This window comes from Pinus tabuliformis, chromosome 9 (genome assembly GCF_031772625.1).
Source record: "Pinus tabuliformis cultivar Carrire ecotype Pingquan chromosome 9, CPIR1, whole genome shotgun sequence".
NCBI lineage: Eukaryota > Viridiplantae > Streptophyta > Pinopsida > Pinales > Pinaceae > Pinus > Pinus tabuliformis.
In genome coordinates, this window is record NC_142307.1 from 564118664 (window position 1) to 564190752 (window position 72089).

At 35.4% G+C, this 72089-nt stretch overlaps 2 protein-coding genes across 2 annotated transcripts; one reads left to right on the forward strand and one right to left on the reverse strand.

Annotated features, from left to right (window-relative positions):
• Positions 1-17360: 17360 nt before the first annotated feature.
• On the reverse strand, positions 17361-17991 carry LOC149149765 (heavy metal-associated isoprenylated plant protein 12-like). Its single transcript, XM_089446169.1, has 2 exons — positions 17907-17991; positions 17361-17808 (listed from the first exon to the last, which is right to left on the reverse strand). Exons 1-2 carry the CDS (start codon positions 17989-17991, stop codon positions 17504-17506), a joined length of 390 nt encoding a protein of 129 aa, XP_089302295.1. The 3' UTR covers positions 17361-17503.
• Positions 17992-35384: 17393 nt separating this feature from the next.
• LOC149149766 (beta-1,6-galactosyltransferase GALT31A-like) lies at positions 35385-38859 on the forward strand. The gene is made up of 7 exons (XM_089442583.1): positions 35385-35509; positions 35662-35758; positions 36242-36531; positions 37350-37582; positions 37766-38023; positions 38135-38222; positions 38730-38859. The coding sequence occupies exons 1-7, from the start codon at positions 35385-35387 to the stop codon at positions 38857-38859; spliced, it is 1221 nt and encodes a 406-aa protein (XP_089298709.1).
• Positions 38860-72089: the final 33230 nt, after the last annotated feature.

Genomic DNA, 72089 nt, shown 5'->3' on the forward strand with positions numbered 1-72089 from the left:
TTGGATGATAATATAATAATTCAATAATTGGCACATTCCACCCAGAACCACCATAACTATCAATCAAACAAAATTGAACACAATTAATCTCAATCAAAGACCATCTCTACACACTTAGCTGTCTCCCTCATCATAAAATAATTGTTAGAAGGAAAAGGGAGAAAAAGTTATCAACCAATACCATCTCTACACAGTTATTTGTCTCCCTTATCATAAAATAATTGTTCGAAGGAAAAGGGAGAAAACGTTATTAACCAATACTGTTAGGTCCCTATACTACTAGTGTAACCCCTTATTGTTATTATTGAAACCCCCTTATTGTATTATTGTGTCCATATAGTCCCCATGTTTTTATTATTATGCCCCATAGAATCCCACAATTATTATTGTTGTGCCCCTACAATATTATTGTTATGTAGGATCTGATTGTATTGGGACCCCTTAGACTTCTATATATAGAAAGGAGGTCTTGTCATTTGTATCATCCAAGAGTTGTTCATTTGTGTAATGTAAAGATGGTTTCCCCCTCGAATAGGATTATTTTTAAGTCATTGATCCATATTTTCTATCTTTTTGTGAGCTGGTTTCATAACATTTGGTAACAGAGCTTTGGATTCTAGGGTTTTGCTGCTCCAAATAGGTCATCGTGGCATTTTCGATATAAATTTTTCTCTACGAATTTTCAAAGGCTAACAAAAAATCATTTGAGCCAAAATCATTCTGAATCTCAGGTCCAAATTTCAGATCTTGTCTCGCTATAGTTTCAGATATATGATTTGAGGAAGTTAGAGTTTTTGCAAGCTCTAGAATTCCATCGAAAATAGATCATCATTGAATTTTAGCTATATATGTTTTTCTACGAAGGTTCAAACTCTAAAATTAAAAACCATGTGAGATGAAATATTGATGAAGCTTGGACCCGAATGTTAGATCTTGTTTCGCTATATTTTCAAAGATATGGTCCAAGACATTTAGGGTTTTTGCAGGATCCTGAATTACAACCCAAACAGGTGACCTCGGGAAAATCGTCATAACTTTCTCTCTGAGCATCAGATGGAAATTTCGTAAAGGGTTACAGAAACAGGATGACATGTACTTTTCTTTATATTGGTTTCAGGTCCTAAGGTCAAAACAGTGACACGTGGTGCTTCGTACAAGTTAGATCTACTGAACTAGTATATAATCAGGCCATCATGGGAGATTTATCATAACTCTTCCTTGGAGAATCCATTGTTGATTAGACTTATGGGGTTGGAAAGAAGACTCAATGGGTTACCGCAAGATGCAATTAAGACCTTGGAGCTCCAAAATTAAAAAGATACAATAGATTCAATATTGAGCTCCTACAAAGTGAAAAAAGATGTGTAGGTTTTTTAAAGTTTTGCATACATTTGGTTGAAGAATTAGTTTGAAGGAATTCAAAGGGCGTGGAAGATAAGATGGATGGTATAGAAGAAAAAATTAAAGGAAACATGGAATATTTGAAGACATATTTGAAAAATTTTCTACAAGAAATGCTTACTAATGGTGAAAGGGTAGTAAAGGAAACTCATGATGAGAACAAAAGAAATGTCAATCATGATTTCATAGACTCTAACATTGGATTGAAGACCCACCATGTTCCAAATATAAATATGAGAAAGTTTGATGGAAAGGATCCTGTAACATGGATACTACGTATGGAGCAATACTTCGATCTCCATAATGTGCAAAACACACAAAAGGTACACATTGCAACTTTAGATTTGGAACTAAATCAACTTGCAGGGTATCGATGGCTTTGCTCTCGTAAACAATTTGTCACTGGGGCAATTTTTATGGAATAAATGATAGCACATTAGGAGGATACAAAAATAAAAACTTTGTTTAGCCAATTGATAAATCTCAAACAACAGGGTTCAATGATGGAGCACATTGAGGACTTCCAAAAATTGAATATAAGGGTAAAATATATTCCAGAGCATAGGATTGATGTGTTCATAGGGACTTTAAAGGATAACATCAAACATGAGGTTTGCCTTTGGGAACCCAATTCATTGGAGAAGGCATTCAGGTTGGCAAGAAAAATGGAAAGCAAAATTATGGCAACAAGGAAGCTTACCACTCACAACTATAAAGATGGAAGTGTTATTTATCCTAGCCTTTCACCACCTACAAGGTTGACACCACAAAAATTGCAAGAGAAAAGAGAAAAAGGGCTTTGTTACAATTGTGATAGAAAATACACTAAAGGTCATAAGTGTGATGAGAAGAAATTAATTTAAATAGATGGAAAAGAGGAGCAAGAAAAGGAACAAGAAATGTCAAAAGAAGAGGATATACACTAGGAACCAATCCCAGAGAAAGAAGAAATGAATTTGACCATATCTTGTAATGCATTGACATGAATTACCTCTCCTAAAACTCTCAAGATATAAGGTTGTGTCAAGAAGAAAAATGTAATAGTGTTGATTGATTCAGGTAGTACCCATAATTTTATTCATTGTAAGATAGCCAAGGAATTGAATTGCTTCCTATATCCAGCACCAAAGTGTCAAGTAATGGTTGCAAATGGAGGAACCATAAATTTCTCTGGAAAGTGCCATAATATCAAGCTATCCATTGGAGAATATGTCTTGAATAGTCCAATTCTTTCCATTCCAATGGGTGGTGCAGATGTTGTACTAGGAGTCCAATGGCTACAATCATTGGGTACGATAGCTTTTAATTTTCAAGAACTTTTCTTGAATTTTTTTGGGAAGAAAAGAAAGTTGAATTAAGGGGTATCGAAGGGAAACTGGGAAAGATAATCAAATCTGACAAAATGATAAATCTTCTAAATAAATAACAACTGGGTGTAATAGCACAATTATGTTTACTAGAGGTTCCCACATTGAGATCATCTATTTCTCTAGATCTCCAAAACGTTTTGGACAATCATTCCAAGGTATTTGAGACTCCCAAAGGCCTCCCACCGATTTGTGATCATGATCATGCTATCCATTTGATTCCAGGAAGTGATCCCCCAAACATCAGGCCTTACAGATATCAATATGCCCCAAATAGTGAAATTAAACATGGTTGCAGAAACGCTAGAGGTTGTTATAATTCAACCTAGACAAAGTTATTTTTCTGCTCCAGTGGTAATGATACACTAGAAGGATGGATCATGGTGCATGTGTTTGGATTATAGGGAGCTCAACAAGCTTACTATTAAAGATAGATTTCCCATTCTTGTCATTGATGAATTATTGGATGAATTACACGGAGCAATTTACTTCACCAAGTTGGATCTTCGTTTAGGATATCATCAAATCATAATGAAGACTAAAGACATTTCAAAAACAACATTTAGAACTCATGAGGGCCATTATGAATTTTTAGTCATGCCTTTTGGCCTTACCAATGCACCTTCTACATTTCAAGGTTTGATGAATTCCATTTTCAAACCCTTAGAAAATTTGTGTTAGTATTTTTTGATGATATGCTAATCTACAAAAAGTCTTGGAAGAATCATGTTCAACATGTTGACAGGGTGCTCAAACTATTGGAGGATAAACAATTATATGCAAAAAGCTCCAAATGTTTCTTTGGAGTACAAGAGGTGGAATATTTGGGTACTCAGTTAGCTCATAGCTCATCTTATCATCCTCAATCTGATGGGAAAACTAAGATAGTGAACAAATGTTTGGAAGGATATCTTCATTGCTTTGTATCTAATAAATAGATACAATGGGTCAAGTGGTTGCCTCTGGCTGAATGGTGGTATAACACTTCCTTCCATATTGCAGCAAAAATGACCCCATTTATGGCACTTTATGGATATTATCCACCGTCCATCACATCATCTTTAAAAGAAAATTATAAGTTTCAAGTAGTGGAAGATCACATCATCTTTAAAAGAAAATTATAAGTTTCAAGCAGTGGAAGATCACATCGAGCATCAACAACAAGTTCTCAAACTGTTAAAGGATAACCTCACTTTGACGCAGAATAGAATGAAACAACAGGAAGATCAACATCGCAGCGAAAGAAGTTTTGATGTAGGTGAGTGGGTATTTCTACGACTACAACCATACAAGTAAATTTCCCTCAAGCAAGCTAAGAAGGATAATAAATTATCACCAAAGTATTATGGTCCAAACAAGGTGTTATAAAATATTGGTACTATAGCATACATATTGGAGCTTCTTGCATATTCCCAAGTGCACCTAGTTTTCCATGTTTCATGCTTAAAGAAGGTTATAGGTGAGAAGATTCCAGTTCAAGCAATATTGCCAGAACTTAATGAGGAAGGAAAAATCATATTGGAACTGGAAGCAGTCACAAAAACAAGAAATCGACGACTATGAAATCGATCAATTTTGGAGTATCTCATCAAGTGGAAGAACTTAACCGCTGAAGATTCCACATGGGAAGATGAGAATTTTATACAGAAGCATCCATAACTACTCAAGCGTCAAGGACAACACTTTTTGAAGGAAAGGGGTATGTTAGGTCCCTATACTACTAGTGTAACCCCTTATTGTTATTAGTGCAACCCCCTTATTGTATTTGTGCCCATATAGTCCCCGTGTTGTTATTATTATGCCCCATAGAAGACCACTATTGTTATTGTTGTGCACCTACAATATTACTGTTATGTATGCTATGATTGTCTTGGGACCCCTTAGACTCCTATATATAGAAAGGAGGTCTTGTCATTTGTATCATCCAAGAATTTTTCATTTGTGTAATGTAAAGGAGGTTTCCCCCTTGAAGAGGCTTATTTTTAAGTGGTTTATCTATCTTTTCTATCTTTTTGTGAGCTGGTTTCATAACAAATACCATCTCTACACACTTAGTTTTCTATCAAGGAATTTTTTTTTACTATCAAGGATAGGATTTATCCATATAATATACCTTTTCTTTTAACTAAAATAAAGTGATAATGAAAATTCTGAACTCAATGACAACAGGGTCGGAGGTTCAAATCCGAGACCGTTTTCCCATTTTTGGGAAATCCAAATTTTTGAAAAGCAAAAATGATTTATAGTACTGTGTATAGTAGTCAGTGGCAGACAGATTCAAATTCCTGGCCCGATCCCTTGTTAGAAAGCAAAAACATCCAAAAAGATCAATCTGGTCAAATTATTATTTTTTAAATACTAAAAGTTTTTTCAAATGAACTGAAAGTGAAGCGTCATTAATATATAAATAGAAATATTGTCAATGAATTCTTTTTAGTGGATTTTAACTAAAAGTACTTGAAAATATACATATTTTATATGTTACATTGCTTTTTATGAGATCATTATTATTGATTGTTTCTGGATTTTATATTATAAATATATAAAAATCATATTTATATTTGGTAAAAGTGTGTAGTTTAGGAGTGTCCCTTTTTACAATAAAATGTTAAAAAATTCTAATTAATTTTTTACTTTCATTTTTACGTTGATGGGTGTTTTATTTGTGGGCTTGGGATGGGTAAACACTATTCACTCATCAAATTCAAGAGCTTCATTTTCGTCATTCTTTCCTATCCAGATTTGATACGTAACTCCTCTTCTCTCCCCCAAACTTGCAAGGTTGATTGAAAGCTATGCTAAACTCCACAGGCTTCCATAGCAGGTGATGTTGTGAGACCTTTTTGGACTAAGTGCCCCTTCATTCACTTGAGTGAGAAGGCAAGAAGACATGATCCTCAACACTTTCATTGTTCTGGAACTGCTTGTCTCGATTTCAGAAAAGGGAACTTGCCACCACGGGGATTCCTGCAAGTTTTCTCATAGTGTATTTAAATTCTAGCTTCATCTTGCTTAATATTAGATCAGAGGAGCTATAAACGTAGAGTCTAACCCAGCATGGAAGGAGCTATAAATGTAGAGTTTGTTTCTTTGCTCATACTACGCAACAAGTTTACCTGTTGTTGGGGTTTTGATCACCCAACAACAATTCAAGAAGCAATGCAGTGTTACTTGTTGCCTCTACTCTGAAAAACTATTTTATGTTGGCCTCAACAACAGATTATGAAAGATCGCCGCTTTGATAAGCATTGAAGGAGCCATGAGTTCAAGTCCTCCTGACGAATCTTTGATGTCTACTCCAACTTCAACATTGGTGGGGCATTCTCAATCACCTCCCCCTCTGTCTCCACCTTTGTCTCCTGCTAAGCCAATTGAAATAATCCCCTCCTTATTTATTTAGTTAATGATTATGACATAACCAAGGAGGCAAATAGTATATGAATGACATTAAGCTTGAAAACCTTGAGGGGTTTTCTACAATTTTGGGGATGGTTATTGAAGTATTCGAAGGGATAAATAGGTAATATTTAGCCAAATGGTTCGCTAAATTTAAAGGAAGGGTCAAGGATCTTGGGAATGGTCATTACCCACTAAAGCTAGCACTAAATTTGAGCTTTTATTTCATTTTTACTCACATTAGGTATATTCATTTCATCATTCTACATTTCAGGGTGCCACCAAATCCATTTATGTGACTGATTTGTGCTTTATCCAGAGGCTTTTGGAGGTAATCCTACTGTTATAGTCCCTGTTCTGAATTGGGTTCTTGTCATTTCAATTAATTTCTATTTATTTATCAGTTGGGTATTTTCCATTTATAATTTTAGTCATTGTTTGAATTGGGTTCTTCTTATTTTTGTTAATTTTTATTTTTATTTTAACTGACTTTCCTCTATATATGTTTCGAGTTCCTGTTTTATATTGGGTTCCTGTCATTTCTCTAGTTTTGATTTTCTCTCCACTTAATATCCTTTATATATATCATAATCTATTTGGTCCTGGCCATACTTAGCAAATTCCCTTTTTTTAAATTTTGGTTCTCTCTATTTGATGAAATTTTGCTCGAGTGCTTTAGGATAAAATATTCTAAACTCAAGAATTTTCTTTTGGCTGATACCGTATCTGCATTTGGGAACATTCTAGGAATATTTTGAGCTGTAATTAGGTGAAGTGATGTGAAGGGGAGGAATTTTAGTCTTGTGGTTGAAAGCCATTGGGAAGTTCTCGATGTATTTCTCCCCCCTGTAACTTACTTCCTTGAGGAGCTTGTTGGGAAGTCAATAATGGGTTTGTGCAGGTTATTGAATTTGAAAACCGATATTTTCTCGACCATTTAAGGGTGCAAAATCCTTTGTAATGCATATGTATTTTCTTCATTCTTTTTTATCTTTTCTCAGCTTCATAATTAATTTTCAAAGTTGGTGAAACATCATTCTCCACGATTTCGATTTTGGAATATGTATTCTCTTTTAAGTTGTTCATTGCCTTCTATCAAGGTTTGCTACGATACTATAAATTTTAAATAGAGAGAGTAATAAAAATATCAATTAAAGTTCTAGTGGCTAATTAATCATCATGTTTCTTTGAGCCCATGGGGCTTCGGATTGACGGTGAATGGGTGCACTGTTAAGGAACTCCTTGCAATAGGTCACTAGTTCAAATCCACCGTGGGTGCTTACCTACCAAAAAAAAAAAAAATCATCACGTTTCTTTGAAATTACCTCTGTAACTTATCACGTACAGACAATTCTGTAAACAATCAATGTTGTCATAACCCTGACATCTTTTGTGTGGGCACGTCCTTAATATACTAATGTTACTTGAAGTAAAAGTCGTTAGAGGATACTTATGATTCATGAATCATTAATTTTGTGGAGGAAGAAAGTGAATTTTAAGTAGAATTGAAATGATTGAAAACTAGACCAGGAACTACTCCCTTTTCATGACTGTTATCAACTAGGATAATTTATTGAATGAATTTTTAATTAGTGTTATTCAGTTGAGCAGGAAGAAGTATGATTTAAGAAAAAAAATTATTGTTAATTTTGTACCCGTGATGTAACAAAAATCCAAACAAGAACAACATATGATTTTGATTTTGCATCTGAGAGCGAATGTAACATACAACTAAATCTGATGATTGGAACCGGTTATGACTAAAAATAACACTATATGCAAACCCTGTTGATAGGTTGCAAGAACTTCTTTAGGAGTGAAATGGTGACAAGGTGTTGAAGGCTGAAGCTACTACAAAAGTACAAAGATTCACTAAATGTTCTCTCAAGTGCATTGGCTCTCATTCGCGTGGCCAACGAAGTGGATACAGAGTAATGCATAGCTCAGCTTTGAGATCCAGTTGCAGTTATCAACCTTCAAGACCTTTTTAGATCTTACAGGGAATTGGTTGACATGAAAAGACTTCACAGAAGCATTTGATGCAACTTTAGTTCCCCATTATACTCTTTTCTAGTGCAATAGATCCAAGTTGGGCACTGGGAATTGTTGCAAGTGCAATGCAAGACTTGTTAGAAATGCTTGTTGAAGGAGGGGTTGATAATTTCAACTAGTACTTCCTTGAAGCTGCAAATTTTGGGAGCACTGAGATTGTGTGCATTTTGTTACAGGTAGCATGATTTCAGCCTTTGCTATCTATTTTTGAGATAAAACATCATGTCTTAGAAATTGAATATTTATCGTACCTTGTTATTTCTTGTCTACTGCTATTCGGGCATGTGAATGCCATATGATAAAACAATATTTTTTAGATCATAAAAAACTAGCCCTCGTCTAGTTCCTAGTCACCACTTCTGTTTCTAATTCACATATCTCTTTAGCATTAGCATGGCCAGGAAGCAATCTTGGTATCGCGAACTAATGTGGTTTATCCTTAAATAATAAATATGCTTCTTGGAGATTTGTTTGCACAAGAGGTTTTTCCTCAAAGATTTTAATGTGGATATGACATGTTCTCCAAAATAAATGGAAGGGATTCATTCTTTGAGGATTCAAAGAAAAATTCAAACAAAAGTGTTGAAGGTGAGGTGTGCCCTCATGTCAAAGGTAGTGGAACTTGTGTGGAACAAGCATAGATAGGTAAAGTACACACACAAAGTCTAAAATCTTATTTTGTATCAACTTATAGGTAGAAGGTACTAGAAGATTCATAAGGTGCTGTGAGCCATGGGTTGCTAGAAGCATCAACTGTTAATTTTTGCAAAGAAAACAAATTATTTGCTTCAAGATTTTCGAAGTCAAAGTCTGGAGTGGGTTTTGTCACATATGAGTGATGTTCAATGCAAGCAATAAAAAATGAATTGCATCTATGATCCCAGAAACCAAAAACTCTGAAGATGTTTTAAGAGAAGAAAAAAAATCTAATCAAAACAAGAAGTAATTTCTTCCACAATATCAGTTTGTCTTGTGTAGCTCATAGTCAAGGGCTATAAAGATTCAGGTGTCATCCATGATGCAGGTTGAGTATCCCAACCAACTAGCTACTTACTGCACTTCCACACAGATTTTTTCAATGATGTAAGATGGTATCCTGGTGACCTAAGGTCATTCACATTGTTGAACTAGTTTCCACAAACAATTCAATACATTCTAACATTGGATGGGTTGTGGTCTATTGTCAATAACTTGAGAGTGCCTTGTAAAATTATTTGCAATATTCCTCACACGATGCAAAGATCCGAGAAAATTAGATGAGGAAGCAATCCCTGTACCATAATCAAGCTGTAAATATAAATCCAGAGTATTGTAATAGAAATGGTCTTCGAAATGGGCTTTCCTTTACCCTTTCAAAGAATGGATTTGCTAGCCCATTTGTGAGAAATGTTCTAAGCTATTTGTAGTTTACAAGAAAAGCGTTTTGACAACTTTTCAAGTACGAATGGCTTCATCCTTCATGGATTGTTGTTTGAAGTAGAATGTATAAGTGAACCTGCTATTAGTGCTTACTGTGATCAAATAGAGACAAAAATAAGGAAATATAAATGGAATGCTTTAAGGAAGCCATAGATTCCCCGAAACCTAGTATTATTCTTTTACTCCATATTTGATGGATGAAAATGCCTTGGACATGGGTACTTGAACCAAAATAAAGAACGCTTAGTAAAAATTGATTCTAGATTTTAGAAATGGATTTATTAGCTAGCTATCAAGAAAATATCCTTCTAGAAACCTAGTATGGTTGTGGATTATATAAAATAAAAACAAGCCTAGCTCATTTGCAATTTATTATTTTACCAGCTGAGTAGTTGATTGCAAGTTAAGAGAAAGAAAACTGTTAACTTGTGTCGCATAAGAATTAGAAATTGTGTGAACAAGATAACCTCAAAAAGTCAAAAGCAAGTACAATTGGATGTTGTTTTTGTGTTTTTTGGATTATTTTGATACCTTTGGATCCCAGTGGAATACCCCAGTCAAATTAAGAGGAGCATTATGTGCCGAAATTTTACGGATCAGTGTGTATATTTAATGATAACTTGGAAAGAGGCCTATACATGTAGTTTTACTTTTAAGCATGGTTTTATGCGCTATCTATTCACTAGCCAGGTGGTAACCATTTCGGTTGTGTATTTTGGTTTGTATGTAGATACATTATGATTATAATATTACAACCACTAAATGCTACGAGTGAGCAGAGTGGGGGGCTATGAGTGATCAAAGGGGATTATGAGTGCACGAGAGGGAAATACAAGGGGATTAAGGGGAAATGATATATTTCATTCTATTCTAAGTTTATCCTAAATTCTTTGATCTCTTTTTAGGATCAACTAAAGACGTATCAACCATGAGAGTTAGTTGTCCAAGCAAAGGATAGGTGTTCCTCTTCAGAGGGCACATGGTCATGTTTTCCTTGGAAGTATATTAGTTGTGGTTTTGAAGCCAAGTAACGTTCTATGCTCATTGTTTTCTCGTTCATCCTTCTTCTTTCTCTCGTACATTTATTAGTTGTGTTTTTGGTGCCTCGATTCTTTGCTTATTGTTTCCTTGTTCATATGTCTTGTTGTCTGTTCTTATCCACGACCATATTATTCTAGGGTGACTAAGCGTGACCACCATCCATATGTGGATCATGTGACCAAGGATACCTGTGAATACTGGTTAATTTAGAAATATGTAGTTGCAACCTTGCTGCTTATCCCTCAGGTGGCTATAGAAACTAGTAAAAGAGATTCCTTTCCCAGCAGTGGAGCACCAGACATAAAGGAAATTTTAGAGGGGATTGTTTATACAGAAGGTATTTACTTTCCTGTTGTTGTGCAAGGATGACCAGGGAGAGTGTTGCTGGTTGAAGATGGATTCTTGTGCTTGGTGGAACCCATTTGAGCACTACTATCAGTTGGGTTGTGTGAAGGAGTTTATGGTGGATAGGTAGAGTTTCTTCCTTATAGTTTTCATAGCCCTGGGTTGGGGGTGGAATCTGCGATAAATTTCCAAAAGTTGGGTGGAAAATGAACACTGGGCTACTGAGGTGGAATCTGCAATAGACTGCCAAAAGTGGGGTGGAATAAGAACACATTTTGTAGCGAGTTGGAAGTTAAGCTGAGAAAAGAGAAGTGTTGCTCATGGTGTTACTATTTATTTTGTTTATCATTTCTGTTACAAATTGTTATAGCTTCCAATCTGATACCAATGAGTAATCGGGTAAGAACCAATATGATTACAATAATCTTCTAGAAGGAATTAATGGGGATGAATACATTTACATGTGTTGAACCAAATCTAGTTGAATTCTATGAATAAATTCCTTTAGAGGCATTTTCCTGTGTTGAACCAAATACAATTGCATTATGTCATTAAAATCCTTTAAAGATTACTGGTTGACAGGAAAATACTTCACATAAGCATTTGATGCAACCTGTTTTCCCCTTACACTCTTTTCTAGTTCAATAGATCCAGGTTGGGCATCGGTAATTGTTGCAAGTGCAATGCAAGGCTTGTTAGGAATTATTGTTGAACGAGGGGTTGATAATGTCAACTAGTTCTTCCTTGAAGCTGCATGTTTTGGGAGCACTGAGCTTGTGCGGATTTTGTTATAGGTAGCATGTTTTTAGCCTTTGCTATATATTATTGAGATAAAACATCATGTATTAGCAATTGAATATTTTTTCGTACCTTGTTATTGCTTGTCTATTGAAATTCATGCATGTGAATGCTACAAGATAAAACAATATTTTTAGATCACAAAGAACTATTCCTTGTCTGGTTCCTAGTCACCCCTTCCCTTTCTAATGCACATATCTCTTTAGCAGTAGCATGGCCAGGAAGAAATCTTGGTATTGCGAACTAATATGGTTTATCCATAAATAATAAATATTATTTTTCCTTATTTTCAGTTTTAACTTTGGTTAAACATGAAAAAAAGGCTTTGCATATATTTCATGCTAGATTGTATGTAAATGTTTTAATGAGACCATGTTACAAATTTGTCAAGAAAGCTCTTTGGTCTTTGGTTGATGGATGTTTGCAGCTATTTTAGGTGTGCTTTTGTGAAACTTATCTGGTTACTCATGGGCAGACAATGTTTCATGCCCTTTGGTTGTTAAAAATAAGGTTGTTCTAATTTATCATAGATAAACTCTACATTCATTGGGGAGGTGCCATTTTAAACTTTGAATTCATTGGACAAGTGCTATTTTTGTGAGAATATATGAGGAGAGGATGGATTTTATCAACCATGTGATTGTTGGAGTAGCTGGGACTCCATATCAAGATGGACTTTTCTTCTTTGATATTCATTTTCCATCCAACTATTTTGATGTACCACTTGTAAACCTTAATTATAACTATTTGATTTGAAAGTGAATTTGAGATCTCATGTTTTTTTTATGAACTTCAATATGAAAGTCTCATTTCGCTTTATGTTGTCTTTTAAATTTGTAGTTGTGTTCGAGGTTGAATAAGACGTTGCAACTTACATAATAAATATAGTGGATGACCCTAGAACATTGAACAAGACTATCTACATGAGGCCTCCTGCAAAAACTTTGTTTGTGAATGAGCTTGTGGGTCTATGAGAGACCAAGATTGAAAAGACTCTAAATAAGGTATATGTACCCAAAGAGAAAATAGTAAAATCAATTCAAGGTTAGAGGTATATGTACCCAAAGAGAAAACATTCAAATAAATTCAAGGTTAGTAGTTCTAATACACTATGAAAAATATCCATATTAATAATCTTCTTTCATTTTATTTTTATGTAAACTGCATGATGGGCTATAAAAAACATGTTGTTGCAAAGACACAAGACTTTTTGTTAATGTTTTACTACTAAAATTTTGTGGAATACAATCAAATAAATTTTGAATTGGATCAAATGGGGTAGATGCCACTCAATTGTATCCATATGTAAAATATAATACAATTGAAAATTACCCTAATCAGTTTGTCTGAATTATCAAGGTGTATCATGTATCATGTTTATTGTATGATTTAGGTTGATAATTAAGAGTTTTTTTTGTTTTTGTTTTTGGGAAACTTCCAGTAGATATTAATGCAGCTATAAGTTATGTACAAGTTTATAAACCAAATTATAGAGAATGAAGATACCAACACTTTATTTAACTTTCAATAATTAAATTATAAATTAAATTATATATTATTATTATTTAGTATGCACTAGATTTAGTTCATGTTATAATTCTTTATATCTAAAATTTTTATCCATGCATAGAATCATCTTACATTAATATGTTATTTTCTCCTCTCCTTTTCGCCCTTTACCTGAAAAATACGTCTAGGATTTGTTGAAAATATATATATATATAAGAGTAAGAAGGTTGAACCCCATTATTTGTTAAAGATCATTCATAAATATTCATCCATTATTACATATCTCTAAATTTATTTTCAAAATTATATTTGTTCCAAACGCTTTGTCTTGCCTTAGTCTCCCTTAATACGAAGGGACAATGTAGAGTATTAATTATACTAAATATATCTTCTTCTTGGATAAAACAAATCACAAACACATATTTGAAAATTCTAGGTTTGCCTAGAATGAAAAAACAAGCATTCAAATTTTTCTTGATTATTGTTTTTTAAACCCAATTTATTAAAATATTTGGTCATTGAGTGATTTGTTTATTTGGGGTTTCCCTAATTTGAATGTAAGAAAATATTTGTATTTTGGGGCTAAATTTCTGCATATTTATAGCAATTGGGTTAGGGATGAATGATAGTGGTAGTTTGTGAAAAATCTACATTGTGCAATGTTGCATTCTGTTGTTTATTAGAGAATAAAACAAGCTTGATAGATTGTCAATATGAACTCCATAGCTAAATAGAAATGCAATGTGCTACCCTGTTATTAAGAAACTTGTGAAAAAAGAGTTGAAAACCCACAAATTTTTAAATAATAGACAACAAGAAAACCTTGATGCATGGATCACTCCCAAGATGGTAGCATTGGTTACCATGCAATGTTTGGCACCATACAAATTTGAGATGACAACACAAGACAAGAAATTGTGAACCAATATATTGTATAAGTATATTTTGTATTCATGAGCTAAATTTCTACAATATTGGTATTTTTTGAGTTTGGGTTGTTTGAGAGAGATATTCAACAAAACATTTGAGGGTGAATATTTGTCATTATGAATTGTTGCCTTTCATTACAAGTGTAGTATAAAAAAATGAAGAAGCTCCATTCCCTCACTTTTTTCTAATAAGTAATTATTCAAATTTTAGTTGATTACTGCTTTCTACATTCCCCCACTAATCCTATCGGCGTTCCTTTGCACCTCTCAGTGCAATTGCTAGTTTATTTTCATTTCCTAAACTGCATTTTTTAATAGTCATTAATCATCATCATCATCATATTTACCTTCAATATGAAATTCCAAAAGAGTAAACCACCTCTATGATTCAACATAATTTACTAATTCTTTTGTAATCCATTAAGCATTTACATATTAATGTACTCCATTAATACTTAGTTAAATGTTATGTGACAAACATTTTGCACATCAAATTTTAACATTAATTAAAATTAAAATTACTACAACAATATATGTTAAATGGATGGAAAATTCTAATAGGCATCAAAATGCTTTATGACACATTTCATGTTGCTAAGACTTAAAAAATAATAAAAATTAACTAAATTATAGATTTATTTTGAGCTTTGGATTGACAATGAATGAGTGCACTGTTAAAACACTCCTTGCCAAAAGGTCACTAGTTGAAAAATCACTTAGATGTTAACTTAGAAAAGGAAAAAACTAGAAATAACTTTATTTTAATTTTATTATTATCAATTATAAAAGAATTAATATATGAGTTAATCACATATACATGGAAAAAAACATCTCATTTCATATGGCACACTTGTTCATATGATATTTTTTCAATTAATCAATTTAATTAAAAAGGTAAAAAGATCATAATTATTTTTGAAATAAATTTCAATGGTTCATTTGTAACTACTATGAAGAAAATTTTTAAATACTATGTAAAGTTCAAATCCCTACCATCCACCTAAAAATTATTAATAACTAAATTAAAATTGTAAAAAATCTATTCCAAAATAAACATATTTATCAACATAATCTTAAAATTATAGCTTAAGTTATAACTTAATAACATAATATATACAAATACAAACGATTTTAAACCGTATCCTCATCCAAATTTACCTTAATATTAATCAATTTGAAAATATAAATATTGTGATCAATAATTATTTATCTTTAAGAAAATATTTATTAGTTTCTAAATTACTTTAAATTATTTAGTATATACATGATAATTAATGTTTTTCTGCAGCCTAATTATTCATCATTATATAAATTATATCTAATAATATATAATAAAAAAATTATATATTAATTAATACTTTATTATAAAATAATTATTCATCATTCAAGTAATTTTATGTAAATCATAATACTTATTGTTTTTAATATAATTTGTTAAAAATAAACACTACTCAATCAACCAGTAGTAGTCTGCATATCTGTGCCGTGTCAATCCCTATGATGAAGCACCCCAATATAATACTCCATAGGTGTGAAACTTCACTTTACCTTTCAAACCAAATTTGAATAATTGTTAAACTTTTCGAAGATTATCTTTATAGTGTTATTTTTTTTATAGTATATATATAAATTTATTAATATATTAAATATATAAAAATTAAAATTATTTATATATATATATATATACACGATTTTGAAAATTAAATTATTTTAATAATTTTTAGCTTTACAAATTTATTCACCATTCTTTATTCCCTCTTGTCCCACAAAACAAGAAATTCTCATTAAATAATTTTTTATACTATATTGTAAAGCTTTGGCAGATCGTCCTCTGACACATTGCATTTGAAATTTCTGTAAATTGAGACGTCTAGGCTGGATACAATTTTTATATGGGCGAAACTCCAAAATTTGATTCTTCCTGGGAGGGTGAAACTGGATGAGAAACTCTAAATTTTAGTTTCTTCCTTAAAAGTTTTAAGGTGAAATTGGATGAGAATAAATGTTTAAAACAGACAGATTCGTTTGAAACTTTTTGAATTATTAAAAGGTTCCATAAATGGTTCTTACTATACTATAAAAATCATTTGGGTGGATGTATAAGAAAGATGAGGGCATGATTCTTACTATACTATAAAAAAAAGATATAAGACATAGGTATAATTAAATGTTTCATTTAGATGGATGTATAAGAAAGATGCTGCCTTCAATGTGATTTATATATTGCTGATTTTGTTAATATAGATTTTAACGTTTTTTTCCTACTGAAAAAACAATAAGTGAAAATCATTGAATCATAAATGATTAGGTGAAAATCATTAAATTATAAAAGCAGTAACAATGATTCATTATAATGTGTGTGTAAATCTAGCAAATGTGACTCATTATATGATATTTTTTTTTACGATTCTCACAGGTAATTGTAAAGTAAAGTGGGAGAACCAACAGTTTAAACTTAACGAAGTTTGTCTTTTAGTATTAAGGTCGATTTCTCATCAATTTTGTTTTTAGTATTAAGGTCGATTTCTCATCACTTTTGTTTGAAATATTATTGAAATTTGAGAAAATATCAATTATAAATTGTTCGAACTTATATAATTCAAATATTTTATTTTTCTTGTAAGTATAATTTTGCAATAAAATATTATAATATCACCAAAATCACATTAAAAAAAAAATCAAGTAAAATGAGGGGAGGAGAAAAAGTGAAAGGAGGGAGAAAAAAAGTACCGATATCACACACTCACATGGCCTCATTCCGTGATATGCGTTTTGTAACTCAATAAGTGTAAAGAGGAAAATCCAATGAACTTTCAAAACTGGAATAATATATAAAAACGAAATCTACATTTTAATAATGTGAGATTAGATCTTCTACGTTGCATGATAGTTAAATTTAAAATATTTGTTAAGACCAAAGAAAACGCCCCGTGGCGCAGGATTAGATTGTAGGTTTCATAGTTAACCTTAAAACATTGGAATTTGACCTAAGAAAATTTATTTAATTAGGTGTAGGCGTTCTCATTGGAGATTAGTCCACGCCCTTGAAAATACCTGCAGGTAGAAATCTGTGCCCAAGCTGGAGGCCAGAAATCCATGGACACTTTATACAACTCAAGGAAACGAAAAGTGGACACTCTCCGCACAATGCAAGCCAGGCAAAGTGGTGGCCGCATGCAGATCATATTGCTAAGTCATAGTAGACAAATATTGACATAATATTGAGAGATCGAACAACAACAAAATTCAGACGATGCAGCAGGCATTGGGGTTTTCGTCGCTCAAGTAATAAGTGTAGTTGCTGTAGTGATTACAGCTTGCTGGAATAATGACACAAGTATGAATCTGTTTCGGCGGCTCCTCTTTGTCATCGGGCTCCTTCTCCGGCGGCGTTTCGTCATCAGGCTTCTTGTCCGGTTCTTCTGAAGGTCCGACGCTCACCAATTCAGCGCATCCAAATTTTCTAAGACTAGCCGTGAGGCACACCGGATCCGCGTCCCCAATTACAGTCATCTTCTGCTCTTTCCAGTCAGCTGCCACCGACACAACGCCTGCAATGGATCCACAAATTTTGTACAAAACATTGCATCAATGGAACTGCTATTGCCTAGCTCCACTTCATAATAAGTAAATAAACAGAAAATTATACCTTCGACCCCTGCAACAGTCTTCATCGCCTTCTGTTTGCTTTTTTTGCAATTTAATTGCACTCTCAACACGATTTTCTGCGACATCACACGCAGAATTCACGTCAAGAAACCTCTAGGAAATAAAAACTAGAGAAATTAATAACCAGTGTCCTACCTGGGACATCTGGGGCAGCTGCCGGAATGTAATAAGCTTGGAGACCTTCTCGACGAAGCAGCTCTTTTCTTCTTATGCATTCCCTGACTCCGGAGGACTCTATAAATGGATGATAAAGTCGGCAATGGGGACTGTTTTTTTTTTATTTTTTATTACAAAGATGTAATATAATTTTTTGAGACGTTGAATTTATTTTCGACTCAATTCAATCATTTTTCGATAATTTATATTTTATTTTAAAATTTTATCATTTAAGTTTGGTATCCTATAGATAAATTTTGAGTATGTTGAATTTTTCAACTTGTTTATAAATTTTGTGAGATATAATATGGTAGATAATTATGATTAAAATTTTAAGTTACAAAACCTCCAAAATGAATATAAACAGAGCAAGGTGGAGTAGGTGAAGAACTGAAAATTCATAGGTACTGACATTGATTTTGAAAATGGAGTTTCAGTAAAAGTTTACACAGTGATGATGCACGCACACATATTATTTTGAAAGAAAACGTTTCACGTCGTTGTACGTTCACATGACAGCGACATCTAACAATAGCGAGTAGTTGACGGGAACGTGGAGTTTCTGCTGGCCCTACGATAACAAGTCAAATATATGCGTGCTTTGAACAACCCATAGATTTTCACCGTAAGTGCATAATGCATGCTACGAAATATATATATATATATATATATTACAGTATACATCACTGTGATATAAGTTTTAAATATTTACTCATTTTAATTTTAATGGTTTATCATTTGATTTATTTAATTAAATATGGATTTCCAAAATAAAATAAAATAATCTTTTTTATATGTTGGTTAAGATTATATCATCATATTTAATATATCATATCAATAAGTGTTTTAACCAATTACCAAATAACTTCCTATTCAGTAAACAAAATATAATTTTATTTTAAATTAATTATAACTTTCAAATAAAAAATAATATAAATATTTAAAATCAACAAATTTGATGTCAGAAAATTTTAAAATATTTTGAGTGAAAATAAAAAAACTAAAGTTAAATCACCCTAGTTTACATTGATACAAAAGTTCACGTAACTGTACACAAGTAAGTCAAAAAGCTGATAAATGTAGGGATACTAATTCAAAACACCATCTACTTCTTCGAAGGGTCCCACTTGGACATTATCTTAGGGTAGTTGGGTTAGTGGGTGGGTCACGTTGATTGGTCTCCAGGCAACTTCATAACATAGCTTTTTTACCAGGATGACGGGTAAAAAAGATTGTACTAAAAGCCGGCTTTGCCCACTTTATGAAAGAAGGCTTTAAAATGAAATAAAATTAAACCATATTGAACTTGAACCTCTTCTAAAGGCGGGTGGAAATTTTTTTGGATAAACGTTATTTAATTTGAATTATATTTTAATATAAATATTATTTAATTAAAGTATATTTTTAAATATAAAAATAAATTTAACATTTTGGAAAAGAAATAAAAAAAAATTAATTATAATATTTTATAAAAACAAAAGCAATTTTTAATCTGAAAAGTAAATTTTATTAAAAAGAATTCAAAAACTGTAAAATTCGTTAAGAAACTATTACTCCCTCTTATTCATATATATAAAAACATTTTAGTATAGTTAAAAAATCATTTTATAAAAAGAATTATGAAACATATTTTACATCCGAGTTATTTTTAGTGAGGTTTTTTCGATTTTTTGGTGCCACAATTTGGGGAAAAAATTGAGGTGAAATCTTGATTTATGTTATTTAAAGTGGTTTTTTGATTATATACATAGATTCAGCACCCTGAAAAACTGCCAAGGCATTTGGATTGTGCAAGGGTTACCCATCAAACTTGTGATATCAATAAATTCTTGGTGGATTTTAGAGAAATTATACAAAAAAACCGGCCAAAAAAGCTTCTAAAAAGTCACACTAAAGACAATTAGTTATATATATATATATATCATTCATTTGTCTTATAATATAGTATTAAAGCTATAATCACTTTGATGAATGTATATTATTTCGACATTGACAATGGTGTGTTTGCATACCACATTGTGCACTGCTCATTATTAGTCCTTACTTGTCTGAATGGACTAATAGCATTTGTTTATGGGTCAAAGTGCATTGACTTTGCAATTTTTTTGCTATGTTTTTACAATTTTAACCACAGTTTCATGAAGAGGTTGAATATCTATGTATATAAAGCTACTCTTTTTAGTGACCATTCCGTAGGTAAGTGCTCTGACACTGACAGTATTATACAGATCCCTTATGTGGGTGAGGAGGCGGGTTTGCAAGTCCCTTATGTGGGCGAGGAGGCGGGTTTGCAAGTCCCTTATGTGAGCGAGTAGCATTTACAAAAAAACAAACTGATTACAATTTATTTGAAAATTATTTTATTTCATTAAGTAAAACTCATGTTTCATAATTACTCTAATTTTTTACTCCACCAATATTAAATCACAATATTTTACCAATAAAAATGTAGTTAAAAACATTTAGATATTTTTTCAAATTTTCATGTGTTGATTATCATACCTCTTTGGCGGTGCTTTTCATTTGCACAAAACTCCGCATATGCTCATCCCTCTTCAAATTAAAATTACATTAAGGAAAGCTCTGCACAATATTGTAGAGTTCTATTAGGAAAATTTAACAAAGTAACTCCTTTATAAACATTTATTCGTTAAAATAGAATCGATTACGAGCTTCTATTAGGAAGATTTAACAAAGTAACTCCTTTATAAACATTTATTCGTTAAAATAGAATCGATTACGAGCGACCCATATCTCCCACTCTCAAAACACCAATCAATTCCACATGTTGTAGGCGAAATCTAAGGGTATAATCGTATATATGATGGCTACTTGGGAAAATTTCGCAGCGGTTGAGAATTTTAGATCAAATTAAACAACCACGAATGTCCTCGTTATTTTGTTGCGGGAAAAAGGATTTCTTATTTTCGAGACCTTGTAGGGTCACACTCAATAAAATAAAAAATACAAATACACAAATTAAACCACATAAATAAAGAAATGTTGTAGAAAGAATTTATACAAATCACAAATACACAAATTAAATCACATAAATAAAGAAATGTTGTAGAAAGAATAGATGTGGAGATTTACTCACAATAACATAATAAATAATGACGACAAAAAACCATTTGCTTCCAAAGGCCCTCTATGATAATCTCCCCGACATGAATGTGGCCTTCACAACAACTTGGAATCGATTTATCATTGACAAAAACTATGTTAGTATCTAATACTAACTTTTTTAACTTTTTTATTTATGTAATAAGCCCAAGGGGCCTAGTCATAGTGATGGTTAGTTAGAGAGTCAATAAAATCCGTAAGCATTAATAATAATTGTAAGTGGTTGAAAAATGTTATAGAAAAAGGACCACAATCAATTGTAAACAGACCATAGTTAATAAATAAAGTGGTTAACCCATGTTATGCAAGGGACCACTAGTAGTTAGGGTTTTGAGTGTCATTAAGCTATAAATAGTCTTAGATAGAAGGGGAAGGATCATCGAGTCTTATTGTAATTGAGCTCTACTCTATTGGAGGTTGTCCCCTCAAAGAAGCAAGTGAACATTTTATTGTGCTTCTGAATAATAAAATATCTTGCAGTTTGTCTTATTTCATGTGATAATTCTGTGTTTCGGGCTATATTGCTTTGTATTTCTGGTATTCTGGAATTTTCATAGATCAAGAGCATAACAAGTGGTATTAGAGCACTTTCCAGAGCTAGTTGTACCTCCAATTTTCACAAAAAATCTTTTTTTAGGCTAGAGGCGTGTTTCGACATCTTTAAACCACAGGATATGTCGTTGAGCGCATAAACATGTGGATTTGGGGAGACATGCATGTAGGAACTACAAGAGGTGGTCACGCTTGTTGGACTCCCTTATAACCCCTATGGGTACCCCTTCGAGTAGTAGAGCATTAGACAGAACCACGCATGGATTGTACCTCCACTAAACCTTGGGTATATTAGAAGCCACCTACGGTAACTTGAAACCTAACCTTAGATAAGTCATCAGTCGTCTTGCTGCTACAATATACTAAGAATGTATAAATTCCTTTTAGATTCAAATTGTTAATTGTTATTTACTAAAACAATAGAATTGAATCTACTCTACCAACTATGGAAACAATTAATGATCATGAAATCACAAAGCATACAAGAGAAGGAATTCAATCAACACATTACACAATGATTTCCTGGGGAAATCCACAGCTAAAAACCCCTGCTATCTGTATATTGAATTAGTCAGAAAATATGAGAAGATTACAATGATTCTCAAGCTCGAGCAACCTCTGCACTATCTCTATCTATCTCACTCCTTCCTAGACAATCCTTGGCCATTACTTAACAAATTTGTTGCTTGCTCAGGTTCCTATTTTCTTGCGTTGATCAATGAGGAATTAGGCCCCTATTTAATAAGAATTTTCCTCCATTGGATAGTGCAATTCCTTTAGGCTTTTCCTCTTACTGCATGCACCATCTGTAGAACCCATCCCTTGAAATCCAATGTCAACTAGGTAACTCGTAGATCACACATGCATGAGTTATTTATGGCCGATTTATCAGTTAATTGGTTGATCACAGAGTACACACCCCACTACTTGACCTCCCACTAGTTCCTCCAACATTTAGAACTAGTTTAACTCACTCTAACTCAGTTTTACTAAATTAATTAATTACAACTCAAAATAAACTCAAGCTAGGCTCCTAAAATTTAGGAATAATTGTACACAACTCAAGTGAGGCCCTCAACTTGAATTAACTGAACCAGCGAAGCCAAACTAGCTTCGTTAACTCGTTCAAGTTGTCTTGTGATGTGGAATTACAATTTTCTCCTAATTTAATTCAAGAGAAAATTAAATCGGGGTTTTCTTGTTGCCATTTTCAACAGAGAACAACACTCAGGGAGATTACTCACACATACCATAGGGTAGTCGGGTAGTACGACTAAGGGTATAGTCGATCCTACTTAGTTAGCACCCTAAAAGATTCAGTCAAGTACTGTCATTGGAGCCCTACATATATTGTGATCTGTAGCACCTGATAGTCCCTTGAGACCATAATTCCCTCAACTATCTGTAGATCACCCCTTATCTTTTCGTCCATATCAGATCCAGTTGTTGGGGTTCAACTGTTGTTGTCCAAATTAGATATAGTAGTTGGGGTTCTTCTGCTTCCATACAAAATAAATTCAGGAGTTTGGGTTTTCACAGTGCATATTAGACTCTTTGTGCAGTGCGGGTTTTGACTGCCATAGTCCATATGAGATTTTTGTAGCACATTTTGTAATACCAAGACCTTGGATTTTATGTTACTATAGCCCAAACCCAGTTTTCATAGGATGTTTGGTAGTATCAAGCTTTTTGGAATTTGGCCACTGTAGTATTGATCAGCTAGGAGTAAAACTCCTTTCAGAGTAAAAATAAAAATAAAAAATCTACATGGGCCAACAAGGTTTAAAATATTTTTTGGAGCAACACTTATCGTCACCACAATAAAATAAATGGCATGCAAAAATACTGGATATGATTATGAGAAAATTTACAAGAAGGGACATGACAATGTAGTGGTTGATGCCTTATCGTGCGAATTTGAGGATCAAGGCACTATTCTATCACTGTCTTTACCCATACCATATTGGATTGAAAACTGCAATAAATGATTCTCTCACCCCTCTCTGTCCCAACTCATTAATAACTTAAGAGCAGATCCTAGTTCCTCGGAAGGCTACTCTTATAATGATGAGATTCTTCACTACAAGGATCTAGTAGTGCTATCCTCGACCTCCACCCTTAAAACCTGGATCTTGGATGAGTTTCACTCCTCTCTGATTACAAGACATTCACCCTTTCAGAAGACTTATGCACGAGAAGTCATTCTTTCTTTTAGACCGACATGAAGAACTACATTCTTACTTTTGTATCTGAATGTGATGTATGCCAATGCAACAAAGGGGAAACGATCAGGGTATCAGGAACCTTACAACCATTGTCACTCCCTACTTCCGTTTGGATGGATGTTTTCAAGGATTTCATTATTGGTCTCCCAAAGTCAAGAAACAAATCAGTCATCATGGTGGTTGTTGACAAATTTTCAAAATATGCTCATTTTTCGCTCTACCACACTATTTTACCCCAACGTTGGTTGCTCAAGTTTTCTTGGACCAGATCCTCAAACTGCATGGCATGCCAACTTCCATTGTGTCTGATCGAGACCCCACTTTCACCGGAAAATTTTGGCAGGAAATTTTCAAGCTCTGTGGCACAGAACTCCAACTAAGTACAACTTATCATCCCCAAGAACATGGTCAAACAAAAGTAGTCAATAAATTTTGGAGACTTATCTAAGGTGCTTCACTTCAGACAAGCATCCTCAATGGGTACAATGGCTACCTTTACCTAAATGGTCATATAATACTAACTATCATGAATCCACCAAGATGGCACCATATGAGGTAGTGTATGCCCAACTCCCACCTTCACTAGTTTCTTATATCCCTGGATGTTCCAAAGTACAGGCAGTTGATTAGCTCCTACAGAACTGTGTCGCCATTATGGTTCATCTCAAAGATAATCTACATCAAGCTCAGAACAGAATGAAGTAACATGCTAACCAACATTGTTCTGAGTGCTCATTTCAGGTAGGAGACTAGGTATTCTTGCGACTCTAACCTTATAAGAAAACCTCTCTCAAAGAAAATGGTTTCTAGAAACCAGCACCAAAATTTTATGGACCTTATCAAATACTTCAATATAACATAGTAGTCTCTTACAAACTAGCCTTTCCAACTACTTCAAAAATCCACCCAGTCTTCCATGTATCGTGCCTTAATAAAGTGGTGGGGAACAATGGTAGGGTTTAAACAAGTCTGCCAGAATTGGATGAGGAAGGCTCACTTTGGCTTGGACCAGAACATGTCCTCTATACTCGTGCAAGACATCTCCACAGTTGCATGATCAAGGAAGTCCTCATCAAGTGGAAAGACACCTCTCCAAAAGATGTGGGTGGGAACCAACCACTATTCTTCAGTAGTTTCCACAACTTCATCCTTGAGGATAAGGCTTCTTTTGATGGGGGAGGGCATGTTAGGGTCCAACCCTAACCCCTTTATTTATGTAAAAAGCCCAAGGGGCCTAGTCAGAGTGATAGTTAGTTAGAGAGTCAATAAATCCCGTAATCATTAATAATAATTGTAAGTGGTTGGCCCACATTATAAAAAAGGGACCACAATTAGTTGTAAATGGGCCATAGTTAATAAATAAAGTGGTTAACCCGTGTTATGCAAGGGACCACTAGTATTTAGGGTTTTGGATGTCATTAAGCTATAAATAGTAGGGGAAGGATCATCGAGTCTTATTGTGATTGAGCTCTACTATGTTGCAGGTTTCCCCCTCGAAGAGGCAAGTGAACATTGTATTGTGCTTCTAAATAATAAAATATCTTGCACTTTGTCTTACTTCATGTGATACTTCTATGGTTTGAGTTATATTGCTTCATATTTATGGTATTCTAGATTTCTCGTAGGTCAAGAGCATAACAAAATACTACCCTCACACAGTGTATGAATCAATCCCCTTAACTACCGGGAATATTTTTATATTTCTAAGTTTTAAAGTCCCAATCAATAAACAAACCATTTTTTCTAATCTACATGTTGCAAATTATATCTAGTACACTGTACACCCCACCAAACTTCTATGGTACTACAATGTAATTAGATATAATCCAAACATGCCAACTCTATTGGTTGGTTATCTTAGTGCATTACTAATACCAATTATAATATATTATATCTTATAATCACAATGAGAATACAGTCAAACTTCCACAACTATATGCATCCTACCACCATTCCAACTATCACTATTATTTTCTTCAGCACACAATGAATCTCTACAAATTTGGTGCATGAAATTGGAAGCATAATACATTATACATTCCCTAATGCTAGAATTTGTAAAGTATTTTCCTATATTCTTGGTATAATAACTAAGGTTGGTTCCTTTGGCTTGGTTTGTTTTTCCTAATCGAAGATTTTGGAAAAAACATATAAAAGGAGCTTTTTTGTTTTATGTAAAAAGTTTCTTATGTAACTACTTTAAAAGATGTGGATGGATTTGGAAAAAATTTGACAGGTTGTTATTCATACATGTAAGCCTATAGAGGCAATAAGAAAACATAAAACAATGGAGAGTGGGTTGAATAGTTGGATAATGTATGCCTCTGAGTTAGCTTTTCTAAATATCCCTTGAATAATAAGAATATCGATTATCATTGCTCTGTGGATGTTTCCCTCACAAGGAGGGTTTTACCATGTAAAACACTGTGTTAATTTATGTCTTTGATTGTTTTTCTACCTTGTTTATTTGCCACTATTTTTTGGAATTTCAATTTATTTTCAGGTTATGATTTTATTACTCAACTCAACAAGTGGTATCAAAGCTTTCTGGAAAAATCTGTAAATCATGGCGAAGATGTAGAGTGTGAAGTTTGAAATCAAAAAGTTCAATGGGAGTAATAGCTTTCAGCTATGGAAGGTTAAGATGTGATATATGCTTGTGCATCAAGGAGTGGTAAAGGCATTGCTCGACGGGGAAAAGAAACCTATGTGCACGGATGATGAAGATTGGGAGGATATGGATGCAATAGCCCTCATTGTTATTTGTCTATGCTTTGCAGATGATGTGTTGTTTAACATTGTTATAGAGAAAACAGATGCAAGCTTATGGACCAAGTTAGAAAGCCTTTCTATGAAGAAGTCCTTAACAAACATAATCTACTTGAAGTGGGAGTTATACAGTTTTTGGATGAAGGAAGGTACATAAATATATGATCATTTGAATTCTTTCAATACTCTTTTATGTTAGTTTTTTAGTATAGATGTAAATCTCAAAGGAGAAGACAAAGAAATTACACTATTGTGTTCTCTGCCTGAGTCTTGGGATCATTTTGTAACCTCCATCAATTTTATTTCTATTGATACCATTGACTTCGATGATATTGTGGGAGCTTTATTGTTTGAGGAAACTCAACAAAAATCTAGCCTTGAAACCTCAACATCATAAGCAATGGTGGCAAGAGGTCAATCAAAAGAAAAAGATTAGAATCTAAGAGACACATCAAGATTGAAGTCAAGATACAAGAAGAGTGAGTTGAAGTGTTGGTACTGTAACAAATTAGGGCAGCTTAAGAAGGATTGCTGGAAAAGAAAGGAACAAGCTGCTAAAAAGGACTCTGCAAAGGAAGCTAATTTAGCTTAAAATAGTGCATAATTGGATGCTAGATTGTCCACTTCTATTGTTTCTCAACATCATGATAATTGGATGCTAGATTTTGGTGCTTCCCATCATATGTGTTTTCATAGGAATTGGTTCTCTTCATACCAATATTGATCCAGAATTATAGATATAACCATAAATACAGAGATGCATTAGAAATAACACTTCATTTCATTAATATCAAATACTAAAATATGCTTACAAACAGAATGGAAATAAGATTAGCTCGGGCGATGCTATCTTATCTCTGAGAAGGGATGTGGTGTCTACATGCCTTTGAAATGTGTTACAATAAGGCTCAAAGGCCTATTTCTTATTGAGAAACAATAGAAAGCCCTCAACATCCAAAACCCTAACCCTAGGAGATGAAGCACCAAACAATGGTCCCTGTTTGGGTAAATTGGTACATCAACTTCCCGGGGTCATAACTTTGGCATACGATCTACGTTTGATGCAGAAAATACCTTGTTAGAAAGATCTATCTGAAGACTACAACTTTTGAATGGCCAACATTAGTCAATGACCTACGTTCATCCCATTTTCCCCAAAAAATGTTGTTTAGGGCCTCAAAACGGCTCCGGAAGTTTAGGACCCAAAAAATTGCCAAAAATAATAAATTGTGCTACAAATAAAGAAACTGAAAAACTGAAGAAACAATGGTGGGGGTCGAAGTGGAAACGTGGGTGGCCACCAATATCCACCTGGATCAAATATATTAATGATGGTGTGGTTTTCATGGGCGATGATGTTACATGCAAAATGTTGGGATTGATAGTATCAGGATTAAAATGTATGATGGTATTGTTAGAACATTAACATAGGTGACACATGTTCCTGAGCTTAGAAGGAACTTAGTATCTTTGGGAGTGATAGATTCCATTGGTTATAAATGTACAGTTCAAAGCGGAGTTATGAAGGTGATGAAAGGTATCTTAGTAGTCACGAAGGCTAAAAGGTTTGGGAACCTTTATAAGCTTGAAGGAAGGAAAAAAAATAGATCATGCAACAGTAGAATTTAAAGGTACAAGTGACTCTACTCGTTTATGGCATCAATGCTTAGGTCATATGAGCAAGAAAGGGTTGAAGGTATTAGTTGATCGTAAATTACTTCCAATATTGAAATATCTGAATTTGAATTTCTATGAGCATTGTATTTATGGAAATCAATCTAGATTGAAATTTAAAATAGGAAAACATGTTAGTAAGGGTATCCTTGATTACATCCATTCATATCTTTGGGGACCATCTCCTAAAGTCTCTTTTGGAGGATCTTAATATTTTGTAACATTTATAGATTATTAGTCTAGGAAGGTGTGGATCTATTTATTGAAAAAGAAAATCTAATGTATTTGGTGCTTTTAAGCAATATAGAGCTTTTGTTGAAAATAACAATAGCAGGTCAATTAAATGTTTGAGAAATGACAATGGAACTAAGTTTCTTTTAAAGGAATTTGAAAATTATCGCAAGGAAGCTTGGATCAAAAGACATAAAACCATGGTTTATACTAATCAACAAAATGGTGTTGTTGAACACATGAATAGGACTCTTCTAGAGAGAGCAAGGAGTATGCTCAATAATGCTAATTTGCAAAAAGGATTATGGGAAGAAGCAGTTCTTACAGTGTGTTATTTGATAAATTGGTCACCATCAACTACAATTGATTGTAAGATTCCAGAAGAGTTATGGATAGGTCAACCTTTTGATTATTAAAATCTTAAAGTTTTGGGTTGTGATTCCTATGCTCTTATTCCAAAGAATCAACATTCTAATTTAGATCCAAAAGAAAGAAGACTAATCTTTGTTGGATATGGTGATGGAGTTAAGGGATATATATTGTGGGATCCTACTACCCATAAAATCATCATTAACATAGATGCCATATTTGATGAATCATCACTCATAAAATGATATGTAGATGGTGAAATGAAACAGGCAGAAGTACCATAACTTCATTGAGTTCAATTGGAAACTCAATCATCTTTAAGGGAGGAGGATAATGAAGATATTAAGGAAGAAACTCCTACATAAGTAGATGAGAATACAAAAATTTCTTAGGAAACTAAGGAAATATCGTAACAAGTTATACGAAGGTCTACACGGATCAGATCTTTTCCTAAAAGGTGTTATGATCTTGCTACATTTGTTTCTTTGATTGCTAATGATGGAGAACCTAGTTGTTATCAAGAAGTAATGGAAGTATCTGATAGTGATAAATGGAAAGTAGCAATGAAAGAAGAAATGGATGCCTTACAAATAAATAAGACATGGGATCTAGTGGAACTTCCTAAGGACATGAAAGTTTTTGGTTGCAAGTGGGTTTACAAATTGAAGAAAGGAGTTGATGATACTGTTCAAAAGTACAAAGCAAGACTAGTTGCAAAAGAATATTCTCAAAAGGAAGGTATTGATTTCCATGATATTTTTTCACCACTCATTAGCTTGTTTCAATTAGATTTGTATTAACATTAATTACATTACTTGATATAGAGTTAGAGAAACTAGATGTTAAACAAAATTCTTACATGGATCTTTGGATGAGGATATATATATGTAACAACCAAAAGGGTTTGTTCAAAATCACAACAAGATGTTTGTTTCAAAACTCAAGAAGTCATTATATGACCTGAAGCAATCTCCCAGAAAATGGTACAAGAAGTTTGATACATTCATGATAAACTACAATTTTAGCAAAAGTGAGTATGATCATTGCATTTACTTTAAAAATTTGGAAAATGGAATATTCATTATTTTGGTGTTATATGTTGATGATATGCTTATAGCAAGAAAAAAACATGGTTGAGATCAACATGTTAAAGGCTCAGTTGGCTAGGGTTTTTGAAATTAAGGATCTTGGGGAAACAAAACAAATCTTAGGCATGGAGATACATAGAGACAGAAAAATGGTAAGTTGTGGTTATCACAATAGAAGTGTGTAGAGAAATTACTTCTGATATTCAGTATGAATAATGTGAAACCTGTTCAAATCCCTTTAGCTTCCCATTTCAATCTTTGTTCAGGTTTATGTCCTAGTAATGATGAAGAAAATGAATATATAACTGAGGTACCATATGCTAATGCAGTAGGATGCTTAATGTATGTGATGGTTAGTACAAGGCCATATATTTCACATGTAATTGGTGTTATCAGTAGATACATGGAAAATCTAGGTAAAGAGCAATGGGCAGTAGTGAAAGGGGTGCTTTGGTATCTTAAAGGGACAAGTAATTACTATATCACCTATAATGGTAGTAGTGTTTCAATCTGTGGTTATGTTGATTCAAATTTTGGAGGTGTCTTGGACAAGAGGAGATCCAATTTTGGATATGTTTTTACTCTTGCAGGTGGAGTTATTAGTTGGATGTCAAAGCTTCATAACATAGTTTCTTTATCCACTACTGAGGCAAAATACATAATTGTCTCACATGCTTTCAAAGAGGCAATTTGGTTAAAAGTTTTGCTAGGTGATTTTGGAAGGATGCAAGACAAGGTGAAAGTATTTTGTGATAGTAAAAGTGTTATTCATTTGGAAAGGAATCTAGTTTATCATAGTAAGACAAAACATATACCTATTAAAATAACCATTTGTAAGATAGATTGTTGATGAAAGTGGAGTGGTGGCTCTAGAAAAGGTCCATACAAAGCAAAATTGTTCAGAACTGTTTACAAAACTAGTCTTGTGAGAGAAGCTAAAATGGTGCCTAGCTTCTCTTGGCTTGCAAGGAAGGTGATGAATAATTTTAGCATGATATATCAGGTAAATTATCTTCAAGGTAGAGATTGTTAGAAGTTGCCAACTATTTCCCTATATTCTTGGGATAATATCTAAGATTGGTTCCATTGGCTTGGTTTGTTTGTCCTAATATAAGTTTTTGGAAAAAGAACATAAAAGAAATCTTTTTGTTTTATGTAAAACGTTTCTTATGCAACTACTTTAAAATTTGTGGATGGATTTGGAAAAAAATTGATAGGTTGTTATTCATACATGTAAGCATATAGAGGCAATAAGAAAACATAAAATGAATGGAGAGTGGGTTGAATGGTTTGATAATGTATTCCTATTAGTTTGTTGTTGTAAATCTCCCTACCGATTATCATTGCCCTGTGGATTTTTCCCTCACAAGGAGGGTTTTACAATGTAAAACATTGTGTCAATTTATGTGTTTGACTATTTTCTATATTTTTGATTTGCCATTATATTTTGAAATTTCAATTTACTTGTAGCTTATGATTTCACTGCTCAATTCAACACCTAATGAGTTTGAACCTCATACCCTTCACTTTGATCGTTTTTATGACTTTGAGAAAGTGATAAATTCATAGAATTGAGACATCTCCAAACCAACAATCTGGAGGAGCTTGCTAGTTTTTGGGGTTGTAATTCCAATGCAGGCTTTGATTTTGCTTCTTGGGGGACTTGGACATAGTATTTGACCATCTTATACCATGTCTTGTATTTGAGTATGTCTTCCAAGCTATAGATTCAAAGCATCTCCTAACACTTTGAAGATTCTCAACCCAAGGAGAAAGTTTTTCGCAACTTTTCAAAACCATGATTGAATCTCATCATGATGACAAGACTGCATACCTTAGAAACACCTCAGTTTTGAATATTAGATTCCCCTCTTCTAGGTCTTCGGTAATTTCAAGGTAGTCTATTGTGCACCTTACCCTGGAAATGTTGGATGAATTCAAATCCATTATCGCTCCATAGTAGAATTTAGTGGTCAATTCAAACGATTATCCACCATCGGGGATGTTGTCAAATCTTATATGATATTTGTCTCTATATGTATAGTAATCATGTAGTATCTTGTAGCAGATATTTCAATGTTGATAAAAATGTTCAGACAATTGTGACTTCATATCCTCCTTGTGTATCTAGTTTTACATGGCAATTGCTTCAAATATAGATTGATTTGTTTTAGTCTTTGTGGTACTTGTGTGGAATTTTATTGTGTGGAGGTCATTGTGCGGAGGTACTCCACATAATGAAAATATGTTTATATGATTTGTAGGCACCACCACTATGAAACTCATTATGTGGAATGAACTTCCACACAACAGACTTTCGTAGAAAAATTCAAGTAGCATGGATCTGATTTCCAAAAATAAACTTCCGCACAATAAAAATAATTTGATATGCTTTATAGGGACCACCACTATGAAATTCATTGTGTGGAATGAACCTCCACACAATGGACATTCACACATAAATTCAGTTAACATGGACCTCCTTTTCTAATCATTTAATATATATTAATTTTATTTTAGTCCTTAAATCAAAAGCTAGAGTTCAAAAAAACTATACTTCCGTCAGGTGATATAAATGAGTGCCTAGAATAACATCAAAAGGCTTTGTGATTGTAAATACACTTCAAGCACTTTTGTTTCAGTTGCATTGAATTCAAGCTCATTCTCCCCGTGTTTATTGTAGCTAAATTGTAGTTGAATTGTAGGGTTATTTTATAGACTCTACCTTCTTCTTTGAATGGTGGCATGGTGGCACTTATTTATTATTATTATTATTATTATTAACTTTATAACAAAATCTGTTACTTTATAATAGCGATGAATGAGTTATAATAATGCTATTATATTAACAATGTATAATAATACATGTGACTACATAGTCAATATTAGCTACGTAGCATCCCTTAAATCCCATTAATAGCTCGTAAACTATTTTTTGGACATTTTAATTTACCCGTTTTAACAGTGTCTTAACAATGTCTCTCTTACTAGCATCACCGATCATTTTAGATACTTTTTTGTGGCAATTTAGTTTTTACTAAAATAGAATCTCATCCATGGCTCTCCTTGGGCTAAAGGTCATGTGTTTTTCGTTACGGAGGATTCGTTCATAGTCTTGCCTTCTTGCACTACATTGTTATGGACTAGGACTCTCATAATTTATTAGATAATTATATGCTGAGTGGTGGGTATCCACTAAAACGAAAGAATATAGATTTTTATGTTCATTAAAGGTTTATTAATAGCCACAATCAACTTCTGTGCATAATTGAAAGGACAAATCAACATCGTGCAGTCCCCAGTGTAGGGATTATATTTTGTGAGAGTTCTGCAATTTAATTATCCGTGATTTTTGTGATTTTTAATATAATAAGCTCTGGTAGTAGCTTTCTGTCTAGCTCACGAGAGTTGCTTTCAGGTATGGCGGCCTCTATGAACTACCCCTTTACTTTAGTTACTTTTTCACCTGCTAGAAGAACTAGATCTGGTAGCGGAGCCCTGTATCTTCACCTTCTTTCAGACAGGATTTCATATTAATTTCATATTAGTGGAGCTGCTTGCTGCTTTTGAAATAGATCTTGCTAGGAATAAAGGGCATATGAAAAAATTACCTAGGCTGGGGCGAGTCTTACATCCGACTGGCACTGGTTCTACCCACAACTCCATTTTCAGAGATCTCATGATGCTGGAAAATCAATTGTCGCTCTTTCTTTTGCAAAATCTTTTGGAGTTGCAATTGGGTTCTGGAGCCAAGGCAGAAGAGAGGCTGTCGAGCTTGCTGAGGCTTGTGTGCCAAGAATTATTGCCTTTCAGCTTCAAGTTGCCCGAGGATTCAAAGCTCCATATAAACGAGAAAGGGCATATGCTTGAGGTGCTGTATTACGCTATCGTCCCTGCTTCCAGCAATCAAAATTTAACTTCAACTGAGGAGGGGAAAGATACGGCTGATACAGAGAACATGTCAACCGTTACACAGGCTTTCAGTTTGCTGTGGAAGACTTTGTCCTCTATTAAGGTAGGTCCCTTTCGATTTCTTACAGATTTGCCTCAGCGATTGCTGAACGGGAAGCCTCTGCGATTTCTGATGAAGTTGCCCTTACATCTTCTTTCTATTATTGGGAATCTGCCTGCTCTGAGTGCTCTGAAGAAACCCTTGTCTCTTTTTGTCGATCAAGATGAGATGAAATCTGAAGAGGAGGATGCAGAGGGAGCCGAAAAGGGGGAGGGCTAAGAATCCACCGAAAAGATCATACCGCCCACACGAGACGAACTAGCTATTCCATCCGTGGCCGCTTTATCCTCTGCGGGAGTCAAATTCGTTGCTACGGACGGCGACCTCACCACAATACAATTTGATGAGAAGACTGCCACGATTTACCTCCCCAAAGTAAGGTTGGATGCCAACACGGAGGTAATCTTGAGAAATCTGGTGGCATTTGAATCTTCTGCGGCTCCGGGTGCGCTGGTTTTCACACGATACACCGATTTCATAAACGGGATGATCAACAGCGAAGAAGATGTTAGATTGCTGAAAGAGAGCAGAATTATTACAAACCACCTCCGAAACGATGGAGAGGTTGCGAGCCTGTGGAACAGCATGGGTAAGTGCGTTCCTCTCACAAAAGTTGCATATCTGGACAAAGTTATAAAGGACATTAACAATCATTATAACAGAAAATGGAATGTTGCTGTGGTGGAGTTTCTGAATGAACGTGTATTCGGGTCGTGGAAATTCCTTTCTCTGGTAGCTGCAGCGATACTTTTGGCGGTGATACGGAATGTTTTTCTAGCAACTGAAGAGGGATTTATGTCTCTTGTGACAAATGCTTGGTCCACAAAACCACAACTTGCAGCAGTTGGTTCTTGCTGTTTAGTTGGTCTTGTGTACGAGAAGACACTTTACGTTGCTAACATGTGGCCACGTTTCTTTGTGCATGCAACATTTGGCAGCCTGTCGTATTCATTTTTCTAACCGGCATATTCACTTTACTAATAATTTTAATGAACTTCAATTTATGTTTAAATATAATAAATTACTTGGTTGAAAAATAACACGGTAAATGGACGGCCAATTAATTCTTGTCTTCGTGATACAAACAGCTCACATATTGTTGTAGTTCTTTTGCTCTGCCTCCTTAGTCATGGATTTCCTGAACTTTGATGGGCCACGAAAGCTTTGGCCAATTAATTCTTGTGTTTTTTATACAAACAGCTCAACACAACTTGCATCAGGAAAGCTGGTACTGAGCTCCCAAGCCATTGTGCGAAAGAATGTGGATGTCAAATAAGCATCGAGGAACAACTACTTTGGTGAGACAGTTTCAAGGAATGCCCTTAGCTGGACAACATTCCTTCTTGCCTGTTGTTGGAGCCTCCACCAGAACCACTATACCAGGGTAATATGATTGTCAATGCTGATGTTAAGTTGTGATTTTAGTTTAAGGTTTGTAAATATATTATATTACTCTCTGTATGGTTCATGCAGAATGCCAATTATCTTTAGCTTCATTGTGGATTGACAAATCTGTGGGCATTTTTGGTTTTGAAGGGCTATTGCCAGTGTTTCTGAAAAGCCAGCAGGCGCACAGCTGACAATTTTCTATTCTGGCTCAATAAATGTTTATGATGATGTTCCTGCAGACAAGGTATGCCCAAATAAGGTTACATGAACTTTGCAATATGTAAATTCAAATTGAGATACCATTTTTTTTAGATGGTTGATTCAAACATCTCAAATGATTTTAATTAAGATTGGTTCAAAAAAGGCAAGGTTACCAGGGTTTATAGGACTACTCTTTATTTCTCTGTCATGAAGCTATGTCATTAGGTGACAAGTGGGTATTACTATTGTTATACTCTTTTTTTTATTTGGAGGTCTCTTTAGTATGAGAGCATTTGCATTTATATAATCGGTGCAGTTAAATTTCTACAACATTGAGTAAATGAAACTGTTGATGGCAGGCTCAAGCAATTATGTTTTTAGCTGGCAATGGAAATTTCTAGTAGGTACAGACTGATGAACTAGCTAGTCTTGAACTTCTGTAGCATGTTAGTGAATTCGTATTGGGTTGTACTGTCGTAAACTCTCATTATGTATGCCTGATTTAGTCTCTTTATAACCCCAACAGTACCACAAGCGTGTAAAGCATCGCTTGCTCGATTTCTTGAAAAGAGAAAAGAAAGGTATTTGGGCATCTGGCATTTTATTTTTTGAACTTGTAGTTCATGCATTTGTCTTTGTTTCTAAAACCATTGTCCTTTGCGTGTTTCTCAATTCCAGAGTCTGTACAAAGGCACCTTATCAAACAAAGAAATCATCTGAGGATTCTTCTCATGGAGAGATACCTCTCAGTCCTAGTCATTCCTCTACACCACCTGTGGATGGATGCAAGCAACTGCATAACGAGTTTATGACAAGGTCAGAAGAGAAGGTATCTTGTCTTGTTAAGGATCAACATGAGCAACTATGGCCAGTAAAAGTCAAGAAGAATGAGATTAAAGAACGTCAGCTACAACTCACATGAGACACAGTCAGTTCATTTCGTTTCAATTTTTCCATTAGCACAATTGTATTATTCATTGTTAACTTCGCAGTTTTGTTCCAGAAAGCAGCTTGTAACATGAATTTATATGTATCCTAGAGAGATTAATTTGAGACGGTTTTGAGTTCATTTAATTTGAATTTAGGTGTGCTAACTATGTCAAAAAAGTAGGCAAATGGCTTTGCTGGTCCTCTTTCATGTTAGGATCCACAGTTCTTCCAATGGCTGTCATCGCAAGTGCCGTGTTTGCTCCCTATCTTATCTATGCCATTGAGTGAGCAGTTTTAAAGACCTTGTTCTACCTATTTATGTGACTATTCTAGCACTCTTAATTTGAACGAAGTCATTCATGGATGCCTATGATGATTGTGTTGTTTCGAGGTAACAGGCAGCGGCTTTCATTGTTCTCTTTCGATTTATGGCTTAACTTATGTCGGTTGTCATTCATGATCACTACCCTGAATATTGCCTATTTCAGCTACATTGCCTAGTATTTTGCTAATTCATCATACGTATTTAGCAGTTCATAGGGTAGTCAGTTGTAGTTATCAAATGCCCTTGACACTGAGGTGGCTTTATCTTTCTATGGTTTAGGCATCGATGGCACAGGATTTCTTGTTATTGTATAAAATTTGGATTTCGTCTTTGTTTGTGTGCACTTTTTTGACAACAAAATTGAAACCCTTCATTTAAGCTTGCAAATTCTTGTCTCCAGATCGTTAGACAAAACAATTTCTTCTCTTGAAATGGAATTAGCAGTTGCTCGGACTGAAAAATTAGCCAACCTCAATGGGTCACCTGTTCTTGAGAAGTCTGATGGACAAGGCCCTGAGGTACGCCAGAAGGCATTTGTTGTGATTGGAATCAATACAGCTTTTAGGAGTAGAAAGCGGCGAGACTCTGTTCGAGAAACCTGGATGCCACAAGGTCCATATCAGTTATTGCTAATAAATTTTTAGGTTTTGAAATCTGGTTAATAAATAATAAATTCTTTTAATTGCAAAAATAGTTCTCATGAGCGTGTATGAACCTAGGGTAGGGATATTCTGCTGTCTGTAGCTTTTCTAGATATCCGTTGATTTTGATAATTGGACCTTTTGTTCCTCACAGGATCCAAACTGAAGCAGTTGGAGGAGAAGAAAGGCATTGTTATTAGATTCGTTATTGGACACAGTGTTACACCTGGTGGTATTTTGGATCGTGCCATTGATTCAGAAGACGCACAGCATCATGATTTCCTTAGATTGGAACATGTTGAAGGCTACCACGAGCTCTCAGCAAAGACCAAGACCTATTTTTCTACAGCAGTAGCAAAATGGGATGCAGATTTCTATGTTAAGGTCGATGATGATGTGCATGTTAATTTAGGTACCAATCCCTCATTCTTTTAGAACCAGGATAAGTTGATAACTACTATCAATGGAAGGATATCTTTGCCCTATTCGGTTATCACTAAGAACATACGGATGCTCTTCTCAGGGATGCTGGCCGCCACTCTTGCACGATACCGATCTAAACCAAGAATTTACATTGGTTGCATGAAGTCTGGACCTGTTCTTGCACAGAAGTAAGTAGCTATGACCAAATAGCATAAAGAAATTTGGGTTTCCAGAGAATATCCTAAAATACTAGACCTTTCTGAATTGAATTTGTTTATAATTTTGTGAAAATTGTGATTGAAGATGTATAGAGCTAAATGATTATAGTCTTTTGGATTTCAGAAGCAAATCATATCCTTGTGCTGTGTTCTGTCACTCTGTACAAAATTCAAATTAGTGGCTTGTAAACAGTTTCCGAAGTCGTTTTATATTTAGAGGGGACATAGATGTCTTCCACGGAATTGAGGTTCTTTGTTTGAATCAAAAGCCATGGTATTATAATACTTGAATGGCAGTAAATCATGTGTAGACTGCTGTGGAGTTTGAAGTTTAAACTGAGGTGTTCTTTTAAGGCTGCATGTTGAGGATTTTCGTGTGCCTGCTGCAATACAAAACCTTGGTTCTCGCAGTTTTCTAATATTTACTGTCTTACATTTAGGAAAATGTGCTAATAAGAATAATTTGTGTTCTTTCAGAGGTGTCAAGTATCATGAGCCAGAATATTGGAAGTTTGGTGAAGAGGGTAATAGATACTTCAGACATGCCACTGGTCAGATTTATGCTATTTCAAAAGATCTGGCTACGTACATATCTATAAATTCGTGAGTGTGGCCCTGCCTTCTCCACTCGAGATATTTTTCACTAGCAGAACGTCGTTGTCTGCTCAATTTTGCTTTGAAGTTTTACAGCTTTTTGAAGGTGTTGAAATTTTCATAGGAGGGTTTCCTTCATATGTGTTGTATATTGTCTATGACAGAAAATGCAGCTTCTATTAAGTAGCCAACCTTGAACCTTAAGGTCAAAACTCTTTGCTAATCTAATTGAAATTCATAGCCTTCATTCAGGCCTCTCCAAAATATGTTGATGACTAGAAACTACGTTACGTTTTAGAGTCTAAAGCCCATGCATGCACTCACTCTGGCTTTGCCATCTGCCGCCTTGTAACACAGTTGGTTCTAACTAATTAGTGCAACTTGGAGTTAAAGCTAAACCTGTGGTGAAAGCCTATTTCTACTTGCTACTATGGGGCCTATGAAGGTATGGCGAGTCTCGGACCTCAAGTGCGTCCAAATGATTCAGGCTCATGATGACGTTGTAAACGCCATTGCTGTTGGGCGGGACAGGTTGATCTTCACTGGGTCGGATGACATCTCAAACTCGCCTGTCAAAACCCTCGCTCTGAATTCGAATGGGCCTTCTCTATACACAGGATCCTCGACTGCAACTAGATCTGGATCCATACCCGTAGAGCACCTACGAAATGCGTTGTTTGACCTGCAACTACAGCTCTGTGACGGGGCGGGAGCAGCCAGGACTGAGAGCTGGGTGGCTGCTTTTAGTTTCCACTTCTTTATATCCTGCTTGGTCCCGTGAGCCGGTCCTTATGGAATTCCCAGCCGTGAAGGTGGACAAGGTGGCGGGAAGTCTCTTTATATGGCGTAGCCCTTCGAGTGAAGCATTCGATTATGCGTGCTGGCCGCTCATCCTTAAAGGCCGGGTTGAGAAGGAAGACTTAGAGCGGACGGATAGAAGGCCTTTCCTCTGAAAATGGCAATGCTTCATCGGAACTCTTGGAGGAGTTGGGTATACTACATTACTTCTTCAGGAGCAAGGTGGGCATTGATGAATATCGGGCGTAGTTCATCGTCCGTGCCCAAATTGATCTGCTTGACTTCGTCTTCCGTGGGAGGAGCTCTAGCTTGGCGTTATAAGAAATTCGGAAGGTATTTTCATTTTTCTTGTGGAAGGTGAAGGATGCTCCAAGGGCTTCGTAGCAGTGGATATGATTTGATGGGGGTTAAGGTAATTTAGGCAATATCCTCAACATCTGTTGGGCCATCAGCTAAGCTGATTTGACGGGGGTTAAGGTAATTCAGGCCACATCCTCACCATCTGTTGGGCCATCACCTAGGCTGATTTGATGGGGGTTAAGGTGATTCAGGCGATATCCTCAACATCTGTTGCGCCCTCTCCTAAGCTGATTTGATGGGGGTTTCTTTAGAGCACTCAGAGCAGGTAGATTCCCAATAATAGAAAGAAGATGTAAGGGCAACTTCATCAGAAATCGCAGAGGCCTCCCGTTCAGCAATCGCCGAGGCAAATCTGTAAGAAATCGAAAGGGACCCACCTTAATAGAGGACAAAGTCTTCCACAGCAAACTGAAAGCCTGTGTAATGGTTGACATGTTCTCTGTATCAGCCGTATCTTTCCCCTCCTCAGTTGAAGTTAAATTTTGATTGCTGGAAGCAGGGACGATAGCGTAATACAGCACCTCAAGCACATGCCCTTTCTCGTTTATATGGAGCTTTGAATCCTCGGGCAACTTGAAGCTGAAAGGAGATAATTCTTGGCACACAAGCCTCAGCAAGCTCGACAGCCTCTCTTTTGCCTTGGCTCTAGAACCCAATTGCCACTCCAAAAGATTTTGCAAAAGAAAGAGCGGCAATTGATTTTCCAGCATCATGAGATCTCTGAAAATGGAGTTGTGGGTAGAACTAGTGCCAGTCGGATGTAAGACTCGCCCCAGCCTAGGTAAGTTTTTCATATGCCCTTTATTCCTAGCAAGATCTATTTCAAAAGCAGCAAGCAACTCCACTAATATGAAATTAATATGAAATCCTGTCTGAAAGAAGGTGAAGATACAGGGCTCCGCTACCAGATCTAGTTCTTCTAGCAGGTGAAAAAGTAACTAAAGTAAAGGGGTAGTTCATAGAGGCCGCCATACCTGAAAGCAACTCTTGTGAGCTAGACAGAAAGCTACTACCAGAGCTAGCCCAACCACTGGTTCAAATACAACTGATTCCGAATCAATAGGCTTTCGAACTAAAGGATCCGTCTCCGGGCGAGGTGATAGCAAAGAGAGCATTGGTTTTCATTCAATCTCCACTGCAGTGACAGGACCAGGTTCAGGTTATACGGATCCAGAGCTACCAGCATCATATTGAGATCGAGCAGTTCCACCGCCTTACCCCGACAGCTGTTGAACCATCGCATGCACCAGCTGCCAATGCACAACCTTGTAACAGGGAACACGAAACCTTCGCATACCCTGGCAGATAATAGGAATCGAAGTAATGTTAACATTAAAACCAGACTGGTGACGGTTAGCGACGAAAATGCACCGGGCTTATTGCTTTTAAGCTATGGTCGAGCCTCTTCCGCCTCGGGAAGAGGCCAAATAAGATCGCGAAGCATGAGGTGCGAATGAAACTTAGCTTAGGTCGGCATATCCCCGCACACAGCATTTCCAAACTTTAGGAGAACAACCGAATAACACCTAAGAACTAATGCTATCTCCGTCCGAAACGATTACTATAGTCCCTGCCGGATGCCAGATGGCAGGGACTTCGCCAACTTCATGGAGGTTTCGACGCGTACATCCAACTGGTTCTCAAAGACTTGTTTTTCAAATAACGCTCTCTCTCTTTAATGTTGCAACGGTTCACTGATGACTGTGAAAGGTCATCTTAGATCACGAAAGTGCAGAGCATATAACGAAAAGATTACGGTTCAGGTTTGAAATAATTGATTATTCGTTACGAATTGTACTTAATTGAACAAACGATAATCACATGGGATGACAGCTATTATTTAAGGTGTATATGATATTATTTTAAGAATTTTCATCACTAATGTATTAACCTCTCAGTCCAATTATTCGAATCATGGTTCACTTACAATTTAATTGAATTGGCATGATGCTCTAATTGTGCCGAAATGCTGTTGTTATTATAATATATTTGATTTAGAAATTGTTGTGCTGCAGATACTGTCTTCGGTCCTTGGTCAAAACAGGATTTGTTGCTGAGGTTTGCAGATTTGATTAACAGAATTTGGTATCTCCACAGGTAGTTGTTACACAGCTCCCAGCACCCCACCATCTTCTCACCTCTCGGTCCACTTCGACTTCTCCGCTGTCACTGGCTTGGACGAATTAGGTCACCTTCACTTACTTGGTCTAATTAGTCCCATCCGGAGCTTGATAGGGGGAATTTATAAACACTTCGCAAAATAATTGTTGGTCTATTAGAATTTGCAAACGATATTTAACATAAATTAACATCGAAAGAAGAACTTAGAAGATAGTGATACCTCAAATTTTCGAGTGAAAATTCACACAGGCAAACTTGTTTGTGACTGCCAATTACTCTCGATGTTTCCCTGCATATGATGGCTAAGCTCCTTGAAAGTTTTTTCATTAGTCTTGTATTTGGCAATTAATTTTATTTAAATATATAGCTTGCCATTTCTAATCTCTCGCCTTTGGCAAATAATTTTATAATTTTATTTAAATATATTGCTATCGTTTGACAAAAGCTGACTAGAAAATTTTGAGAGGCCTCTATTCTTTTATTTTAGCAGTCCACTACATAAAACCATGCACTAACCTTTCCCCTAGCCTTTGCAAATGATCTCTTTGAAGATATGTAGTCCTAATATGGAAGTCTCTTGTTGTTAATTACAAAATAATTGGTAGCACATGCTGTCGAACATTTTACTCCTAAAGTTTGGAAATGCTGTGTGCGGGGATATGCCAACCTAAGCTAAGTTTCATTCGCACCTCAGGCTTCGCAATCTTATTTGGCCTCTTCCCGAGGAGGAAGAGGCTCGACCATAGCTTAAAAGCAATAAGCCCGGTGCATTTTCGTCGCTAACCGTCACCGGTCTGGTTTTAATGTTAACATTACTTCGATTCCTATTATCTGCCGGGGTATGCGAAGGTTTCGTAAGGTTTCGTGTTCCCTGTTACAAGGTTGTGCATTGGCAGCTGGTGCATGCGATGGTTCAACAGCTGTCGAGGTAAGGCGGTGGAACTGCTCGATCTCAATATGATGCTGGTAGCTCTGGATCCGTATAACCTGAACCTGGTCCTGTCGCTGCGGTGGAGATTGAATGAAAACCAATGCTCTCTTTGCTATCACCTCGCCCGGAGACGGATCCTTTAGTTCGAAAGCCTATTGATTCGGAATCAGTTGTATTTGAACCAGTGGTTGGGCTAGCTCTGGTAGTAGCTTTCTGTCTAGCTCACGAGAGTTGCTTTCAGGTATGGCGGCCTCTATGAACTACCCCTTTACTTTAGTTACTTTTTCACCTGCTAGAAGAACTAGATCTGGTAGCGGAGCCCTGTATCTTCACCTTCTTTCAGACAGGATTTCATATTAATTTCATATTAGTGGAGCTGCTTGCTGCTTTTGAAATAGATCTTGCTAGGAATAAAGGGCATATGAAAAACTTACCTAGGCTGGGGCGAGTCTTACATCCGACTGGCACTGGTTCTACCCACAACTCCATTTTCAGAGATCTCATGATGCTGGAAAATCAATTGCCACTCTTTCTTTTGCAAAATCTTTTGGAGTTGCAATTGGGTTCTAGAGCCAAGGCAGAAGAGAGGCTGTCGAGCTTGCTGAGGCTTGTGTGCCAAGAATTATCGCCTTTCAGCTTCAAGTTGCCCGAGGATTCAAAGCTCCATATAAACGAGAAAGGGCATGTGCTTGAGGTGCTGTATTACGCTATCGTCCCTGCTTCCAGCAATCAAAATTTAACTTCAACTGAGGAGGGGAAAGATACGGCTGATACAGAAAACATGTCAACCGTTACACAGGCTTTCAGTTTGCTGTGGAAGACTTTGTCCTCTATTAAGGTAGGTCCCTTTCGATTTCTTACAGATTTGCCTCGGCGATTTCTGATGAAGTTTCCCTTACATCTTCTTTCTATTATTGGGAATCTGCCTGCTCTGAGTGCTCTGAAGAAACCCCCATCAAATCAGCTTAGGAGAGGGCGCAACAGATGTTGAGGATATCGCCTGAATCACCTTAACCGCCATCAAATCAGCCTAGGTGATGGCCCAACAGATGGTGAGGATATGGCCTGAATTACCTTAACCCCCATCAAATCAGCTTAGCTGATGGCCCAATAGATGTTGAGGATATCGCCTGAATTACCTTAACCCCCATCAAATCATATCCACTGCTGCGAAGCCCTTGGAGCATCCTTCACCTTCCACAAGAAAAATGAAAATACCTTCCGAATTTCTTATAACGCCAAGCTAGAGCTCCTCCCACAGAAGACGAAGTCAAGCAGATCAATTTGGGCACGGACGATGAACTACGCCCGATATTCATCAATGCCCACCTTGCTCCTGAAGAAGTAATGTAGTATACCCAACTCCTCCAAGAGTTTCGATGAAGCATTGCCATTTTCAGAGGAAAGGCCTTCTATCTGTCCGCTCTAAGTCTTCCTTCTCAACCCGGCCTTTAAGGATGAGCGGCCAGCACGCATAATCGAATGCTTCACACGAAGGGCTACGCCATATAAAGAGACTTCCCGCCACCTTGTCCACCTTCACGGCTGGGAATTCCATAAGGACCGGCTCATGACCGTCAGTCCGCATTTGGTTGTTGGTCTGCCTATAAACTGGGACCAAGCAGGATATAAAGAAGTGGAAACTAAAAGCAGCCACCCAGCTCTCAGTCCCGGCTGCTCCCGCCCCGTCACAGAGCCATAGTTGCAGGTCGAACAACGCATTTCGCAGGTGCTCTACGGGTATAGATCCAGATCTAGTTGCAGTCGAGGATCCTGTGTATAGAGAAGGCCCATTCGAATTCAGAGCGAGGGCTTTGACAGGCGAGTTTGAGATGTCATCTGACCCAGTGAAGATCAACCCGTCCCGCCCGACAGCAATGGCGTTTACAACGTCATCATGAGCCTGAATCGTTTGGACACACTTGAGGTCTGAGACTCGCCATACCTTCACAGTCATATCTGAGGAGCCTGAATACAAGAAACCATTCGTGTAAGCCAGACAGCATATCGCGCCCACATGCTGCGGGCACTTAGGGTTTGTCGACTGAGGGTTTTCAGTACCTATCTATACCCGCATGCCACCCACAAGAAGCCGAGGGCCGGACTCTGCTGAGCGGGTGTAGCGTGTTCAGGTCTCTGCTGAGCGGGTATTACCCATAGTCCCCCGGGAGGCGGCTTACCATGCTATGTTACATACGATGCACCTGTTGATGAGGATCATGCGACAGAGCACGCACACCTGCACAACACCTGTTAAGACCAAACCGGAGCATACCCTGCAACCTTAGCATATACCTGTTTGCAGATAATACAAATTAACGAATTAATGCTAGCATTAACACCAGACCATTGACGGTCAGGCATAATGAAACTGGGCGTAAATAGCAACTTAACCTATGTTCGGGCCTCTTCCGCCTCGGGAAGAGGCCAAATAAGATGGGAAAGCTTGAGCAGGGAATCAGACTTTGGTTATCTGGGGAGAACACCCCACAGCGCATTTCCGGACTTTATATTAAGCGCCATATAACAGACTGAAAAACCTGTAAACTAATGCTAAGTCGAAGACTAACGATTACTATAGTCCCTGCCGATTGCCAGATGGCAGGGACTAATAAGTGTGTGTGGAGTGTGGAAGCCCATGTGCAAAGTCCGGAGGTGTTTCTGCCTCCGCACACAACATTTTGGGGGTCTTGTAACACTTTTTTTTCTTTTTTAATGAAAATGTGAATTTGTTCATCTTAAAACATAAGCATTTTAGAGATTTAAACTTTCATAAATTAAGAAAAAAGTATCAGCAAATAAGAATTCACTACTTTAAATCTACAAACTGGGCACCTCGTCTTCGAAATAAAAGACTGAATTTATGAAATCCTTCGTGCCCCAGAAAAATGGTAGGAGACTGGTGTCAGGAATGGTACACAGAATGAAAAGCAGGTTTCTTATATTTTTGGCTATTTCGAGTTTTTATTAGGATGTCAACTACAAAAAAACAAAATTAAAGTGGTGGAAAATCCACCTAGTAAATGGTTGAAAGACCAACGTGCAGAGCTTCCATACATTGAAAGAAAGCTTTTGCTCTTAAGAGAATGGTATTATTGTAGAATATGAAATGACTTATTTCCAGCCAAATGAGAAAACAGTACTATGAAGAAAAAAAACATATAAAAGATAAAACAATTAAAAAACACAGTGACTATGTGAGCTAACAAATGCTGCAAATCTCATATATTTAATTCAACTATAAACTACATTCTTAAATACTAAAACTATTACTAAAATATTTGTCAATCAACTCTGCAATCAATCTACAGCTAATTTCCAGCACTACTGCAGCTAACAATTTGCTGCCTTATTTTCCAGCACTACTGCAGCTAACAATTTGCTGCCTTATTTTTGCAGAGAACACTAAATAGAAATTTACATAACTAATTAAGCATTATTCCCAACACTCCCCCTTAATGATTAATGAGGATTTACTATCTTATCTCGTAATGCCAAAAACTGATCTTTTGCAACTGCTTTAGTGAATATATCTGCTAGTTGATGCTGAGTATTTATATGCTTCAATTCAATCTCCTTCTTCTGCACCAAATCTCTAATGAAGTGATATTTGAGGTCAAAATGCTTTGTCCTGCTGTGATGAACTGGATTCTTTGCTAACTTGATGGCACTTACATTATCACAATAAATGACTGTAGGCTGAACTTGTTTTTCTCCAATTTCTTCCAAAATTTTTCTGAGCCAAAGAGCTTGTGTACCTGCTGAGGTAACTGCAACATATTCTGCTTCTGTGGATGAGAGGGCAACAATGATTTGTTTTTTTGAGCTCCATGTAATCAAACTAGAACCAAAAGAGAAACAATTTCCAGATGTGGACTTACGGTCATTAAGACTACCTCCCCAATCTGAATCACTAAATCCAACAAGATTGAACTTTTCAGAAGAGTAGTAATGAATACCAAAATTTAGAGTGCCTTTCACATACCTTAAAATCCTCTTGGCTGCCTTCATATGTATTTCAGATGGATTTGTCATATACCTTGAAACAAGTGAAACTGAATAGGTAATATCAGGCCTTGTGTGGGTTAGAAAGATCAAGCTCCCCACAATACTTCTGTAAGTTTTCTCATCAACTAAATCAGCACCATCATCTCTACATAACACCTCTCCATGAGCACTTGGAGTAGGGGATGGATGACAATCAAGTATATCAAATTTATTTAGCATATCCTATGCATACTTTGTCTGACAAATGAAAATCTCATCCCTACTTTGATAAACCTCCATTCCTAGAAAATATTGTAAAATATAGCTACTAATAGCTAACAGCCCAAAGATCATCAATACCGAATATTTCACAAACAGAACTTTATATGAGATGACATACCTTGATTAACAACAGAAGACGTAATGGCTGCCATCTACTTTGATCTGACTCCTGACTGTTCCTCTTCTTCAGAATTCGGTTTCTCTCCTCTTTCCCTCACTTCCTTTATGTGCTTCTTGATGGAGAAGAATGCAACTCTTGTAGGGAGAGAGAGGACCCAATCCTTTATATATATCATTTAACTCTTAATTTGGTACGTCCATCATATACCAATTCAACGCTTTAATGCTTTAATGCATGATTTAATGCTTTAATGCTTTTAACGCTTTAATGCTTCAATTATAGAATGATTTATTCATGACTTAATTAATCGGGTCACATTAAGATTTAGAAACTGCAGATTTCTAACATTCTCCCACTTGACCCGACTATTCATAATATTAAGCGTTGAACATCATACTATGATAAATTGCTGAGAGTTATGGCGGTTGTGCACTATTAATTCAATGCATTCCCTTCCATATACTACAATACCAGCAATCCATCAATTCATACTCATAATTTATATAAAACAGCATAATGGTCCACATAATGTCTTATATCATAATGATTAAACATAATATCTTTATAAGACTCTTTCTTGTTTTAAAATTACATAAAATACGTACTACTTCATTAAAACAAGAGACACATAATTGTATATCAGAAACACATAAAAGAGCTCAGAATGTCACACATCAATTATTACAAATACAACCAAGACCCATTCTTTGAACATGTTCCTTAAATTGTCTTGGTTGTAACCCTTTCGTCAAAGGGTCTGTGATCATAAGTTCTGTCCTGATGTGCATGATTGACATTCTTTGTTTCTGAACCTCATCTTTCACAACAAGATACTTCAGTTCTATATGTTTGGCACCTTTAGAGTACTTGTCGTTCTTTGAGAAAAATACTACTGCAGAGTTATCACAATAATTTTTCAGCGGCTTGCTAATGGTGTCGACAACCGCAAGTCCTGAAATAAAGTTCTGCAACCATAATGCATGAATTGTGGCTTCAAAACATGCCACAAATTCTGCCTCCATAGTGGATGAAGCAACGATAGTCTGTTTCGCACTTTTCCATGATATGGCACCTTGAGCAAACATAAACAGGTAACCAAAAGTCGATTTTCTAGTATCGATGCATCCAGCAAAATCTGAATCGCTATATCCAATCACTTCCGATTCATTGGATGAGCATGTAATCTTTCGTTGAGAGAAATTCCTTAGTCTCATGCAATATACTTAAATTATTTGCAGCAAGCAAGACATCATAAAGAATCCCACTGATCTTTCGGTATATACAGTGATCAACCGTATTTTCCTTAAAACCAAAAGATGAAATAATGGTATTGAACTTAATATACCACTGCCGGGATGCTTGTTTAAGCCCATATATTGACTTCTTAAGTTTACACACCAATTGTTCTTTACCTTCTACAGAAAAACCCTCAGGTTGATCCATATAAACATCCTCATCAAGATCTCCATTCAGAAAGGCTGTTTTCACATCCATTTGATGTAACTCCAAATCATAATGAGCTACTAATGCCATTATTATTCTTAGTGAGTCCTTTTTCGAAACAGGAGAAAATGTCTCCTTGTAATCAACACCATCTTTCTGAGTGTAACCCTTAGCAACAAGTCTAGCTTTATACCGTTCGATATTACCACTAGAGTCGTGTTTGGTTTTAAAAACCCATTTGCATCCGACTCTTTTATAGCCATGTGGTAACTCAACGAGATCCCAAACTTCATTCTGTTGCATGGATTTCAGTTCTTCTTTCATGGCATTAATCCATTCCTTTGACTCTTTACTTTCTACAGCATGTGAAAACGAAACTGGATCCTTATTGATTCCAATATCATAATCTGATTCTTGCATATAAACCACATAATCATTAGAAATAGCTGACCTACGATTTCTTTGAGGTCTTCTTAATGCTACTTGTTGTGGTTCATGCATATCAGCATTATGTAAGTCATTTCCTTCAGGAAGTACTTCTTCATTTATATGTTGTTCATTATCATCATTCTGTTATACAACAGCTGGAACAACATTTGGAGTAATAGTAGATGGAGGAACTATTCTAGGTAATGTAACATTTACCCTTGTTTCTTTATTTCTACTATTTCTCTTCTAGTACTCCCACTGACTTCACCCTAGTACTCCCACTGACTTCACCATTCTCAATGAATCTTGCATTACCAGTTTCTACAATTCTTGGACTATGATTAGGACAGTAAAACACATACCCTTTATATTTCTCAGGGTATCCTAAAAATACCCACTGATCGTTCGAGAATCTAATTTCTTTTCATGTGGATTATAAATTCTCGCTTCCGCTGGACAACCCCAAACATGCAGGTGTCTTAAGCTAGGTTTCCTGTTAGTCCATAACTCAAAACGAGTCTTTTGAACAGCTTTACTAGGAACCCTATTCAACAAATAGTTAGCGGTTTTGAGAGCATACGACCACAAATTCTTAGGTAGTGTAGAATCTGACATCATACTCCTAATCATATCCATTAACGTCCTATTGCACCTTTCTGCTACACCATTTTGCTGTGGTGTACCTAGCATTGTGTATTGCGCACATATGCCATGACTTTCGAGGAATTTTGCAAATGGACCTGGACACTGGCCTGACTCATTATATTTACCATAATATTCACCACCTCTATCAGACCTTATGATTTTCACCTTTTTATCTAATTGCCTCTCAACTTCCTTTACAAACGTCTCAAGGACATTCACAGATTGAGATTTTTCATGAAGCAAATAGACATAACCATAACGGGAAAAATCGTCAATGAAAGTGATGAAATACTTTTCTCCATTAAAGGCTGGAGTGTCCATAGGTCCGCAAATATCAGTGTGTATTAGTTCAAGAAGCTTGCTGCTTCTAGTGGCTCCTTTCTTATTATGTTTGGTTTGTTTACCTTTAATACAATCCACACATAATTCTAGATCACTAAAGTCCAAATTTGACAAAATTTCATTACTTACTAATCTCATCATTCTTTCTTTGGATATATGACCTAGTCGTTTATGCCACAAGAAAGCAGAATTTTCATTCAACCTGCTACGTTTACATCCAACATTATTTACTACATTCAACAAGGAATTCGCATAAGTGTCATTCAGTTTCAATTTATATAAACCATCAATTAGAATACCAGAACCAACATTATCAGTATTCTTATATAAATCAAAACAACTAGATCCAATCACACATCTAAAACCAGAAATATCCAATTTACTTGCGGAAATAAGGTTTCTAGATAATGAAGGTACATAAAGGGTACTGTATAAGTCTAATACATATCCACTTTCTAGAATTAGACGATAAGTCCCAATGCCTTCAATTGAAGATTTCATTCCGTTTCCCATAAAGAGAAAACGATCTTCATTTGGATTTATGGTTCGGATCGTAAGAAATCCCTGCATATTGTTGGAAACATGAGTTGTAGCACCAGTATCAAGCCACCATGTATTAATAGGAGCTTCAACTAAATTTGATTCAAAACATACGGAAGATAGATAACCTTCAAATCAAAATGAAATAACTATAAGCTCATAACTAACGCGATTCAGATGTAGACATAATAGTATAATATAGCACTCCTTTGGGTAGATACTATCTTATACTTTAACATAATTAAATACCAAAACATAAGTAGGTGATAAATATATTCAATTAAATAGAACTGACATCTTTGGATGATCAATATTTATTTAATCAAAATATCTATCAACCCTCATCATGTCAACTAGTTATAGAACAAGACTTTCCTTTGGGTAAGTTCTCAGGTTCTATCATTAGTGACGCCAGTTTTTTAATTGGTATTATTATAACTGGCAATTTCTATCAATAATCATTATGTCACTTATGCACTAAATGATTATTCTGATTTTGACCACTTTGGTGATTAACAAAATCATAAATCTCATGTGCATAAACACATACCTTATGCAAAACAACATTCTGATTTTGACCACTTTGGTGATTAACAAAATCATAAATCTCATTTAGTCATAGAGCAATTACTTTTATGCCCAAATTTCAAACAATTATTTTGTACCAGTAAACTTTAATCGTGCAAAGCCAAAACAGTAAATGATGCACGAAAATTTGAATTGAAACCCCTTTATTTCATACTTCAAATATTCAGATCATGCATTTCTAAAAACTTACGCTTACTATTAATTCCTTTTGGCATTGAAACCATGCATGCACAGACAATTAAAAATGCACACTTTCAAATATTTGTCCCTGCTACTTGTCACATTAATTTTCCCTCCATTAATTTGTAAACACTTGATTAGTTTCGTTGTGATACAAGGGAATTTGCATTGTTCTCACGGCTTGCAGGAGTTCCCATGAAGATCTCTAGGACAAGAAATTGATTTTCATGGAGGCATACACGAGTGGATATGAAAAATAAATGGCATCGTTGCATCAGAGGCCAGAGTGAGTCGTGAGGAAGAACGAAGTGTCTGTCTTTAAGAATTTTCCCAGTACTTCCATTATTTTCAGAGGATTTATGATGGAATGAAGATGTCATCCAAGAGAAATCCAAAGATTTCCAGTGAGAAGATAGCCCAGGCCGCCTTAAAGTTGGGTGCTTAAAAAGGGCGAATAGATCATTATACAAACTGCATCAATTCCGTAAAACATATACAAAGAACACTTGCAGAGCCTCCATAATCCATCCGTCCGAGACCCTAACGATAAATATGTACAAAAGATGCGAGACAGAATAGGCGACTAACTACATAATGGAAATATTCAGAAACTGCGAGCAAGCGAAATTAAGCAAACTAGTTTGGACTTATTGAAACGTAATGATTGAATGAAGAAGCGTAAATGTACCATTTTGAGCGATTAATGCTCCAAAGGAAGTCCGGAGTTTGAAACAGTGGAACGCAAACGAAACTTGACTAACAAAAGCCGAAAATGAAAAATACAACCCGTAAACCCTTTCCCTCGCAATCCCTTCTCACAGTTATCTCGGAAACTTGATAGGAAATATTCAGTTATTGATATGGCTCTGATACCAAATGTAAAATATAGCTACTAACAGCTAACAGCCCAAAGATCATCAATACCGAATATTTCACAAACAGAACTTTATATGAGATGACATACCTTGATTAACAGCGGAAGACGTAATGGCTGCCATCTACTTTGATCTGACTCCTAACTGTTCCTCTTCTTCAGAATTCGGTTTCTCTCCTCTTGCCCTCACTTCCTTTATGTGCTTCTTGATGGAGAAGAATGCAACTCTTGTAGGGAGAGAGAGGACCCAATCCTTTATATATATCATTTAGCTCTTAATCTGGTACGTCCATCATATACCAATTCAACGCTTTAATGCTTTAATGCATGCTTTAATGCTTTAATGCTTTTAACGCTTTAATGCTTCAATTATAGAATGATTTATTCATGACTTAATTAATCGGGTCACATTAAGATTTAGAAACTGCAGATTTCTAACAAATATTTCATGATGCCTAGATCTTTCATCTCAAATTCATTCATCATAGCAGCTTTGAATTTATCACTCATCTTAGAACTACTACCCATATACAATAGATCATCAACATACAAACTTATGATTAAAATATCAATACCTTCTTGTTTGTAGTAAAGGGTAGGATCATTCTTACTTCTCTGGAAGCCATTTTCCTGAAAGTATCCATCAATCCTTGCATACCACGCTCTTGGTGCTTGCTTAAGGCCATACAAAGCCTTCTTCAACTTGTAGACATTATTCTCCTTTCCTTCCACTTCAAAACCTTGTGGTTGTTCCACATATACTTCCTCTTCTAAGTACCCATTCAAGAAGGCACTTTTCACATCCATATGATGTATGCTCCACTTTTTATGAGCTACTAATGAAATCAACATTCTAATGGTCTCTTGTCTTGCTACTGGTGCAAATGTCTCTTCATAATCAATTCCATACTTCTGTGTGAATCCTTTAGCAACTAATCTTGCTTTGTGTCTTTCAACACTCCCATCACTGTTAAATTTAGTCTTATAGACCCATTTGGTGCCAATCTTTTCCTTGTCATGTGGAAGCTCTGTCAACTTCCAAGTGTCATTCCTTTGAATGGAATCCATCTCTTCTTGCATGGCTTGCATCCAAACCTCATTAGTACATGCATCTTCAAAACATGATGGTTCAAATTCAGCCTTAGCTAATAAAGCAAAATTGACTATCTCACCTATTGGGCTTTCTTCATGTGCTTAATTTGCACTCCTCTCATAAATATCACTCAATCTTCTTACCTTCCTTGTAGAACTTGGAGAAGAAGTTGGACTTGAACTTGATGTTGAAGAAATTGATGAAGCGCTGCTTGGTGGAGTTAAGCCACTAATTACAGAAACATTAGTTGGCTGCTCATTATCATTATCAACAATTATATCATTCAAAACAGATTTTGTCTTCTCAACATGGCCTTTTTGATGACCATAAACTCCCCCTTCATCAAAAATTACATCTCTTGAGACAATAAGCTTGTTAGTTAGAGGATTATACAATTTATAAGCCTTGCTTGTCTCACTATACCCAATAAAAATACATAACTCACTCTTTGCATCTAACTTTTTTCTATTCTGATCAGGTACATGCACATAAGCCAAACAACCAAAAACTTTGAAATGATTAACGTTAGGCTTTTTTTCATACCAAGCTTCATAAGGAGTCATATTTTTCAATGCACTGGTGGGGCTATGGTTGAGGATGTATACTGCTGTAGCAACTGCATCTCCCCAATAAGTGTTGCTCAATCCCTTAGTTTGTAGCATGCATCTTGCCATTTCAACCACAGTACGATTTTTCCTTTCAGCTGTGCCATTCTGCTGGGGTGTGTATGCTGTAGTATGCTGCCTCCTGATGCCATTCATATCACAATAACTCTGGAAAGCTTTTGAGCAGAATTCTCCTCCACGGTCAGTCCGCAAACATTTGATCTTGCACCCTCTCTCATTTTCTACAAGGGCTTTGAACTTCTTGAATGTATCCAGGGCTTCACTTTTGGCCTTCAAAAAATATACCCAACAATTTCGTGAGTAATCATCAATAAAAGTGATGAAATATGATGACTTACCCAAACTCTTAGTCTGCATAGGACCACATATGTCTGAATGAACAAGCTGAAGTGGGTAATGAGCCCTCCATGCACTTCCCTTTGGAAACCTTTCCCTTGCATGCTTTCCTTTAGCACATCCTTCACAAACCTCCTTATGCTCTTCTACCTTGGGCAAACCAGAAACTAATGCATGCGAGGTTAGAAACTTCAAACTGTGAAAATTTAAATGCCCATACCTCAGATGCCATAACCAACTTGAATCCTCATAAGCCATATTAGCAAGATTGCTATTATGTTCATCAAACCTCAAGGGAAACATCCTATTTCTTGTCATAGGCACAACAGTGATCACCCTATTTCCCTTATTCTTATCATAGATAGTACATGTCTTATTTTCAAAGACTACTTTATAATTTTTCTCACATAGCTGTCCAACACTCAACAAATTATGCTTCAATTGTGGAGTATAATAAATGTCATGAATACTCTTTATACCTTCTTTTGTTTGGACGTCCATAGCTCCTTTGGCAGCAACCTCCAATGATTTATCATCACCAAGCTAGATCTTGGATTTGAAACTTCCATCCTTTGCTGAAAACAACTTCTCATTTCCTGTCATATGGTTAGAGCATCCAGAATCTAGGTACCAAACATCTTTACTAGTATTTTCACCTTTGGCATAAGATAAAAATAAGTGATCTTGAGGATACTCACCACTTTCTTGAGCATAATTAGCATTTTTACCTTCTTTCAATCTGCATTCTCTTTCAAAGTGACCATACCTGTTACAATGGTAACATTGAACATTTCTCTTATCAAATCTACCTCTACTTCTTCCTCTGAAACTACCTCTTCCACTTGAGCCACCTCTTCCTCTACCTCTTGAATAATTTTGGCTTTGCCATTTACCTTGACCTTGATGGCTTTTGGTACTGCTACTTGCATCTTCATTCTTCGTAATTTGTAATTTAGAGGAAAAAGCTTTCTCTATAGCTTCAAAAGTATCCTTCAATCTTTCTTCATGAGACATCAAAGATCCAACCAATTCATCAAACTGTAGTTTTGTTAAATCCTTACTTTCTTCCATGATTATTGCAACATGATTCCATCTATGTGTTAAAGACCTCAATACTTTTTTAATTAAAACTTCATTACTTACAGCTTCTCCAAGTGTAGCCATTTTGTTGACCACATCTTTGACTCTCACACAATAGTCACTGATACTTTCAGCTTCTTGCATCTTCGAATTCTCGAACTCTCGCCTCAATGTCTGAAGCTTGACCACCTTAACTTGATCACTACCTTGGTAAGCTTCTTGTAGAGTCTCCCAGGCAGCTTTGGCAGTTTTTGCTCCAGATATTCTTGGAAATAAGCTCTTATCAAGAGCTATCTGAATGTGAAACAAAGCTTGAGCATTCTTCTTCCTTGCTTCCTTTCTTGCTGTTCTTTCATTGGCTGTAAGAGCATTCCAATCAGCTGGCTCTTCATATCCTGATTCAACAATCTCCCACAAATCTTTTCCAATCAAAAAGGTTAGCATCTTAATGCACCAATAATCATAATCGTTGCCATCAAATTCTGGAACTAGCATCTGGTTAGAATTCGACATGATTAACTTTGGCGAAATTCCAACAATACAGCTTTAACCCAAAATAATTTTACCTGCTCTGATACCACATGTAGAATATGAAATGACTTATTTCCAGCCAAATGAGAAAACAGTACTATGAAGAAAAAAACATATAAAAGATAAAACAATTAAAAAACACAGTGACTATGTGAGCTAACAAATGCTGCAAATCTCATATATTTAATTCAACTATAAACTACATTCTTAAATACTAAAACTATTACTAAAATATTTGTCAATCAACTCTGCAATCAATCTACAGCTAATTTCCAGCACTACTGCAGTTAACAATTCGCTGCCTTATTTTCCAGCACTACTGCAGCTAACAATTTGCTGCCTTATTTTTGCAGAGAACACTAAATAGAAATTTACATAACTAATTAAGCATTATTCCCAACAATTATATCAGAGGCACAATACATTACTCCTATTTCTAAAACATCACGTGTTATATGACACAAAAATCGTGTTCCTTTTATGAACTTATTAAGCGTACATGCATTTGTCCTATGAAACTAAACCCTTCTATGGATTAAAATGATGGGATTCCCGTGTATAGCATAATGAAAATACACCACTAAGCACAAAAAAATTAAACTAGTAATCATCCCATCAAGTAGCATACAAGCCCCACATCGAAAATCCATCATAAATAATACACAACAGAAAAAATACAGGCAAGTGAGGCCATACACAACATATTTTAAACAGGGTGGAACATAAAGATGATTCTAGGAAGAAGTTAAGAATCTGTGTCAAATTCTGAGCTAAATTTAATCAGTAAATAATTTGAAATTTGTGTACCTGAAGCGACAATCCTGTAGAAGAAAAAACTGCGTTCACCTCCAAATTCAAATCCAGTCACAACAACCCAGCAAATTTTAAGGCTTGTTGGAAGTCGAATAAAATAGAGGGATTTGAGAGCTAATCCTTTGACCTCGTTGTTGTACATGCTAATAAACCCAAGTCTAAGTTTAATTCAATTTAGCCTTAAATATAATCCTTCAAAATTCAAGACTATTATTCAAAGGTGTTAAACACTTGATGAAAATTAAGTAAGCATTAAGTTGTCCACGTGGATCAGTTTTCTAATGAAGAAAACTTTAAATCCAATTTTCTTGAAAATATTTTGCAAAGCTTCGGTGGTGACAATTTTCAAGATATGCATTTCGTTAGATATAGGACAGAGCATTTTGCAGCACAACATTTTCCATGTTAATAATATTTGGTGTCCCAAGGTTTTCCTTCACTTAATTTAACTAACTTTACATTAAACAGATGAGTTTGAGCTTTATTGATAAATTAAACTGAACCCTATAGTCACAATATTTTCCATTCCTTCACGAAGAGGGTTTGGTTGTGCGATCAAATCCACGTGAAACTCAGATTCAACTCGCGACACATGGGAATCTAGTTTTCTCAGCATTTTCCATGTTAATAATATTTGGTGTCCCAATGTTTTCCTTCACTTAACTTAACTAACTTTACATTAAACAGATGAGTTTGAGCTTTATTGATAAATTAAACTGAACCCTATAGTCACAATATTTTCCATTCCTTCACGAAGAGGGTTTGGTTGTGCGATCAAATCCACGTGAAACTCAGATTCAACTCGCGACACATGGGAATCTAGTATTTATTCCTGTTAGCCTTCCATGTATCAGTGACTCAACCTTTAATTACGTAGGGTCTTTGCGACGTGAAGTGTTCTACATGTTTCTAAAGGGTTGGGCTTTTTGCTTAGGAATGATGTAGGCTAAGCACCGTTAATGTTTTCCCTTTTGTGCCAACCAAAAACCTTATTTGTCCCACCCTGATTGAAGTAGAATATTCGAAGCTCCGACTTCTATTTTGTGTAACATTCTCGAGTTGATTTTTCATGTAAATAAAATAAGATCAAAGTCATGGCACATGTATTCCAAGATGAATGGGGAGAAGAACATCACATTGGGGGTCACTTGTGGTTTATTAATAGCTATGGAAATTGTCAAAGGAAAAATGCAATAAAAGACCATTTAATACGAGAAATATAGGAAAATGGGAGAAAAGCAATATGAAGAGACACAAATATGCATGCAAGCGAAATTAGAGAAAAAATGGAGGAAAATTAAAGAAAAATGAAAAGGAAAGGAAGAGACATGAGACATCAATGATAAAAATACACATGAGAAACAATTCATAGCTTTTGGCTAAACTTTTGACCAGGTTTAGAAATGTGGAGAGAACAAGCAAGGGAGAAAGCAAGCAAGGAAAGAAAGGATGTGCAAGAGGAATTTTTTATGGTAACAAGTAAGAGTGGAAAATAACTGTGGATTTGCAGGTAACAATGTGCATGTGTAATATAGCATGCCTAGATTCAAATGCATGGTACATGTATTTGGTTATGTTGATGTCATTGGATGATGGGATTTTCTTGAAGTAACAGTGTTTTTAGACTTGTCGTGCCTTTCCATTTCCTGGATAACAATGATGTAATGGGTTTCCTATTTTGGTTAAGCTTTATATGGCTAGTATATTTAGGATCCTGGTGAGGTGGTCTTGGGAAAATTCCAAAGGGCCGAAGGTGGAGATGGGCATTCTCCTAAAACTCTTGAAGGATGAGTGGAGATAGGAAAATTTTTCTGGGTAGGCTGAAGAATTAGAGGCATCCAAGCTTGTTTAGTTTTAGTGATTTCTGGACCAGTTTAGGTGAAATCATTGTGGTTGAGGTTTAAGGTGGTTTAACCTTTGGAAACCTTGGTTGGTTATGCTTTGATTTATCCCATGTGATCCCACATTCATGCTTGGAATATGGAACGTGGGTGATTGGATGAAAGAGAGATTTGGTTTAGCCAAATCTATGGTCGGGTCATACTTGGAAGTCCCTGACTTGATTGGCATTTGCATATAGTAATATGTGTTGATTCTTACTAAGACCTATGACCACATATATTAGTTAATGTGTTGATTTCATGACTATTTTTTAATGGTTCTATTATGGTTAAATGTTGGTTACATGCATGCTATATATCTCATTATATGATGTGCTCTTATTATGGATCCATTATGTGGTTTTACAACCTCTTGGTTATATATTTGAATGCATGAGATAATATGTGTTTGATGCAGATAGAAACAAGCCTTCTTAATGATTATCTGATGAAACTAATGATACAGCGAATAGATATGAATTCATGACCTATAGGTTTTATGTTTACAAAGTGTTTGTCTAAATGATTTTCATGTACTTGTTAAGGTTGAGGAGGGATTGAGTCAAGAAAAATGAGTTATGACTCGTGTAGGTGATTAAGATGATTATGGAGGATTCTGGGCAGTTTTCCTCGAACTGGTCCTAAACATCAACTTGGGCCAATGTTTCAAATGTAGTTTCAAATAGGCCAGTGATTGTAAGTGCAATCATGTTGTCGAACTTAAAACATAGTTTTCCTTGGCCAGGAATATCAAGAATTAGGGATTCCAAAAATAACTCTCTTAAATGCATATTCCCTATCAGGACTGCTCTAGGAAATCCCAAAGTACAATTCCACTTGAACATGATTTCATACTGTGTATCATTAGTAGTGGGCCCATTGAAGGGTTTCTAGTGTAAATAAGATGCTTCACTGACATATTTCCCCATTCCATTCTCTAACATGCATAACATTAGAATACTACGATAGTTATTTACATATAAAATGCCATGAAAACTTAATAAATAAAACTAGTGAAGGAAATTAAAATAAATTAACTAATGATTTACCTGGATCAACCTGGTTACTGCTAATCAGCTGAAAATAGACTCTATTTCCCATAACTCAAAAACATCATTAGCCAGAGTTGCAACATAATCTCTAAAGTTGGAAAGAGATACCTTTTGCAATATCACTTCACCATTAATTATTTTTTTGGTGCCGAGAGTTGTCTTTTGCAAAAATATTTCTTATATTGAAGGTACACATTTTGCACTCGGAACTTCTCTGCCTCAAAATCATTTGTTTAAAATCGTATGAGGATTGCACGAGGATCCTCCAACTATCTCAGAGTCGACATGGGAACGTTGAACAAAGGTAATACATCCATTTTTTATGTGGTTTTATGGCTCTTGACACCTCAATATGGATTCTTTCCAAGCCTTTCGAATGTTGTGGGTTTTTCTAATGAACATGTCTTCCTATTTTTAGAGCATGCCCAAGAAATGGGTGTCAATTTCTATTGATTACCACATTTATTATTTTCCTATACCCTCTCGAACTGGCCTTACTTGTTGATGAGATAAGGGACCTTTGTAAGATACTTGTTTCCATATCGATGCTATTTTTCGTAATTTTTGAAAGCATGATGGTGTCATAGTACAGGAGTTGAAGTTGAAATTAGATTTTATAAGATGGACCATCATTGTTAGTCATAGTGGAATCTTCAAAACGTTCTACTATGCATGGAGAATGAGAAGTGAACCATAAAATAATAATATGATATAACTACTTGGCAGATTTTCTAATCTTCGAAATTTCCATTTGAAACATAAAGCTAGATTTTTCAATCTTCAAAGCTGCCATTATGCCATTGGTTGGTAAAAAAAATATTTATATTCAAATTTTAGATAGAAATACACATGGATTGCACTTCCACGTACCCTTGGGTATATCAGAAGTCCCCTAGGGTAACATGAAACCTAGCCCTAGTTAATTCATTATTTTTATTGTTGCTACAGTACATTGAGAACAAAACTCAGGGAGATTACTCACACGTACAATAGGGTAGTGAGGTAGTACGGCTAAGGGTATGGTTGATCCTCCTTAGTTAGCACCCTAAAATATTGGGCCAAGTACTATTGTTGGACCCCTGCGTATATTGAAATTTGTAGCACCTGACACTCCCTTGAGACCATATTTCCCTTAGCTATGTGTAGATCACCACCTATATTTTCATTTAGATCAGATCCAGTTGTTGGGATTCATTTGTTGTTGTCCGAATCAGATCCAACAGTTGGGGTTATGTCAACGTCGTACAGATCAGATGCAAGAGTTAGGGTTCTGCTACTACCGTACATATCGGATTAGTAGTTGGGGTTGTCACATCACAGGTCAAACTATTTGTGCAATGAGGGTTTTGGCAGCCATAGTCTAGATCATATTGTTGCAGTACATTCTAGAATACCAAGACCTTGCGGTTTCTGTTACTATAGTCCCGGCCCAATTTTCATAAGATATTTGGCAGTATTAAGCTTTCTAGAATTCGGCCACTACATTATTGATCGGCTGGGAGTAAAATTTATTTCGGAGTAAAAAAAAAAAAAAATTCGCACGGACCATCATAGCCTAAAATATTTTTTGAAGCAACATTTATTGTTGCCACATCAAAATAAATGGCTTGCAAAAATGGTGGCATATAATTATCAGATAATTTACAAGAAGGGGCGTGATAATGTAGTGGTTGATGCCTTATTGTACCAATTTGAGGATGAGGTCACCCTTCTACCACTCTCTCTACCCATACTAGATTAGATTGAATAGCCCAGTGATGAATTGTTCTCCCACCCCTATTTGTCCCAACTCATTAACAGCTTAAGAGCATATGCTAATTCCTCAGAAGGCTACTCTTGGAAGAATGAGATTCTTTGCTACAAGGATCATGTAGTGTTATCCCCAATCTCCACCCTCAAAAATTGCATCTTGGATGAGTTGCACTCCTCTTCGATTAGAGGACATTCATACTTTCAAAAGACTTATGCACGAGCACATCATTCTTTCTTTTGGACCAACATGAATACCGACATTCTTACTTTTGTAGTTGAATGTGATATATGACAACGCAACAAAGGGAAAATGATCAAGATATCGGGAACCTTACAACCATTCCCACTCCCTTCTTCCGTGTGGACAGATGTTTACATGGATTTCATTAATGGTCTCCCAAAGCCAAGAAACAAAAAATTCATCGTGGTGGTTGTTGATATACTTTCCAAATATGCTCACTTTCGTGCTCTACCACACCTATTTACCCCAACATTGGTCACTCAAGTTTTCTTGGACCAAATCTTCAAACTTCATGCCATGCCGACTTCCATTATGCCTAATTAGGACCCTACTTTCACCAACAAATTTTGGGAGGAACTTTTCAAACTCCAAGGCACTCAACTCCAACTAAGGACAAATTATCATCCCTAAATAAATAGTCAAACAAAATCAGTCAACAAATGTTTGGAGACATATCTGAGGTGATTCACTTTAGAAAAACAACATTAATGGGTAGAGTGGTTTCCTTTAGCTAAATGGTGGTATAATACTAACTATAATGAAGCCACCAATATGACACCTTATGAGGCAGTGTATGGCCAGCTACCACCTTCACCAGTTTCTCATATCCCTGGATGTTCCAAAGTATAGACAGTTGATAAGCTCCTACAAAATCGTGCTTCCATGATCGCTCATCTCAAAGATAATCTACATCAAGCTGAGAATAGAATGAAGCAACAGGCTGACCAACATTGTTCTGAGTGCTCATTTCAAGTAGGGGACCATGTGTTCCTATAACACCAATTGTATAAAAAAACCTCTCTCAAAGGAAAGGGATGCCAGAAACTAGCACCAAAATTATATGGGCCTTATCATATACTTCAGTGTATCGGAGAAGTCGCTTGCAAACTAGCCTTGCCAACTAATTCAAAAATACACCCAGTCTTCCATGTATCATGCCTCAAGAAAGTAGCGCAGAAAAATTACAGGGTTCAAAAAATTCTACCATAATTGGATGAGGAAGGATCACTTTAACTTTGACCAGAATAGTTCCTTGATACTCGTGAAAGACATCTCTATGGTTGCACGATCAAGGAATTCCTCATCAAGTGGAAATACACCTTTCTAGAAGATGTGACATGGGAACCAACCACTATTCTTCAACAGTTTCAGCACCTTCATCCTTGAGGACAAGGTTGCTTTTGATGGGGGAGGGCATGTAATTAGGGTCCAACCCTAACCCCTTTATTTATGTAATAAGCCAAGAGGCCAATTCAGAATCATAGTTAGTTAGAGAGTCAATAAAGCCAGTAACCATTAATAATAATTATAAGTGGTTGACCCACATTATAGAAAAGGGAACACAATTAGTTGTAAACAGGCCATAGTTAATAAATAAAGTGGTTAACCTGTGTTATGCAAGGGACCACTAGTAGTTAGGGTTTTGGATGTCATTAAGCTATAAATAGTATTAAATAGTAGGGGAAGGATAATCGAGTCTTATTTTAATTGAACTCTTCTCTGTTGGAGGTTTCCCCCTCGAAGAGGCAAGTGAACATTGTGTTCTACTTTTGAATAATAAAATATCTTGCAATTTGTCTTATTTCATGTTATAATTTTGTGTTTTGGGCTATATTTCTTCGTATTTATGGTATTATGGATTTCACGCACGTCAAGACCATAACAAACTACTACCCTCACACAGTGTATGAATCAATCCCCTTATCTGTCAATTTTTTTAATATATTTCTACGTTTTAAAGTCCCAATCGATAAAAAAATCATGTTTTCTAATCTACACGTTGCAAATTATATCTAGTACACCCCACCGAAATTCTATGGAACTATAATGTAATTAGACATAATCCAATCATTCCAACTCTATTGGTTGGTTGTCTTAGTGCATTAGTACTACCAATTATAATATAATATATTTTAATAATCACAACGAAAGTGACAACCGAACTGCCACAACTATATCGAGACTGCCACCATTCCAACTATCACTATTATTTTCTTCAGCACAAGATGAATCTCTACAAATTTGGGGCAAGCACTTGGAAGCATAATGCATTATACATGCCCTAATGTTATATGTTTCCAACTATTTCCCTATATTCTTGGGATAATATCTAAGTTCGGTTCCTTTGGCTTGGTTTGTTTTTCCTAATCGAAGTTTTTGGAAACAAAATATTAAAGGATTTTTTTTGTTTTATGTAAAAATTTTGTTAGGTAACTTATTTAAAAGTTGTGGACGGATTTGGAAAACAATTGACAGGTTTTTATTCATACATGTAATCCCATAGAGGAAATAAGAAAACATAAAATGAATGGAGAGTGGGTTGAATGGTTGGATAATGTATGCCTATGAGTTGGCTATTGTAAATATCCCTTGAATAATAATAATATCAATTATCATTGACCTGTGGATGTTTCCCTCACAAGGAGGGTTTTACCATGTAAAACACTGTGTCAATTAATGTGTTTGATTTTGCTTCTCTCTTGTTTATTTTCCATTATTTTCTACAATTTTAATTTATTTTCAAGTTATTATTTCAGTGCTCAACTCAACAAGTGGTATCATAACTTTCAAGAAAATTTTGTGTTCATGACAAAGATGCGGAGTGAAAAGTCTGAAATTGAAAAGTTCAATGGGAGTAATATCTCTGAGCTATCAAAGGTTAAGATGTGAGATATGCTCATGCAGCAAGGAGTGGCAAAGGCATTTCTCGGTAGGGAAAAGAAACCCGTGGGCATGGATGATGACAACTGGGAGGACATGGATGCAAGAGCCCCCAGTGTTATTCATTTTTTATTGGTAGATGATGTGTTGTTTAACATCATTGGAGAGAAAATACATGAAAGCTTATGGACCAAGTTAGAAAACATTTATATGAGTAATTCCTTGACAAACAGAATCTGCTTGAAGTGGCAGTGATACAATTTATAGATGAAGAAAGGTACAAATATATATGATCATTTGACTTCTTTCAATACTCTTTTATGTCAGTTTCTAGTATAGATATAAATATCGAAGGACAAGACAAAGAAATTACATTATTGTGTTCTCTGCCTAAGTCTTCGGATCATTTTGTAACCTCCATCAGTTTTATTTCTATCGATACCATTAACTTTTATGCTATTGTGGGAGATTTATTGTCTGACGAAACTCGATGGAAATCTAGCCATGAAACCTCAACATCATAAGCAATGCTGGCAAGAGGTCGATTAAAAGAAAAAGATTAGAATTCAAGAGACACATCAAGATCGAAGTCAAGAGGCAAGAAGTGTAAGTTGAAGTGTTGGTACTATAACAAATCATGGCATATTAAGAAGGATTGTTGAAAAAGAAAGGAACAAACTGTTAAAAATGACTCTACAAAGGAAGCTACCTGAATTGAAACTAGTGTGGGTATTGTTGATGAGGTATTGTCCACTTCTAATGTTTATCAACATCATCATAATTGGTTTCTAGATTCTGGTGATTCCCATCATATGTGTCTTCATAGGAATCAGTTCACTTCATACCAATATATTGAAGATGGTGTGCTTTTCATGGGTAATTATGTTACATGCAAAACTGTTGGGATTGGTAGTATCAGGATTAAAATGTATGACAGTATTGTTAGATCGTTAACAGAGGTGACACATGTTCTTGAGCTTAGAAAGAACTTAATATATTTGGGAGTGTTATATTACGTTGGTTATAAATGTACAGTTCAAGGTGGAGTTACGAAGGTGACGAAAGGCATCTTGGTAGTCATAAAGGCTAAAAGGTTTGGGAACCTTTATAAGCTTGAGGAAGGACAGAAACATATCATGAAATAGTAGCATCTAAAGGTGAATGTGACTCTACTCATTTATGGAATCAACGGTTGGGTTGTATTAGCGAGAAAGGGTTGAAGGTATTGGTTGATCGTAAGTTACTTCCAAGCTTGAAATCTATGAATTTTAATTTTTCTGAGCATTTTATGTATGGAAATCAATCTAGACAGGAATTTAAAACATGAAAGCATGCTAGTAAGGGTATCCTTGATTACATCCATTTAGATATTTGGGGACCATCTCCTAAAGTCTCTTTTTGAGGATCTTCATATTTTATAACATTTATAGATCATTACTCTAGAAAGGTGTGGATCTATTTACTGAAAAGAAACTTGATGTATTTGATTCTTTTAAGTAGTATAGAGATTTGGTTGAAAAGAGAACTGGCAGGTTAATTAAATGTTTGAGAATTGACAATGGAACTGATTTTAATTCAAAGGAATTTGAAAATTATTGCGAGGATGGGATCAAAAGAAATAAAACCATGGTTTATGCTCCTCAACAAAATGGTGTTTTTGAACACATGAATATTACTCTTCTAGAAAGAGCAAGGAGTATGCTTAATAATTCCAATTTTCAATAGGAATTGTGGGAAGAAGCAGTTCTTACAACATTTTATTTGGTAAATCAATCACCATCAACTACGGTTAACTGTAAGATTCTAGCAGAGATATGGACATGTTAACCTTGTTATTATTCAAATCTTAAATTTTTTGGTTGTGTTTCCTATGCTCTTATTCCAAAGAATCAATGTTCTAAGTTAGATCCAGAATAAAAAACACTAATCTTTGTTGGATATGGTGATGGCGTTAAGGGATATAGATTGTGGGATCCTAATATCCACAAAATCACCATTAACATAGATGTCATATTTGATGAATCATCACTCATAAAATCAAATGTAGATGGTGAAATGAAACAAGCATAAGTACTAGAGATTCAATGACTTCAGTTGGAAACTCAATCATCTTCAAGGGAGGAGGATCATGAAGATGTTAATGAAGAAAATTTTACAGAAGAAGATGAGGATACAAAAATTTATCAAGAAATTGAGGAAATATCACAACAAATTGTACGAAGGAATACACGGATCAAATGTTTTCCTAAAAGGTATAATGATTTTGCTACATTTGTTTCTTTGATTATTAATTATGGAGAACCTAGTTATTATTAGGAAGCAATGGAAGTATTTGATAGTGACAAATGGAAAGTAGCAATGAAAGAAGAAATGGATGCTTTAGAAATAAATAAGACATGGGATCTAGTGGAGCTTCCTAAGGACAGGAAAGTTGTCGGTTGCAAGTGGGTTTACAAATTGAAGAAAGGAGATGATGATATTGTTTAAAAACACAAATAAAGACTGGTTGTAAAAGGATATTATCAATAGGAAGGTATTGATTTCCATGATATTTTTTCACCAGTCATTAAGCTTGTTTCAATTAGAGTTGTGTTAGTATTAATTGCATTACTTGATCTAGAGTTAGAGCAACTATATGTTAACACAACATTCTTACATGGAGATTTGAATGAGGATATATATATGGAACAACCCTAAGGGTTCACTCAAAATCGCAACAAGAGGTTTGTTTGAAATCTCAAGAAGGCACTGTATGGCCTGAAGCAATCTCCCAGACAATGGTACAAGAAGTTTGATTCCTTCATGATGAGCTACAATTTTACCAAAAGTGAGTAGGATGATTGTGTTTACTTTCAAAATTTTGAAAATGGCATCTTCATTATTATGGTGTTATATGTTGATAATATTCTTGTAGCAAGAAAAATAATGGTTGAGATCAATAGGTTAAAGGCTCAGGTTTTTATAATTTTTGAAATGAAGGATCTTGGAGCAGCAAAACAAATCTTAGGAATGTAGATACACATAGATGGAAAAAATGGTAAGTTGTTCCTATCACAACAGAGGTATGTAGAGAAAATACTTCTAAGATTCGGTATGAATAATGTGAAACCTGTTCAAATCCCTTTAGCTTCTCATTTAAATCTTTATTCAAGTTTGTGTCCTAGTAATGATGAATACAATGAGTATATGTCTCATGTGTTATATGCTAATGAAATAGGATGATTAATGTATGCGATGGTTTGTACAAGAACATATATTTCACATGCAAATTGTGTTGTCAGTAGATACATGGAAAATATAGGTAAAGAGCATTGGGCAATAGTGAAATGGGTGCTTCAGTATCTTAAAGGCACACATAATTACTATATCACCTATAATGGTAGTAGTGATCCAGTCTATGGTTATGTTGATTGAGATTTTGTAGGTGACCTGGACAGGATGAGATCCAATTTTAGATATGTTTTTACTCTTGCAGGTGGATTTGTTAGTTGGATTTGAAAGCTTCAAAACATAGTTTATTTATCCACTACTGAGTCAAAATACATAGCTATCTCCCATGCTTGCAAGGAGGCAATTTGGTTAAAAAGTTTTCTAGGTGAGTTTGGAAGGATACAAGACAAGGTGAAAGTATTTTGTGATAGTCAAAGTGTTATTCATTTGGCAAGGAATCCAACTTATCATAATAACACAAAACATATACCTATTAGATACCATTTTGTAAGATGAATTATTGATGAAAGTGGAGTGGTGGCTCTGGAAAAAGTACATACAAAGCGAAATTGTGCAAACATGTTCAGAAAACTAGTCTTGTCAGAGAAGCTAAAATGGCGCAAGCTTAGCTTCTCTTGGCTTGCAAGGAAGGTGATGAAGAATTTGGACATAATATATCAGGTAAATTATTTTCAAGGTGGAGATTGTTAAAAGTTGCCAACTATTTTGCTATATTCTTGGGATAATAGCTAACATTGGTTCCTTTGGCTTGGTTTTTTTTTTTCCTAATATAAGTTTTTGGAAAAAGCACATAAAAGGAACTTTTTTGTTTTATGTAAAAAGTTTTTTATGTAACTGCTTTAAAAGTTGTGGACGGATTTGGAAAATATATGACAGGTTTCTATTCATACATGTAAGCCTATAAAGGAAATAAGAAAACGTAAAATGAATGGAGAGTGGGTTAAATGGTTGTATAATGTATGTCTATGAGTTGGCTATTATAAATATCCCTTGACTAATAGAATATCGATTATCATCGTCCCGTGGATGTTTCCCTCACAAGGAGGGTTTTACCACATAAAACATTGTGTCAATTTATGTGTTTAATTTTTTTTCTATCTTGTTTATTTTCCATTATTTTCTGCAATTTCAATTTATTTACAAGTTATGCTTTCACTGCTTAACTCAAGAGTTGATGAGTTTGAACCTCATACCCTTCACTTTGATCGTTGTTATAAATTTGACAAAGTGATAAATTTGTAGAATTGAGACATCTCCAAAACCAACAATTTGGAGGAGCTTGCTAGTTTATGGGGCTATACTTCCAATGCAGCCTTTGATTTGACTTCTCGGGGTACTTGGACACAGTATTTTACCATATTATCCAATGTCTTGTATTGGAGCACGCCTTCCAAGCTATAGATTTGCAACATCTCCTAACAATCTGAAGAGTATCAACCCAAGGAAAAAGTTGTTTTCAACTTTTCAAAAACATGATTGAATCTCGTCATGGCGACAACACTACAAAGCTTAGAAATTCTTCTTTTTTTAATATAATATTCCCCTCTTCTAGGTCTTCGTTAATTTCAAGATATTCTATTATGCACCTTGCACTGGAAATGTTTGATGAATTCAAATCTATTGTCGCTCCATAGCAGAATTTAACGAACAATTCAAATGATTTTGCACCGTCGGGGATGTCATCAAATCTTATATGATATTTTTCTCTATCTTTACAATAATCATGTAGTGTCCAATATCATATATTTAAATGTTGATAAAAATGTGTAGAGAATTGTGACTTCATATCCTCCTTCTGTATGTAGTTTTTCATGGCAATTGCTTCAAATACAGATTAATTTGTTTTAGTCTTTGTGGTACTTGTGTGGAATTTTATTGTGTGGAGGTCATTATGCAGAGGTCCTCAACACAATGAACTTCTGCAAAATGAAAATAATATTATATGCTTTGTAGGGACCAACACTATGAATCTCGTTGAGCGGAATGAACTTATGCACAACTGACTGCCACAAAAACATTCAAAGAACATGGACCTGATTTCCCAAAATAAACTTCCACACAATGAAAATAATTTGATATTCTTTGTAAGGACCACTATTATGAAGCTCATTGTGTGGAATGAACATCCACACAATGCAATTCGATCTTCAAACACATATAATTTGTCTTGATTTCTATATCCTCTTATCATGACTTTTCCATTTAATTCATTCATAACCTTACACTTGGTCGATGTAAACACAATTATATTTCCCTTGTTTTCCATTTATCCTACACATACGATATTCTTCTTTAGCCCTTGAACTAACAAAGCATTAGCTACTGCTTTACTTTTATTAATTATGGCTATACCTTGTCCTAGAAATTTTTTTGAAACACGAGTTACAAGAATTACATTACCATGATCGTTCTTCCTGAGAGACCCCATTTTACTCTTATCTCCAGTCATGTGACGAGGACATCCACTATCTATGTACCATTCATATTCATCTTAAAATGAGCAAAGATCAAGACCACACCTTATCTTTTCTTCTTTTTCTTTCTTATAGGTGGGTCCACCTTTTTTGGATTTTCTGATATTAATGTTCTTATCTGGTTTATCACCATGTTGTTTGTGGTGATCCATAGACTTGTTCTTGCATTATTCTGCTACATTCCCAACCTTGTTACAGGCATAACATATTATATATTTAATATTCCTTCTATTGCAATCAATGATTTTGTGACCAAACATATGGCAAGAAAAAAATTATCCCGTAAACTACCTGGAAGCTGATGGTATTTTTGTAAGACGGTTATTAGCTTGAATATTTATACTTCTACAATTGGTTGCAACATGTCAAAAATTATGATATATAGAACATTCAACATTATTGATCAAAGGATAAAATCAATTAACACTTCCATAGATAGGAGTAAATGATTTCCTTTGAATACTTTCTTTCCTTGTTTGATGATGAGGTTGACTTCTTATCTCCTCGTTAAGAATTTCAGAGTTTGCATTAGAATTCCTCTCTACATATTGTGAGCTAGATTCACCATTAACAGTTTCATGAAAACCAAGACCAAATTTGATGGCAGGAAACCTTTGACTACTAATAATATTATCGAAAATCTTAATACTATCTTGAAATCGCAAGTTTTTATCCTTTTCTTCTAATTTACCTTTTAGGATATTTATCTCAACCTGATATTGTTTTTCCTCCTTCTTCAAAGTTTCTTCAATCTTTCTTCCTTCCTCCACTTTCTATTTCAATTTTAGAATCTCTTCTTTCAGCCCATTCTCTTGTTCTTCAAAAAATTGAAGTAGATCTTCATTCTTCTTATTTTATTCTTCAATATCTCCTCTTAGAGAGATGACCTTAGCTTCAATACCTTCACAATATTTGTTAGATACCATACCAACATGATCCTTGTTATCATAAGCCTACAACTTATCAATCTTTTTCAAAGCAAGATCAAGTTTTGTTCTAAGATCAACAATTTCTTTTAACCTGTTTTCGTTTGAATCATCAACTCCATTTGTCATTTTGGACACAATTCTAGATATAAGATTACCTGTGAGATTTCCTTTGGGACTTCTTCATGTATTGCTTGTAACTTATCCCATACTTTCTTTGCATTATTATAATGCATAACCTTATTCAATATTTAATTAGATATGCTATAAAATATGTTACTCAAATCCATATTGTTCTTTTTCACTTCCTTGTTTGATGGAAGAAACTTGGTGTAACCATTGCACACTAGATGACAAACATAAAGATTCATTAGATTTTGTTTCATATTTCATTTCCATTGTTGATAATTATCTTTTCTTAGCATAGGCACATATGCATTGTCCATTGACTCTAACTTGCCTTGATTTGCTACTTCAAAAGACTTACTTTCACTTTTACCCATAAGTGCAAACTCAGTAGTTTCACTATCATCATCACTATCATTGTTGCATAGACAAGAAAATGGGTCACATCTCGAACAAAAATCCATACTTGATGATGATTCGTCTTCTTCATTCTTGATCAATAGAATGTGGTTTGCTCTCATATTTGAATACTTGCTTACATATGTAACTGTTACTACATCTGATTTGTTCCTGTCCTTTTTTTCAATAAAGGTATCCTTTTCTTCTAGGGAATCAATGAAATTATCATTAGATTCATCTACACATGCCATAGGTAAATGAAAATATTAATCAGACTAACCTTCTTCACCATTTGAAAGACCATCACTATCTTCATGTTTATAAAAACTTCTCTTGTTTTCAAATCTCTTCCTAGTTATGTTGGCAGCTTCTTTTCCTTTC

What these genes read in the sequence shown, in the direction of transcription:
- LOC149149765 (XM_089446169.1), bottom strand. Translation starts at nt 17,991, where the DNA reads ATGTCGCAGAAAATCGTGTTGAGAGTGCAATTAAATTGCAAAAAAAGC. An exon ending in GACTGTTGCAGGGGTCGAAG is followed by an intron (nt 17,809 to 17,906) that starts GTATAATTTTCT and finishes GATCCATTGCAG; the next exon opens with GCGTTGTGTCGGTGGCAGCT.
- LOC149149766 (XM_089442583.1), top strand. Translation starts at nt 35,385, where the DNA reads ATGTGGATGTCAAATAAGCATCGAGGAACAACTACTTTGGTGAGACAG. An exon ending in ACCAGAACCACTATACCAGG is followed by an intron (nt 35,510 to 35,661) that starts GTAATATGATTG and finishes TTGGTTTTGAAG; the next exon opens with GGCTATTGCCAGTGTTTCTG. An exon ending in GGACCTGTTCTTGCACAGAA is followed by an intron (nt 38,223 to 38,729) that starts GTAAGTAGCTAT and finishes GTGTTCTTTCAG; the next exon opens with AGGTGTCAAGTATCATGAGC.